General features: G+C 42.4%; 2 protein-coding genes across 2 annotated transcripts; one reads left to right on the top strand and one right to left on the bottom strand.

Annotated features, from left to right (window-relative positions):
• The first annotated feature begins 13,285 nt into the window (after nucleotides 1-13,285).
• Nucleotides 13,286-23,159, top strand: ASB4 (ankyrin repeat and SOCS box containing 4). Its single transcript, XM_042044434.1, has 5 exons — nucleotides 13,286-13,643; nucleotides 17,017-17,316; nucleotides 19,543-20,033; nucleotides 21,653-21,766; nucleotides 22,380-23,159. The coding sequence occupies exons 1-5, from the start codon at nucleotides 13,430-13,432 to the stop codon at nucleotides 22,566-22,568; spliced, it is 1,308 nt and encodes a 435-aa protein (XP_041900368.1). The 5' UTR covers nucleotides 13,286-13,429; the 3' UTR covers nucleotides 22,569-23,159.
• A 15,402-nt stretch (nucleotides 23,160-38,561) lies between these two features.
• Nucleotides 38,562-48,727, bottom strand: PDK4 (pyruvate dehydrogenase kinase 4). Its single transcript, XM_042043711.1, has 11 exons — nucleotides 48,477-48,727; nucleotides 47,453-47,594; nucleotides 46,356-46,427; nucleotides 45,665-45,849; nucleotides 45,145-45,234; nucleotides 44,527-44,604; nucleotides 43,816-43,892; nucleotides 43,217-43,315; nucleotides 42,807-42,917; nucleotides 41,990-42,103; nucleotides 38,562-41,051 (listed from the first exon to the last, which is right to left on the bottom strand). The coding sequence occupies exons 1-11, from the start codon at nucleotides 48,622-48,624 to the stop codon at nucleotides 40,920-40,922; spliced, it is 1,248 nt and encodes a 415-aa protein (XP_041899645.1). The 5' UTR covers nucleotides 48,625-48,727; the 3' UTR covers nucleotides 38,562-40,919.
• Nucleotides 48,728-72,089: the final 23,362 nt, after the last annotated feature.

Raw genomic sequence — 72,089 nt, 5'->3', positions numbered from 1 at the left:
TCTGCATAAATTTGGGTACCGAAATAAGTTTCTGAGTATATTTTGGTTCTTTCGTGATGATGTGAGGTAATGAAAAGGTTCTTAGTGATGACAAGATGTCAGAACATGTCACTGTCAAAAACAGCCCCAAGCAAGGCTATGTCCTAGCCCAGCTCTTGTTTACTGCCTTTATGCAGCAGTTTTTGTTGCTGCATCTGGAAGCCGTGGCAAAGCAAGCTGCTTTAATTTTTTTATAGGTGGCAGAATTGCTAAACTGGAGACATGCCAGGCTAAGTCAAAAGCCAGAGAGGTCCCCTCCGACAATCTGCCCTTTGGTGCTGACAGGGTGCTGGGTATGCAGGATAGTACTGGTAGTTTTGACTGCACTGCCACGGTTCAGCCCTGTCACAATCATAAAGAAAATAATGCTGTCTTTTTTCAGCCAGAAGCATGCTGAGCCAGTAGTGTGCCTTGGCAGCACAATCCTTCAATCTTGCAGGTGAAATTCTGCTAACGTGGCAGCAAGCTCCCCAAACACTGTGACTGATAACAAGTTGTTCGGCTGAGGGAGAGGGCCATGTGGCTTTTGAAAGATTAAAGCAGTGTATGAAAGCAAGGAGGTTCCTGACTTCAAAGACAAGTAAAGGAGATCATGTTCCTGTCATTATCACTCCTCTGTGCAGTAGGACTCTCAGGCAATACACAACAATTGCTCTGACTCTCAGCCTACTCTATGTGCACTACTTTCATGCACTTGCAAATAAAAAAAACCCAAAATTCAATGTCCTGAATGCTGACATTTGATCCACTGTCAAATATTAACCACTGACAACGACTCTTGCAGTCTTAGGTACACTGGTGAGAGCACTGGCGCATACAGCACATATATGTGCTGCACATGGTTGGGTTCTGGGGCAGAAGGTGAAATACAGTCTAACAAAATTTTACAAGTGCATCCAGCACTGATTTTTAATTATGGCATCAGTTTCACAACACAAGAGGCTCACCACTGGCTGCTGTGGCAAAGATATGCACTGATGCCATCACAGCATCTCACCTAAATGGAACAAGCCAATGACACAGAAAAGGACTAAGAGGGAAAGGCCCAATTAAGCTTACCCAGTGCTACCCCTATTTATTTATGCATTGCAACTATCAGTAAAATTTCTCAGAGGGAAAAAACTGCAATAACAAAGCTGGATTTTCAGGATACAGTATCTCAGTAAAAAGATACAAAGTGAGATCTAGAAATTCAGATTATTTCAAAATACTTCAACACAAAGGGAGAAAATAGCCTTGATTTATAATAACAAACAAGAAAAACTGTTAAACACAATATGCTATGGTGTTTTCTGCTATAGCAAAGTGACACCATGATAAAGAGTTTGAGTATATAAAGTAGACTTCCCAAATTTTATTGCCACTATGAAGGATAAAGAAAACAAGAGGAAACTGAATTCTAGAATGAACATAGAACTGTACATTTCTTCATAATTCTTCAGCTGTATTTCCTGCACCTGATTTCTCGCTTTCTGGGCTACCACACATCTGCCCAGCCTACTTGAAGATTTACATCCCTGTAGGTCCAGTATAACAGCACCTAGAATAACTTACTCTTATATTGCTGTTCCAAGTCCTGGTACTGGTGTTACTGGGGCTACTTCAAATACATGACTGTGGATGTTGGCTATGGAGGTTCTTATGTGACACAAAGGTAAGTAGACCTTCAAACTAGACTGTTCTTGTGGAGTAATCATCAATTCTAATGCTGTGAAATGCACTTCATACTTCTTCATTGGAAACGTGATGGCCTGAAACTGTACAAGTGGATTGGGACTGTATATCAATTGTAGCTAGAATATTTGGGGTTTCAGATAACCAGGAGCAGCAGAGACCCAAATAAACATCCTTGCCTCTGGGTGAGATGGCATCAGGAGTTCAGTAGTTCAGTTTGGCCTGATCCCCCTGTGTTCACTGAGTGACACATCACAAATGCAGGGAGAAGCCAGAGTTGCTGTGGTAGGGAGATCATATATATGGATAAAACTGCACACACCCCCACACTGTTCATTTTATTGCCAGTGTATAAAGCCAAGTTCTGACAAACCTGTGAGCAGCCTTGCAATTAGCAGCTTTTAATTCCCTTTAGCATGGGGAGTATCCTTAGCAAGAGAAGTAGTTTGGAGGCCAAGACAGCAAGATATAAGAATCAGGACATGAGAAGTAACAGAATCAATTTTGCTCACATTTTTGGCAGCTTTAAGTAATTGCAGTCTTAACAGATACCTCTCAGTTAGATTGTGTTGCTGCAAACCCAGCCTATGAGCTTGTCTAAGCATGCGCAAGAGGAATGACATATCCTTAGCATTGTTTTCAGTGTGAAGAACTTTATGCAGGTATTTGATTGTTTTTGTGTGTGTCTGGATTTGTTTTCTGAATTTTCAAACCCTTGATGTAAAAATGATGTGAAAACTAAATACACTGTCATAAAGCTATGACTTACAAAAAAAATACTATGATCTAATCCTTTGGGTAAACAAGGTGAGAAAGACCACTAACTAATACAGAGTGTGCACCTAGAGTCTGATCCCTACACAGAGTATGATTACCCACTCTCGACTGGAATCAAGATTTTAAAAAAGCATAAAATCTCCAGCTAAGATTTAATTAAGCTGAAAGAGCAAACTGAAGACAATAATATCCCTGTAGATGAGGCTGTCTAAATCATGCTCACAGTAAATCTGAAAAAATCAAGAGATTCTTGCATTATTCTTGTCCTGTCACCCCAGGACAACAGCCAAAGAAGTAAATCTTCCTATTTGTACTTACATTCTTAATATTTATCTTGAAAAATACTTTCAGGTATAACAATATATGGATATATATATCTGTATGCTGTTACAAGAGCATATAACCATATAAAGGTACAATTCATGTGGAATCATAAGCTATTTAACTTTTCTTTTAAGCATAAACTATGAACAAATAATGTGAAAAAGACTGTAGGAGCTAATCCAACACTTACTGAAATCCTTGAGAGCTGTTACCTCATAGCCTCTCCTCTGCTAACATGTGCCAAAGAGCAAAGAGCATGGCCTTGGTAGCGCCAGAGCCTTTGTAGCATCCAAAAACAACACCCCCCCCACCCCCTCCTTCTTCCCTCTGCTTTTGTGGAGGAGGTGTCATGTGAATGGCCAGGAGAGAAGGCACCCACAGGATGCTACAGAGCACGGTCAGATGTAGACATCCATCTCGCTCTCAACCTAATTCAGCTCAAGAGCAGGTTGTACATGAACCTCATCAGGCTCTGATGTACTTTCTAGATGAAGGTAGACTGTGTCTTTCCTGCCTAATATCACCACAAGGAAAACAAAGTGGAGCTAGAGAGTACACAGCGTGGAGTATTGTACACCTGACACCCAGAAACACGGTATTTCTCCTCATCTCCCTGGAGTACCCCAGGTGACTGGTCCCAGCAGTCCTCCAGCAGGTAGAGAACCTGAATATGTGGTATCAAAACTACTAGAATTTGACAACAGTTTTTAGGAGACATTGCATACTTTTTTTTTGTGGTTCACCTTTTGTTCTAACATGAGCAGAAATTTGAAATTTAAAAGCAAACAGCTGATTTATATTGTATGATAAGAAAGCAGCAATAATTATATTTAAAACCTTTGATTAGTATCTTTGAGAGAAGCTTAACATTTCAGATCAAAGTGTGGAGGTACACACGGTGCAGACCATGTTCCAATTTTTGACCACATTAATTTGAATTATAAATACCAGCTCCATGAACAAGAAATAAGGCCATACACCTTCATCTTTCGGCAATCCTACAAACAGCGGTCAGAAGGCTGTAGAGCACTCCAGTACCACCTGTTAAAACATTCTTGTGATCTACTACTAAGGTCTCATCTCAATATGTACATTCTGATTTTTTAAATTCTATAGTCATATAAGTGGGTTTGGTGGTTTGGGTTTCTTTTTCCCATTAGCACCTTCAAAACTTGTTGGATTCATAACTTGTTTTCTTATAACCTAGTGGCACAAGCTTACAATTCAATAAAATTGCACATGGTTGGAACTTTCAGCACGTTCCTTTTAAAGCCTAGGTGGGGCTTCAACTGCTGTGTAAAGTGTCTTCACTGAATCAACTAAGTGCTATGCAAAGCTCAGAAGAAACTATGGGCAGATGAGTCTGCTGGTCTCAGGCTGGCCTAGGGGTTTCTCTGCACAGCAAGTCAGATGCAGCCACGGCACTTGGGCGTCCCCTGAGAGAGCACAGAAAGGGAGACCTGTCATCCCTGACACCCTCAGCTGGACACTCACAGCACTGGCTCTTGCTTGCAGCTTCCTCGAAGTTTGGTGCCAAGTCTAGTTTTGCTCTGAGTCCTAAAACGCCTAAAGTCGCTTGTGTTTTATGGAGATGGTTCAGGGATTTGTCTCCAATTCCTACTTTTTTCCTTCCCCTAGGAATACACTCGACACTTTTAGGTGTGGATGCCACTAGATTGCCAATGCAGTGCCGTGGATGTCTCCCAGGGTGTTGGTCACAAGCAGGCTTTGAGTGTTGGGAGGGAATGGTTTGGGCAAGGAGCTCATTGCTGGGAGCCACAAGCCTCCTTCCACCCCTCACATGCCTCGGGGATCACAGGCATCAATGGCCAAAATGGGGCAAACCCAAACATTTAGACATGTTCATTCTGGGGTAGTTTTTTCTCTTTGAACCACCGTGCTTTGTTTATCAAACAGCAGTCACAGAACTGCACATTATAACAGAAATCTTCCTCAGAGTGTTTCCTCAGAGATTCATTAGATTGCAAGCACTTTGGATATTTACTCTCACCTTTTGCAGTACCAACTTCCTCAGCGTTTTTAATATGTGAACAATGCATATCACTTTTAAGAAAATAAGTCAGAATTATGTAACCATGGTTTGGGGAAATTTGTCCTTTAGTGGGTCATTTTAAATAAAACCAGAATATCCTTAGAAGGAAAGTTGGATTTTTTTTTCTAAAGGGAATTCTCTGACTTCTTCTGTGGGCTCTCCTCCAGAAATCAGGCATATTTTTATGATGACCAGATCTTACAGTGCACTTTCCATTGATTCGGAGGTGAGCAATTAGATGGATTAAGAGGAAAAAAAAGTCACTTGCTGAATAGCACAACAGATTCTGTATCACAATTTGATTTCAGTGTTAAGTAAGTAAAAAATATAATTAATAAAAGAAAAACAGTAATGTTCTATTTCTGCGTAGTATTTGAAAGCAGTTTCTAACATCACCATGGCACATACCTTACTTACTAATTATCTTTTATTTATGCATAGTATTATTAAACATGTCCTAAAAATCAACTCACTTCTAAAAATATTGATTAAATTATTGCCTTTGACAAGCATATATAATTTACTACTAAAAATACTCTCCTACAGAGAGTTATTTGTAACCCTCTTTTATTTGGCTTACTTTATAACTAGATTTATAACCCAGATTATATTTGGTTTACTTTACACTTAATGTTTCCAGAGCATGTTTGATCTGGTTTTGGTTTCCATCTTCAGACAAGTGAAATTGCACCCTACAAGTGTGCCACAAACTCTTGCAGGAGACAATGTGACAAACTCAAGAGTCAGGTATTTATGCTGTAGATATTGATGTTTGGGCAAATGAAGAAAAATATTTCTTGTCTGAGCTGAGCACTGGCATGCTGTAAGAGTGACATAATCCTCCAAACTATCTCACTCTGGCTTGTTCTGTCTTTAAATAGTTGTATTTGCTTCTCTGTGCCTACCAAGTAAACAAAAGTCTCATCTTGAGAAAGGTGATGGCAAAAGTGAGTAACTAGATCCCCTCTCTCTACTAATCCTTGCTTCAGAAATGTTCTTGTGCCTCTCCCCGTGTAAAAACTCTTCCACCAGCCTTAGGTGGAGAGGATACACAACGTGCAGGCTCTTTAGCTTGTTCTTCTCTTGGAGAAGTTACATATTTCAAGCAGGAATAAAAACACCACTCCAAGTTACCATTTCTCAGAAGGAAGTACATTATTGACAAGATTTGTGCTGCAACAGAATGGTAAGTGGGTTGATTTTTTTAAAGGTTTGATTATAAGGAATCTTCTTGAAACATCAAGAATTTTCTCCAAGTGCTTTTCAGTTTTAGATGCAATTCACCAGATCTTTGACATGACTATATTGATACTCAAAGGTGTCAGACTCCCGGGGCTTTTGATATTTCAGGACTTCTTATGTTAGGTCTGGGTAATCTGTTGACGACAAAGAAAGCCCACAGTGCGCAGTGCTGTACTTTCCTGTTTCTTACATAATGATTTAAAAGGAAGAGCCAAGTCATGATCTTTATTTTAAACTTAGTTAGAATGATTTAATTGAGAATATGGTTGGAAAAGGACAGGCTATAAAAAGAATAAAAAATGAGTTAAATGAGGACTTGGCACAGAGAATGCAGGAGAAAAAATAAAACGAAGCAAAAATAAAGCCTACATCCAATGCCTAGACAAAGCTACTGAGAAAGTTGTGATTGGTCACTATGGCAACAGATTTTTAAATGGAAATAAAATGCTTTTAATACTGCAGGCACATTTTTCTATACAGATCTGGTAAATTAACTCAGACCCATTAAAGTGAACATAATTTTACAATACGTATTCTATATAATGTTGGAAAGAGCAGTACACAGAAAATCAAAATATAAATAGCTATAAGATGTTGATGGTTTTGCCGTATTACTGGTTCAGTCACCCAGAGGCTCAGGCAGTAAATGGTAGCATTAGTTATTTTCTTTCCTCAGGGAATATTTTAATAACTGGTTTAAATCAAGGCAACTGTAGGCTTAAATGAGAAATATTTGCTTTTATTTTCTTGGCTTTTATACTAATGGTCTCAGGGTGGTGAACAAACATATTAAACTCCATTCCATGATGCCAGAGTTTGTTCATACACCCTCCACTCCACACTGATGGACGCAATTCACTTCTCACCCCCTTTGCTCTGCATCCCACACAACAGCATCAAAGCCGAGCCAGCCTTGCATCATTCACGCACATTTTGGATGTCTGTCAACAAGAGCTGGCATTCCTGCAGTTGGAGCAGGATTTATCCTGTCCACTTCCAATAAAACCAGCATCTAAGGTGATGTGCACATCCTGGTTTAGACTAACATGGCTGTATTTTCACTTCTGCATCTTCAACTTGATTTGTTGTGCTCGGGGAAGGTAGAGGGCAATACCCCGAATGAACGAGTTTAACAGCTTACATTGCTTAGAAATGTAGCAAGCAGCCACTGTGTATGAGTGACTGATTTATCAGCAAAGGTTGGGAAACACAGGCAACAGCAGAGATTGCAAACATTCATCAAAAACACTGGCACAACCCCGTGGGCGTAGGATGATTATGAAGCCACATCAGACCTGCACTGTCCCTGCCTCTCTGCTGCCTCCAGCCGTGTTTGTGATGCACTGCTTAATTTGTGATGTCGCCTCTTCCCTCTCCAAACATTCACGCTTTCGGCAGATTCTTCCATATGCTTTATTTCAGCATTGCTTCAAATTCAGTCCTTCAGAGCAAGAACAGCTAGATTCCCAGGCCAGCAAAGAGCTGGCCCTTTGATGTCTGTTTAAAGAATACCAGCACTGCTTCTGCTGAAACTGTTTGTATTCCTTCATACATCAGCATTTTGATCCAAAAGGACTGCCATTTTAGAGCAGTTTCAGAACCAGAGATCCTTTCACACTTCAGCTGTTTGCCTGTCCTAAAACTCCTGTCACTTTATTCAATATGTATTTAATATCAAGGAAATAATCTAATATAGAGTAACCATCTCATAGACACCATCTCAGCTCTGCACAAATCCCACTTTAACATGCAAGGCAAAAGTTGTTGGGAAGATCCTGATGATAAACTCTCATCTTCAGCCAGCTGCTGCCACAGTTCAGCCCCAGCAGGGAGCCCAGCCAAGCAGCAGCAGCCCCGCATCACAGTGGGCAGGGAAGATGCAGCTGCCTGCAAGGCACTTTCTATGGGCAATGAATTATTTTTGCTCTGAAGGAATACTTGTCTTTAAAGAACAGCTTTCCACAGGCTTCTTTGAAACCATAGTCCATGCCTGACTGCATCAGGAGGAAAGAAGTGGTAAAGATTCACATTCATATTTAAGTTTTGTTGCAAAGTCCTGTTTTACATACTGTCTGATAATCAGACATCAAACTGCAAAAAATATGAGGAGAGTTTTCCACTAAGCATAGATAGGCAAGATTTGTCTTGTCCATGTCTTAGAAATACTGTCCACTTGATTTTAAATTCTGTGTGCTTGCTTCATGTTTACAGCACTCATGCCCTTTGAATCAAAGAGAACCTTCAAGCATTCTGTCTTGGTGTCTGTGGTATTTCTTTTAATGGTTTTGTAGAAGCAGTGCATTTTGTGCATACTTTTTATAGGACAATAAACGAATAATTATCTTAGTAGTAATTTTTGAAAGACTATTCCTCATTTTAAAATACCCTAAATTTAACAGCTAACTCTCCAATATCAATAGCTAATCCAACCCTGAACTTCTGAACGTGCTAATAAATACACTGATAGCAGGAACTGGAACAACATGTAGAAATAAAGGAAATGGATCCCTGGGGCTGAAGATGGAAATAGCAGGCATCAAGCCAAAACTAAACCCATGGAAGGATGGGGTAACCTTTCACCACTAAGACAAGAACATCCATGAGAACAAAATTCTGGATCATTGCCATCAGCTTTTGATTTTGTAATACATGTGTGTCTTAAGTCTTAAGCATGTCACTTGCTCCATATTTCAAAATTTTTGCTTTACTGAAAACAAACCTACAAGGCCCCAACTCTCGTAGGCACATAGGTTCCCAGTTCCTAGGAAGTGTACTTCAGTGACTTGGGAAGTTTATGTCTAAATGCCTTTGAGTATCTGAGACTGTTTCCATCCCTTGCAAATGAGAACAAAAGTGAAATGATATAACAAAGAACAAGAGGAGGATTCAAAACTAATGATAGTAAGAAGGTTTCAGGTTAACCAACCACAGGGATGAATGTACAGAGAGGGTTTTTCTCAAAAGATGGTTTACAGCTGAGCACCTGGAGAAGATACTTTGCACCTGGCAGAGCTAAAGAGCTTTTTTCCTAATAAGAAATAAAGCAAGAAGCATGGGGATGATTTAATCTTCACACTCAGAGTCAGCATCCTGGAAAAAGAAAATCAGATAAAATATAACAATGGCTAAAGCTGGGAGAAAGATGTGCAGCAGTGAAAAAAAAAATCAATATTAATATTAGGAAAAAAATGTGCTAAAAGAATAAGTAAGTGGGCTGTGCTTAATCCGGTTTGGGAACTGAGAGCTGTAAGAAACAAGGGATATACTTGGCAACAGAAGGGATATACAAGGTAACGTTGCCCACGGAGTGGGCAGCAGCGTGGCAGACTTGGTCTGATGCTGCAGATGCCGTAGGGACCGCAGCAGAGCGAGGGGGTTGTGATCACCACTGCAACAGTATTTCTACAAGCATGTGCTGTTCAGAAGAGACCAAAGTGTGAGATTAACTCAAGGATCTGGTTTTTTGCTTCAGGCCCACAGATCTGATGTTCAGTGCATTTTCCTCCTTAGTATGAAGGCTTCAGAGCAGAGCAGACTGCTTCACAGGGGGGTGTGCTCCTGCTGTTGAAGCGACCCCCATTAGCCAGCCACCAACTTCCCTGCCCAGGTGTGCTGGGACACTGCTGCAAAGCAAGCCCCTCTGGAGCCTGGGAGAGGAGAATATATGTGATGCCACCTGTGTGGGTGACCTTGCATCTACTGCTGCTCTTCGCACCCCACGGTGCTGCCACTGGAACAGGGCTACTGCAGAACAGGCCAGCTGGCTGGGGGCAGCCAGGGGACTGTCAGGATGTTCACTATCACAACTTGGAGCAGCCCCATGGCTCTGCTTGCATCACCACCATTCTTTGGAAGCATTTCTCCTTTTGCTGGCTTCCTGCCTGCCCCAGCATAGAGCTCAGAATGTTGGTTTTCACCTCCAAACTCCATTCAAGCTGTTCCCAGCTGTGAGTTATGTGGTTGTCAATAGAGTACTGCTCTACATCAGCAAGTGCCAATGCAGGGGCTCTGGCTCCTCAGGAATCATGCTCTGCACACTCTGCCAGTACGTCTTTTCTCACTCTCTGCTTAAACCTGCCTTTGTCTTCTTACGAGCAGTCCCAACTCTGATTTTCATACACGCTTCTGTGCCACCCATCATCCTTCTCATAACACCACCCCAATGGTGCTCGTGCACTCACCTCTGGGCAGCTTTGCACTGCTCAGCTCAGCTGCTTGGTGCCCAACCTAATAAAGGACATGCCCCACTGAAATCAGTGGAAATACTTCCCTTGACTTCAGTGGACTTAAGAATAAGCCAGTGGTCATGCTGATGGAGAGGGACCCCAGCAACCCAACTAAAGCCAGGGACAATGGTCCCATCACCTGAAGTGGGAAGCAGGGTGCAGATGCTGTTTGCTCTTCTCTTGTTTGCTGTGTAACCTTCGCACCTGCTTCTTAGGAGCTGCTGTAATCACTTTTGAGGGGCAGAACCAGCCTGTCCCCCTGAGGTGCAGGTGTTTGTGTGCCTGTGTTGCGTGGCACTGCATGGAGCAGAAGGAAGGGTTGGAGGCAGGAGCTGTCTCCCTGGCAAAAATGTGCCTCTGTATTAGCTCTGTAATTTAGACAATTGATCCTAAATGTGGAAACCATGTTTTTTTAGTGGATACAGTGTGTGAATGCACAGCACACATGACAGTCGCCTCAAGTCTAACTTATAAATATTGTACATATTGTAACCGTCATTTATATTATCCAAGGGATGAGCTATTGTTTCACAGTAAAATGTTCAGAATATTTGACAGACCTGGGGTTTGGATGACATCAATGCTGACTTCCAAAGTCAAACTGCCACCTTGTGGTACGGTCAGGGAGAAGTCTGCAGGAAATCCTACACACAACAAAAATACAGATGTATAGTAAATACTGGTCCCTTTTGTTCCCCCCATGTCTTACATGTATTTACGTATTACATGCCTTACAGTATTTACGTATTCTTACCTATGTTTTGATTATAATTCAGGAAAATTAATAAAAATACTTATGTCATTCTTTAAAAAGACTATCTAACTTTTTGTGACTGTTTTCAATTTAAAACATAAAAACATTTCCTTATTCTTGTGTGTAGTTGTACTGAAACCACGCATATAAGTAGATTTTTTCAAGATTAAACCCAAATGCTGCTTACAGGAAAACAGTAACTACAAAGTCCATACAGGTATCTATATAGGTTATATATGTATCTATAATTATTTCCTTTCTCTCTTTTAAACTTAATGATGTTTAGAAAAATTTCTGTGAGAGTCAGAGCAGGGCCACACAAATTGCTGAAGGTGAGCAAGTTGTAATGCATCATCTGGTCTGAGGTGCTGTTCCTTCCTGCACATGCTCTTGGACTATGACAAATGTAAGGTAATTTTAATCAGCTTTCTGGGCCAAGCCAGCACAAATTACTTTGCCTTTCTTGTCAACCAAGAGCAAGCACAATGGATCAGCAGATGAGCAATAATCTGTTACAGCAACGTGCTTGTGCATGTCAACCTTTGAGCAGCAGAGAGGCATAGAGATGTCGCAGCACAATCCTTTCAGCCAGATTGAGCGTCCTCGTGTCATATAATACTATTTATGAAAGATGATAGATAAAAAGCTAGTCCGCTCCAAATCGAAAGTGTAGCTGAGGTGAACAGTTGATTGCAGCCACATATCAGTGCTTTGTGCATCCATGACTTTCCAGGAATATAGTGGTTTAAAAATAAAGTTGCAGGTAACAAGAGGCCTGTAAGATCTGGAGTTCACATCTTGTTCCTCTCCTCATACCAGGTAATCATCAACACTTTTCTTAAAGCCTGAAGTCGCCCACTACTGCAAGTAACAAAATAAGTGGGAGGTGGTTCTGCAGGAGGGAATGTAAAGGTATGAAGATCCTAATGCTGACTCTGCTCTTAAGCCTCAAAAGACACAGATGAGCTGCCTGAGACCTATAGCACCAGGGCAAGCTGTTTTCCTTCCCACTGTGCCTATTACAATGTACAGTACTTGAGGGAGTTAGTTTCTATAAAGTATTTTTCATTCAAAAGTAGAAGGAACTCAAAAATATGAGCTGCTGTCTGGTACCACCTTTGCTGAGCACTGGTTGTAGGAGAGAGCTGGTGAGCATTCCCATGGACAGGGGTCCTGCAGGTCCTCATGGGGCTGCCTGAGGAACCTGGCCTCTGGAAACCCTTCAAGCAGAGAGGCTGCTCTGACTTCTACTGTCACCTGGCTCACGTTTCTCCATCAGCCCACTTGGCAGCCAAACTCACAGGAAGGAGAAACATGAAGATTTCTTTATAATGATGGTTGTGGCCGTGTCTGCTTTGCTGGGTGATTTAAATCAAGGGTAAATAGTGTCCTTCTAGCTATGGTCTCATCCAGCAGCCCAAGTGGGTGCAGGTGTGAACCACTTCTAAGTGATGCATAGCAGCAGCTCATGCTAGCTACATGTGGATTTTCATCCTCTAACTGCTGTCAATACATGGATGGGGCTGGCAAAGACTGCAGGAAAAGGCAGGGAGGGGGCAGTGATCAGTGGGTGATGGGCTTGTGAGAGAGAAGTTCTGAATTTAGATGAAGGGTGAGCAGGGGAAGGAGAAGAGCCTAGGGACACATGCAGCCTCCTGTGCTTGCAGCTGAGTTAATTCACACATAAACCCCCTGCAGTGCATGAGATCCCCCACCCCACAACACGGTTGTACAGCCCTGCAGCCCCCTCATCACAGCATTTCTCCTTCCAAGGAGCACCGCTTGTTGCCCCTGAACCCAGCACCAACATGCAGAATGCTGTCCTGGAGAAGAGTGGGTTACCTACCTCCCATGTGAAGAGTGCCTTGGAGATTTTTAGATTTTTTTTTTTCTGAATTACACTAGTTAAAAGGCATCTGCAGGCAGAGCATCACATCCCATTGCAGCCAATAAATCAGCCATGGCAACCCTGAAAGGAAGTGTGGGTGCTTCTCCAGCTGAGAAATGACACCCAGGACTAGTGTCTTTTAATGTAAGTGTATGGGCAGGAGCAGAAGGTAATCAGGTGGTTAATGAAGCTTGGTGTGTATGAAGTCCATGGAAATAACTCATATTTTGTTTTGATTGCTAGCGTGTCTGTCCTTGCTTTCATCAAAAGAGTGTGGTGATATCCAAGAGTGGTATTTCGATGCCTGAAATGCTCCTCATATAAATAGAACAAGCAGATCAGCATGACTGAGAGATAAAATTACCTTCTGGTCTTCAGAAACTTCAGCATGCATCTGTGCTATAGGGACCTCAGTGTGTCCCTCTTCACAGCACAAACAGATACCTTTGGAAATGGATTTGGAGGAGTCATACAAAGAGGGAGAGAATACAGAGGGGAAAATTACTCGAGCTGCAGAGGCAAAGTTGGTGAAAAAAGCTTTTCTTGAAGCCCTGAAGTCCAATGACTTTGAAACACTGGAAGAGCTCTTGAGCCAAAAGAAAATAGACGTGGACACAGTGTTTGAAGTTGAAGATGAAAACCTGATTCTGGCATCCTACAAACAAGGTAAATGTGGCAGCATTCACCAGACAGGAAGTAGAGGGGTTTGAGTGATTTTCAAGGAACTGTGGCCTTTTATCTCTTCTGAAACTGCAGCACAAGCCGATCCATAGGCAGTACCGTCTCAGTAGGCTCATATGGACAGGGCCACTGTAGTAGGGGAGCTTATCAGCTGTGTGGGCTTGGTGTAGGGCAGGCCAGAGCCCAGCCTGAGCCTCCGTGCAGCAGCTGCAGGGAGTCCAGAAAGAGGAGTCCTTTGCCATTTCTTTGCAGACAACTCGGGTGCAAAGCCCAGAATAGACACATGCAGACTAAATGTGGTGTATACATTTCTTACATGAACCCATTCATATATACAGACTATTTAGAAACATAAAATATTCCCTGTCTTCCATTATCAATGGAAGTATAGTGGATTCTCCCCAGCTCAGGGGAACTAAGGAAATCCTGTGGACCTTGGATGTTGCTGGATGGGAGAAGATTTATTTTTCCAAATGACAGAAAGTGAGGATGTGCTAGTTTATCAAAACAGAAAAATAATCTGGAAAAACAAAACCTGAACAATCAACACAACATCTGTTTTGGAGTGTAGAAACTAGTTCCCAGCCAGATACTGAAAGAGTTTCCAAAACCTTACAACTTAAAGCAATAAACCAAGTTTGCTCTTTGCTAAAATCAACATACTTCATGACCTACTTGCTAACAGACTCTTTGTGTGTATTTAGAAAACAGTAATGATCAGTCTCTGCCAGAAGTTAATAGTATGTGGAGATAAACACTTCCAGTAGCAGCAGCACAGCAAATGCACTTTCTCTTCTGTGGCATGACGAAGGTACTATCTCCCCTCTTCTCTTTATCTGTTTACCCCTTATTTAATGATTGGTTCCTGCTTTTTTGATTTCTTCAGGGTGAGGATGATGCAGTCATGAGGTACTTCCCTTAGGGACAGTGTATGAACTAAGCCACACAGTGCTGAATTTATCTTAAAATATACCTTCTTCTGTCCTCAGCAGGCTAAAATGCAGTCTGGTTGTGGTTTGAGACTACAGGATTAATGCATAGATTTTTAATCATAGATCATTTGACTGCAATCATTAACTAGTGTCTTTTGAAGAATTCTCTTTGTTTTCCAAAAAGTAGAGAGAGAGGAAAATACACCCTTATGGCCTAAATCACAGTATTGTATTCACTTCGTCTGAAAGTCAGGAAACACTTCTATCAACACTTGTGTAAATTTTACTTTTTTTCTGAATGCTAGATAACTGTGTTATTAAAAAGGGGTTTCCTCAAGGATGAAGAGGGGAGAAAAATTCACCACCCCACCATTCTGACAGTCTGAGCTTTGCCATAGCCCTTAGTGATGAAGTGGAAAAGAGATGTCATGAGTGACAGAGTGACTTTTCTTCCTCTCTTCCAAAGAGGCTGAGAGCTCTCAAAGACACTGACCTTGCTTGCACCATGGCTTTTTTATGTTACTAACCAAAGCAACAGGTAAGCTGAATGAGGTTTCCCATGGAGCCCACGCCTGCCTCCTGCTCAGTGTCTGTCCCTGTCCCTCTGAGCTCAGAGATGTCTGCAGGTTTGGGCAGAGGTCATGGGAGATGCTCCCTGGGGATGTCTCAGCACAACTCACCTGCAAGCAGCACAGGCAACAGAAATCAATGGTGAACTCAGGCAGGAAAATTGTGGCTATAAAAAGTGGTACCTTGGCTTTTAAGTACAACTTTCCTGCTGTTAATATATAAAACATGGCTTACATCTGGCCATAAACAGGAGACCCAGCCCTATGTGAGATAAGCTGGCAGTGCATCACAGCTCACCAGTAACAAGGGGGAACACGTGGAGTTGGAAAGGGAGGGGATTTAAGAAGCTTGCTCTGCTGTATGCAGAGACTTTGGGATAGAGCCCACCTTCTCTGTGCCTGGTTTGAGGGTATATGATGAGAAGGTTGCCCTAACAGAGTTGCCAGTGTAACCTGCACAGTCAGCAGGTTGAGTGTCCTCAGAGGAGGCTGTCACCCTGCTCAGACACTCTGAGGCTTCAGGGCTGCTGCCCTTGCCATTTACAGTGTGGGGTCCTTGAGGACTGGTTCTGGCAGTCCCAAGTATTTGGTCCTATAGTAGATGACATGATCTGCAGTTTATTGCCCCTATCTGAAAATATACTTGTAATAGATTTAGGAGGGAAGAAAAATTTTAATCCATTTCTCCCTGACACCAGCACTGTGTTTCCTTCCTTCTAGTACCTCATGAATACTGTAAAAACTGTATAAATACGACATTAGCCAGAGACTAAAAAAGGAAGGTTTGAACTAATTTAACCCCACTATACATCTTCAGTATTTTTTCTGTGTTTTTTACATGGTAACAGATTTCAACCAGGCAGTGGTCCAAGGAGAAATAGATAAATCAAACCCACAGAATTTTGTAGTCACGTTCTAGCTAAGATGCAGCTGCTGTATCTGAAAAAAAAAAAAAAAATCTAGACTTCTCTTGTCCTTCTGCGCATTATTATAATGCTTTATTATTTTTAAACAAGTGATCATAGTAATCACTTCTGAGACTGTATCTGTGCAGTCATTAAGCATGTAGTCCTATTCTGGGAACAAGTATTTATGTGTTATTTGGTCTTGCACCTGTTTGTAAGTAACAAAAAAAAATAGAAAAATAAAAAATCCATTGTGACATTTTCTGAGAAAAATCCAAACATTGTGAAGCCAAATTTCCTGCTAAAGTGTCACTGTTTCTATTTGGCTCTTCAGCCTAACTTACATCAGCATCCAATCTCCTCACTCCATGCTCCTCAGGGCAGTAGCTGGCAGGAGGTCCCTGACACAGCTGCAGCCACATTATCAGGGGTCACATTATCAGGATGTGTAAGGCATCCGTGGAGGTTGCATCCAGCTCCTGACATGCAAGATCCTGCCATGTCCCACAGAAAAAGAGTAGGATGAGCTGTCTCTTGAGTCATTGTCCTAAGTAAATGCTGCCATCTTATTCCAATGCCACCTTTGTTTAGCTATTGGCAGGCTAAAGATCCCACTTTCCCCATATTTTTTAGCTGGTGGCATTTCAAAATCTCTACGCATTTTTTTTTTTTTTAAATCTACACAAGTCACAAAAAAGTCTAATAGCTTATTTCAGAGTACATCTACATGGGAATTATCTCTCCAAAAGGCAGGTTATTCAGCACATGTAGTAACAGTGCTTAATGAAAATGAAGTTACGCTTGAGAGAACTTTGTGTGCACTATGCTGGTGAAATTACAGTAAATTACATTAAAACTCCAACCCTGCCTTCCCCTTCAATTATTCTCAGTAGGTACATAGTCCAAAGAAAAGTCTTTGCCAAGGCTGGTAACATATTCTCACTTTGTACAGGGTACTGGCTGCCTAGCTATAAATTAAAAATATCCTGGGCAACTGGACTTCATCTAGCTGTCATGTATGGACATCTGGAGAGTCTTTCGGTCCTCCTCAATCACAAAGCTACAATCAACTGCCGGCCCAATGGAAAAGCTGCAATCCACGTAGCCTGTGAAATGGCAAATGTTGAGTGTCTCAAGATCCTTTGCAACCATGGAGCTAAGCTGAACTGCTTTTCAATGAGCGGGCAGGCGCCCTTGCACTTCTGTACGACACGAACCTCCATGCCTTGTGCCCAGCAGCTGCTTTGGAGAGGTAAGGTAAAGCTCAGGAGTACCTCTCATGCCATGGACAAAGATATTGGGCATGGTCTGGGCTTTTACTTAGGAGGCAATTTCTCAAAGCAGGTGTGTATTTTTCCCTTCCATCCACAGGTGACTCATGTCTTCATCTCAGATTCCTTGTCCTCATCTCTTTGATCAGAGGAAGTTTTTCCCATTCTGTTTCCTCACCTCATCTATCTTTCCCTTTCCCTAGCCGCTGGTCCTTGCTACAAGATTTTTTCCCTTTTCAGTGTCTCCAGCCCACGGTCCAATCAGTCCATCAGCAGCAGAGCTCCTCCGAATTAGGGACTCCCTATTTCTCTTGGGTTTTTTCCTGTCTTTTTTGTCTAGGTTTACTATTGAGCTCTTTTTACATGAAAGGGCAACCCTCCTCTTCTTTCTTGTTTAAATTTCCTGGACCTGAGTAAAATTCTTCCAACCACTTGTTTTTTTGAGATCTGGCCTTGAAATATTGGACGCAGTTTTTTATACCATCTTTTCATTTGTCATGGATGCAGCCAAACTCATGCATCTATGCAGGCCTTGGAGAAACAAAAAAGGTAATTTTTTAAGATTTTTGCTTTCCCCAGAGTAAGGTACATTATGCTGCTGGCCATCTGTAACAACTGAAGCTATAAATAGATGTAATTCTTCCATAAATGTATTTGTCACACTCTATTTTCTGAACAGAAGGGCACTGACACAGGACACAGTACAAGAAACACAGTTCAAGTCTTTAGTTACAAACAGAGAGCCTCCCCTATTTATCACACTGTGCCATGGCAATACAAATGATTTTGGGTTGGTTTTGTTACATGAGTTGCTATTGAAGGCTTTTCCTGAGATGCAAAGCCCAAGTGCAAAGCCCATGCTTTTTGGGCAAGGCAATCTGCAGTCATAAATGAATAACAACATTGCTTTTCTTCTGATGGAAAGATAAATATTATTTTGTTTGGTAGAAAGGAAAATAAATGCTGCCAGTTGTATCCTGCCCAAAGCAAACAGTCCTGACAGCAGGAGTTGAATTTGCTAGCATAGAAAAGCTTAAAAGTCAAATGTACTCTTATGAAACGCAGCATAGGATGAATGCAAGTGAAAGGATGTATTCTGCAGTCTTTCTCCACCCCCGCATCAACAACAGCATAACAGAACTTTAAAAGCCACCCTTCCTCCCAAAGCACTCGTTAAGCTCTGATCCCCATATGAGCTGAATGCTGAGACTCCAAATAGAATGGGAAAGGTCTGGAGCAAACCGTGTCAGATGTGCACATTCACAGAGCAGCACCCCCCAAGAGCTAAAGCCAGGGTGCCAGTTAATGTCCCTGCGCCAAAGTTTCCAAGATGCATCTTCCACCTGCCATCTCCACTCAGTGGTGTCCCTTGGGATCCATCCAGGTGACTGCAGTTTAATCCCCTCTGGTTGGCGCGACAGCGCAGGCAGTGCTGATCCCACGCCTGGTTACCACCTCCAAACTTGGATTGCCGATGCTGCCTCAGGGACATCGAACACAACTAACACTCAACACGGCTTAACAGCATTAGCGCTCGGGTTTTCCTGACCAGAGGCAGTTTCTGACCCCTTTTCCTCGCGATCGCTGCCCCTCGCTCCCGGGCAAGCGCCGGGCCCGGCTCGCTGCTCGGCAGATGGTGCTGTTGCTCCAGCTGCGGCCGCCGCTCCGCGCGGACGGGGCGCTCGGACCCTCTCCCCAGCGCTTCGGAAACAGGATCCGGACCCCAGCCGCATCCCTGGCAAGGCGGTCTTTAATATCATCCACGCATCTGTCATAAAATGTCCTTTCATCCAGGCTCGCGTTAACGAGGTGCTGCAGGGAGTGTTCTCAGGGTACAGAGCAGAGCAGAGCTGTTCTTTGGAGTAGGAGTAATGCTCTCCTTTCTCCAGCAGTTCTCAATATACAGGAAAAAGCATTTTACACAGAAACTTGGGCTTGCATGCTGCTCTGAAATAGAATGTTCCGATAAGGTCTTCCAGCTTGGGGCCAGCATATCAGATCTGAAGCTGGACCCAAGAATCTTAAGTTTCTAGGAGCTTCGCTGGAGACTTAAGTAATGCAGGATCCATGCTATTTTCATTTACATATGTGTCTTTCATGCCAGTTTCCCACCCTGACCTTTTCCTTGGGAAGAAGGGCCCAAGCAGAGAGAGGGCCAAACAAATGTTTCGTTGCCTTCATTCTTCCCCACCATCTTTCTTTGGCAGGAGCAAATGTGAATATAAGAACAAACAACAAAGATGAGGAGACTCCTCTGCACGTTGTTGCACGTTTGGGTGTCCCAGAGCTCGTGGCCTTTTACGTGGAACAGGGAGCACAGGTAGATGCTCTCAATGCCTACATGGAGACGCCCCTGGCCTGTGCAGCCTACTGGGCTCTTCACTATAAGGATCAGATATACAGCCGGGATCACCACCTCATCTGTCGGATGCTCCTAGACTATAACGCTGAAGTGAATGCTCGTGATGAGGATTTCAAATCACCGCTCCACAAAGCTGCCTGGAACTGTGATCATGTCCTGCTGCATATGCTGCTGGAGGCAGGAGCAGAAGCAAACATCATGGATGTCAATGGCTGTGCACCCCTACAGTATATCATAAAAGTGACATCTGTGCGGCCAGCTGCTCAGCCAGACATCTGCTACCAGCTGCTACTGAATCATGGAGCAGCTAGGATATATCCTCTGCAATTCCACAAGGTTAAGGATGTCTTCGTACAGCAGGAATATGGAGAGGCATGATGTCTTGAACAGGAATGGGTTGAGAGATCAAACTTCAGGATAGAGTGGTATCTTTATTTGCTGGAGTCCTGTCACTGTGGGCTCTGAATGCCCAAAACATTGTGAGATGACCTACTGTAGGAGTGGTATCATTCAACTGAAGTGAAATTACAATTGCCCATACCAGAAACCAGATCCAGATCTAATTTTTCCTCTTAACCAACCTGAAATGCCAAACCCTAAATGCTGGTTGAAGCCTAATTTTTCAGAGCAGATTCATTTTCTCATTCCAGAGAACTCATATCCCATTGTCAAATCTGGCTTCATACAGGTTTAAATGAGTTATATGAAATGCGTATTTCATGGTCGCCACTGAAGATTAGAGATGAGACTGCTTGATTCAGTTTGTCACATCTGACCTTTAAAAATTTATTCAAATCTATTCAAAATGAAATGCATCTCAACAAAGCTTTGGATTATTCCCAGGAAATGTGAGAATTAAGGGGAAATGCTAGGCCTGGGCTCATAGCTGATTACCAAATTAAAAATAAAAAAAAAAGGAAAAAGAATTGCAGGATCCCTCCTGAAAACTTCTTAAACACCTGCAAAGCCCAAAACACTGACAGAAGGACCTGCGAGTTTTGTTATATCACACAACTAAGTAAGCTTGCTGAAGTCAGAACTTATTCTCTCTCATCCAGTGCCCTAAGCAACATTTTGCAGTTCCCCCACTGCATATGTAAAGTTTTAACAAGCCAAGAAACCAGAAACTTTTGAATAAAGTGCCAAAATTTTAGTTGTGCCCTCTTGAACCCAGGATGAGCAGGTTCTGTCTGTAGCAGAAAGATGCTTAGTCCCCTAGAGGGCATTTGATAACAAGGTCTGGACTCTCCTCTTCCTACCTCCTATTTCATGAAGTGGGTCTCTCTCTTCCAAACCATTATTTCCCCATCTGTAAAAATGAAGGATGATATTTATCCCAGAGGGATGTTCTGCAGTTTTGTTTGTGAAACCTGGTGACTGTATGGGACAAAATTGGGTGAATGCAATGTTATCTCCTGCATGTGAGTGACAATAGACTGGGTTTTTTCCCTGTTGAGCTGAAGTTACTGGACAGAACAGTTGTTTCAGGGGCCTTGTGTGGCTTGAAAGCCTTACTTCTGAGCTGTCTTTTCTCCTGGTCATATTTTAAATTTTTCTGTAACAATGCATTTTTGATTCATATGACAGGATTTTTTTCTGTTCCTGAGCTGCATAAGCTGAAGATTTGTGCATGGCTTTGCCTGGTGTTGAGTCACTCAGCCCAGCTATGAACAAGCTATCTCTAGATTCGGGTGATAAAGCCCACCCCATCTAGATTTCTGGGGAGATCTAAGACAGCGCTTCTGTATGGTGTTAATCTGGGGATGAGGCTGGGGTTTCTTGCTGTGCTTGCACAGACTAATGTGGAGGGGCCTTGCATCTTTTGCATCTCCAGCCTTATCCTCTTGTAATCGTTTGGCAGTGTCAGTCTCAGTTTGCTGTTGCACAGTGCCAAGCACCCAGCCAAGCCCCAGCTTCCTGGCAATATTCATGGTCTCCATGCATCCTGCTTGCAGGTGCTACAAGCCTGTCACTCCCACCCCAGAGCTGTGGAGGTAGTCGTCAACTCCTATGAACACATCAAATCGACATCTAAGTGGAAAGCAGCCATACCTGAGGATGTCTTGGAGGTAAGCTCTCAATGAGTTATAACTGAGTAAAATCCAGGCTTATTATTTGCATAACCCATACCCAACCATAAGAAAGAAGGAACACTTTTGAAAGACAAGAACATCTCAGAGGATGGGGACTTCCCCACTTAGTATCTCTCATTTGACAAAAGCATATCACTCACTGAAAAAAGACATATTTTTGAGATATTTTAATTGCAACATTAGCCTTTGGAGCACCCCCTGTCAAAGGTACAGCAGGAGTTCAGCTGTCCCTGCACTCAGCAAGTGAAAAGATTCTGGCTGTGATTGGTGCTTCTTCAGATCTGTCAATATGTATATTTATATATTTTTTAAGTCATCAAATATTTTTTAAGTGTCGTATTACACGGGTATGACTATGCACCTCTAGGTTCTGTTGCATGGGTCAGATTTCTGTGAACAGAGTGAGTTAGCTGCAAATGCAAGGGAGACTTTAAATGAAAAATAAGAGATTAAAGAGGAAAAGATGTTGTCAAAAGGCAAAATTGTGGGACAAACTACATGCTTTGACATAATTATCCCTTTAATTCAAAAACCCTCATAGTCCAAATATTCCAGTTGCCTTAAAACATGCTTGTGGTTTTCTTTACAGCAGCATCAGGATTTCTATGACTCTTTGTTCACTGTGTGCAGCAATTCACCACGGTCACTGATGCACTTATGCAGATGTGCTATTCGGGCAATATTGTCAGAAAGGTGCCACCGAGAAGTCCCCCTGCTCTCCATCCCTCTGTCCATGAAGAAGTACTTGCTGCTGGAACCAGAAGGAATCATCTACTGAGACACCACAGAGCAGGCACTGGCATCTCCCTTCCCAGATCCATATGCCTCTGTGGGGTGCCAGAGAACCAGGCACAATCCTGACAGAGCCCTGTGCATGTGTCCATTTGCTGGCCAGCTGGCAAGCTGGGCTGGCATTTACTGGCTCTCCTTGGAGCTGCTCTCTTTCCCTACACTGAGAAATCACTGCTGCAGGCTGCAGTTTGTACGGGGGAGGCAGAGCTGGAAAGGCCCCTGCTCTGAACACAAACAGGGCACACACTGCTTTGTTCAGCCTAGCTTAAACAGTGCTGCTGCTTCCTTCAGTATTTATACCACTGCCTGCTAGACAGCATTAGCTTAAATCTGAGCAACCTTTCATATTGTTTCACGATGATTTTCTTCAGCTGTCATTTTGGGAGTAAAAGAAAGGATACTGTCAAAAAATAAGTCACAGAAATGCTTTCCCAGAAAGAAATAAGCAAACTGATCTGAATTGTGGCCACAGACAGGTCTTCAGTAGTTTCTGTATTTTCCTGTGCACTGACTCTCAATTCAGTGTTAGTTCACTGTTCACTACCTGTCTGTATCTTATAAAACTTTGTCATATTTATCCTTTTTAATGGTAAGATTTTTTTTCCTTTTTCAACCACAGTATGTAAACAAGATAGAAATAAGCAACCCTGACATTTTTGTATGTTGATGTTCAAGCCAGGTAGCTTTTAGCATATGCTGTGTCTGTTCCCACTCTCACTGTGACCAATGATAAATTAATATCCCAGTGTCAAGAAAGGTGAAAAAAACTTGCCCTGAAACCTGGACAGCTGTACTTTTACCCATCTCTATACCTCTCTGAATGGTGTTGGATGTGATCTGGGAAGCATATGACCCTTCTCTTCATTGACTACAAAACGAACCTAGCCTGCTAGCATGGACCATACACCTCATTTTTGGCAGCTAAGTGCAGGTGAGAGGAATCCCACATTAACCAAAAGGTGTTTCCAAGATGAAGATGAGTTGGCTGTGCTATTACAGACCTGCCAGGCCCCCTGATTTGCAATTCCTGTGCTTTTGGACCTGCCAGCATTGGTTTCCTTTACTTCTGACCAAGCTACTTCCTCCAGTCCAGGAAGATGAAATGCAGGGCAGTGGCAGTTCACACAGCAAATATCCCACAGCAAGCACAAGTGTGTGATCTGACCTACATGTAAACCCTAATTTTCTTCCTTTTTTTAGTTTGATGCAACCCATCTGGGCTGTTCCAGTTTTTTTAGATCCTGAAAATTCTTGCCTCTGTGAAAAGAGAGGTGAGCCATGCCTGCCACTGGGAGCCACTAACTCCTGACTTCTCATTGCATCTCCTTATCATTATTGTTATCTCTTTGCGAAACAGACCACAGCACACTAGGCTCTTCCCAGACAAACAGGAGCAGCCAAGCTGTTCAAGTGTCTCTGCGTCTCACAAAGTAGCAACCACAGCATTTGAAGAAATGTGCACATTATTTAGCATTACAAATCACTTCCCTTTCCTTTCATCTCAGTTTTCATTAATTAAAACATTTACACTGCGTACAAGAATCCAATTCATGGGCCTGTTTATGTTTAGCTAGACAGGAATGAAGATTGCTATTTAGCAGTTTCCTATTCCAATAAGGAATTTCAAAGTGAACACAGACCATGAGTAAATGCTTTCTTATGTGAATAAAGTCATAATACAGGTCCCTGTACTTTACTAAACCAATGAGAGATTTCTGTACAGCTGCAGAGATGTCTCTATCAGAGATACCATGGTAATTTACTGGGGAGAACAATTCAGCATCTGGGACAGGTTTTCTATAGAAAAATCTGCTTGAGGCATGTCCAGGTCAGTGGGATCCACTGGATTCTGCACTGCAGAAAAACAGTGAAATTGGAAAGATGAAAAAGCATAGGTTAGCTAAACCCACTGCTTTTCTAGGTGATGCATCTCTTTAAGTCAGGCATGAGGAAGAGGATTTGCCAACTGGTGAAGGCAAGAAATGTTTGTTGCTTTCTGAACAGTCTGACAATGGGGCAAGTTGGGTAGTCCAGAAGAGACAGATGGAGGTAGTTGATTTTATTGGAAACACATCCCCACACTGGCTGCTTCTGAAAGTGAAATTCTGCACCTGGAAAAGAGACGTTTAAGGCAGAACAATAGCAGCATTTTCTGACCTGTGGTAGCCAGGACTCTCTTGCTGAGAGAGAAGAATAAAGGCTGTCACCAGTGTTCCTAAATTCCCTCTGATCCTTCCCCTCTGCAGTGAACACGCTTAATTTTTATTCTGTGGGCACCCAGGCTCACTTCCAAGCTTTGTACCAAGCAGGTGCCAGATTATAGCCATTGTGGTATCTGACAGGGAGCACAGTGGGATCAGGCTGATAATAGTCATAGGAATTTGCAAGCTGTTAAAAACACTAGAGAACATCACTATCACAGAAAAAAAGACCTGATTGATGCACTTTAATTGCTTCTGCTGTTGAAGTTAGAAAGACCAAGAGTAAGCAAACTTCAGTATTTGTTCCTTCTTAGCACTTTTTTCCTCTCTTACTGCACTCTATTCCCACACACTGAATGGAGTCGCTCATGTGAGGTGTGGGAGTACCTGATAATAACATCATCATTTATTAAATTCATGGGATGCACAAAGGAGGGGCAGGCACTGATCTCTTCTCTGTGGTGACCAGTGACAGAACCCAAGGGAGTGGCCTGAAGTTGTGTCAGGGGAGGTTTAGGTCAGATATTAGAAAAAGGTTCGTTACCCACAGGGTGGTTGGGCTCTGGAACAGGCTCCCCAGGGAAGTGGTCACAGCACCAAGCCTGACAGAATTCAAGAAGCATTTGGACAATACTCTCAGGCACATGGTGTGACTCTTGGAAATGGTCCTGTGCAGGGCCAGGAGGTGGACTCAACGATCGTTGTGGGTCCCTTCCAACTCAGCTTATTCTGGGATTCTGTGAGATGTCTTGAAATTTCATACTCTCATATAATTCCTGATCATGCTTTTGTATTTTCAAAGCTGCATCAGATTGGATGACTCCACATGGAAGAGAGACCTCTACACCACAGGTTTGAGCACAGTCACAACCTAAAATGACAGAAAATTGTTTTCAGCGTTGTTTGCTGTCCTCTGTGAAATAAGTTGCTTTTTGCCTTTTGGCTTCTTAATACAGATGTAGACATGTTTGAAACATTTCCACTGCATTCTACGGCCTATTAGAATATTTAAAGCTCAGATGGGCACAAAGAATGAACTATCCTTACCTGTTCCCATTGGCAGCCCTTTCCCAGAGCTCCCTTAATGACTTCTCAGTGGATAACAGTGAGATTCTAAGTTTTGGTCCTTGTGCTTTTTTAAGAGTTGTATATAAAGATATCTTCTTAAGACACGTGCATTGTGGACAAAAGAAGTTACCCATTCTATGACCATAGGAATACTCTGCATGTGTTTGGGGACCAGTGCAGCTGTTCATGGAAATATGGGCATCCTCTCTGTAAGGTGCTCTTGCAACATTTTTAAACTTAACCTCTGATGTCTAACTGGGTCCACCTTGACTCAAAACTCCAATAGTTTATCCATGGAGAGTCCGTAGGTGAAAATGAAGTCTAACAGTGTTCAGGAGTGTATTTCCCTGCAAAAGCTTTAAAAGTCTATTCATACTTGATCAGCTTTTAGATACTAGGACAAGGAGTCTAAAAGAGCCTGACTGCTTTAGCTCTTCAAAATTGCTGCCTGTCCTGATGGCATAATGCCAAGAAGAGAAGACAGACTGTGAAGCATCAGCTTAGGTCACTGAAAGAGGAAGCAGTAAATGTTGACCATTTCCTGCTCAGCCTCCATCTAACATTTTTAAAACTTCCACTATTTGTCCTTGAGACAGGCTATTTTCCCAGCGCTGCTGGTGGGAGGAGGGGAAGGATATATTCTTAGCCTCCTACTTGATGCACTGATACCAAGAGCAGGACGATTGCACAAGGCTGAGAGATCTGCTAAGTAAGGTCTTCTCTCCACAAAGGGGGCTTTAATTAGGTAAAGACAATTGCCTGCACACAAACTAGTCCTAGAATGTGACATGTTTTGTACTGTGCTCACTTCTTTAAGATTATACTAGGCAGTGTCACCCATGTCTACTCCAAAAACAAGCTCGCTGGTGAGAGCCCATTGCTTGGCTGAATGGCAGCAATCCTCAGCCTCAGGACCTTCAGCACAAGGGGATGCTGTTTCCACATCCCGTGCTCTTCTCATAATGGACTGTATTAATTTGAGTTTTCATTGAAGAGAGGAAAAGGTTCAAAGCCCAAACCAGAATATAGGGCCTTCGTGCCCCTGTCACAGGCAGCCACGATTCCAGGTCTTTTGTGCCCTTAGCATTTCAAAAGCCGGCAGAGGAAGGAGGGGGGTGTTGCTATGACCCAGCCCACTGCAGGGCTGGGGCAGTGTGATGCCAATCAATCCCAGCCCATCCCCTGGATCGAGTTTCTCGAAGAGCAGACTCAGAGGGTGGGTTGAGGGGCGGCTCAGAAGCCTAAGCCACTCCCCCCCAGGCGGTGCCCGGGTCCAAGCCGCCTCCCCTGGTTCGGGAAAATTCCCGGTTACTCGGTTGTTCGCTGGTTCTCTGGTATAGCTCCCGCCTTTCGGTTTCCCCCCAGTGGTTCTTGTTAAATTGTATCCTCCCCCTGGCTTGTAACTCATTGGTTGCTTTCCCCTTTCACCGGGGTTTTCAAATTCCCTATAAAACTGAGGACGAGCGTCGGGGAAGGATCCCATCGCATTCCATCCTTTCCGAGCTTGTTCGGGTTGCGAAACTTCTAACAATACACCTGTTAGAAGCCAGACCAGAACAGCCTCTCTCTTCCTTTGTCTCCGAGCTAACGTGAGCCGATCCCGTCGGCTCCTGCCGTGTTCCCTCTGCAAAGAAGCCAGCTAGCTGGCTCAGCCGGCAGCTCTTTTCCTGATGCCGAAGTCGCTTCTGCGATGCACAGAAGAACGCAGCTGGGCTCTCTCTGACCTGGGGCACGCCAGAGCTCGTGCCTTGAGCAGCAAGAACTGCGTTAGGGGGGTTGTCTGCACCCCTTTTCATGCTGTCACATGGCATTTTCTCCAGGGCTGTGTGGAGGATAACAAAGTTGTCTGCATCATCTTGTAAAGTTTTGAACCAAACCTCATGACTACACGAAAGCAGAATGGTGTTGAAATGCGCATTTTGATTCTGGCAGCTGTGTGTGTGTCTGTGTGCACACTGGCATGTGCGTGCATCAGCACACCTGTGCATGAGTGAGGAGACCCGCACAGGGATCCCAGTCAAAATCTTTGACCCAGTTTCAGTTGGAGTGTTCAACCCAAATCAGGGTATTGGAGCTGAAACCAGTAAGTTCCCACAAGTGTTTTGGTATCAATGACATTTTATTTATTCAAAACTGCTCACCATCTTGAAAATAAACATTTCTCATCTTCTGTGGGGCAATATCTTACAGTCTATACATCAGTTTTGACAGAATTGATTTAACTGCTGTGATCATGAATTTATAGAAGTCTCCCAGGCTGAGCAAGACTGACTATTTTTGTAAAATATCAGCAATAAAAATATTAGGCAGCAGGGAAAAAGGTCTGGTCTGCCGTGAAAGGTGGAAGCTTTACTTTTAGCTGCAAGCACTGCTGGATCAATTAAAATGATCACAGGGCTCAGCTCATTCATATTTAAGGAACGTCCTTTGAAAACGCACTAATGCTTCTGACAGCAGATTCTGCTCATGGGACAAATACCTTTAAATTAAACATACAAGAGTTCAGTCTTTGAGATTGAAAGGAAGATTGAAATAGTCTGGGGTAGTCTATGCTATTATATGCCTTATTAAACTCTGAGAGGATAAAGAGGCATGCCAGGTTTTCAGTGTGCTGGAAGGTTTGCAGGGCTCTTGAAGGACTGCTGTTACTTTTCTGAAACACTTCAAGATACACATGGGTCAGACACAGCAATATTTCCATCTACTTTCAGGATATGTCAATTGAATTTCCCTGTAATCCCTAGGGTTTGCTCTTCTACTAAATGACAGTGCAGAACATACTATTAGCAGAGATGCCAAAGCCTAGCATCTGACGCCTAGCCTAGACACAAAAGCCTAGTGTCTGACACCTTAACCTCCCCAGGAGTTATATTAAAGTAGCAGAAAGATCTACCACAGTCTCTCTTTCTAGAAAGGCAGGGACCTCTGGCACAGCAGACGAATGGGTCAGGAAAGATTGCTGTATGCAGCACCTGTTAGATGAAATCAATTGGCTGCTCGGAAATTTGTTTCTGATTATTTCTCCAAACGCATCTTAAGTGTCATAGGACACAAAGCGTAGAAGTGACAATGGATATCATGCATTCCAATGACCTGTTTGATTTTAGTATACAGTTAATGTTTTTCAGTATGTAGCAGCTGTGTGTTGCCCTTCACCTTGCACAGGCACCCCATGGAGTGCTGCTAAATTACAATTAAGGCATTTGGAACTAGGACAGTGGGCATGTGATGATTTTTATACCACAGACGATCCATTCAGTTCTGTTCTTTCAAGCTGGGGCTGACTAGGGATGATGGTAGCAGCCTTCTGCCTAGTGCCTGAGTCACACTGTGCTTCAGCTTTGTAACAGTGCAATTGATGTGGCTGCTCAGGCTGCTGGTACTGCAATCAGCACTGAAGTATTTAACGTCAATAGTAACTGTCAGTGGGGAGTTGCACAGCCTCAGTATAGCCATAAGCTTGCTGGCTGTTTGTGGGAAGGAAGGGGGTTGAATCCAGACAGATCTGGTCAAGGACAGGGATCTTTACCTCTTCGTGGTAACCCTACAAATATCACTCGTTGGTTAGAAAGTAAGGATAAATAACTGCTAAGGTCTGAGGAAGAAAGTGCAGGAACAAAAGAACAAGAATACTCACAGAAAGTCTACTTTATAACAACATGCTATAAAAGAGGAGACAATTGTCTGCCTTGTAAATATATGGCCATTGGTTCATACTGTATGAAAACACAGGCATCACTGAAGGGCAGGGCAGTGCCTGAGCTGGCTACAAGCACACAGCATGCTGGAAAGCACAGGTGAAGTGACACCACTGCAGTCAGGGCACAGCCATTTCATGGCAAAAAGTAATGTAGGTACCGTAATATTTATGCAGAGTAAAACTGGCCCAAAAGACCCAGTGGCACCAAAGTCCACTGAATCACACATACCTCCCAAAGGCTGAGCCAACCCTCAGGTGAGTCTATCCTGCTGTTTCCAAGTTCCCTTCTGGGGAAAGGTGTGTGGCTGTCCTGAACTCAAGGGCACGCTGTCAGTCTGTATCCATGGTGAGCACACCTTGTAGTGGCAGGAGCTCTGAACTATACCTTGCTGGAAATTTGGACTTAAGTTTGTCATATGGGTCCATTTCTTCCACAGTCCTGTCCTTCCCTTCACCATAGATCCACAGAATTTCACTGATTTCCTTTCTCTCTGTCTTTCCCTTCCCTTTCCTTTTCTTTCTCCTTGCTGGCTATGTACCCTCTGGCACATGACATAGGGCCTGACCCCCACTGCAACTCTTTCACTACTCCCTTTTCTAACAAGGGCAGCAGAGCCACTACCCCTCTATGCCCCTGTGGTTCTGCAGTTTTGTGCCATGATTGACCACGTCTGGATCTCCTAACCCACAGGAATTACTCATTTACTCAGTCTGCTGTTACAAAATCTTCTCTCAAATGCCCCTCTCCTATGATGGGTGGATGAAACCCAAATGCTGGATGGATTTTGTGGGGCTGGCAGTGTGCTTTGCCTTGCTAAGCACCAGCTGAGTTGAGCTGTGCTCACACATTTCACCTGCCAGCATAGCAGGGAGGTTTCTACCCTGTAATCAGAAACATGGCAGAGACTCCTTGTTCTGCCAGTTTACTATGAAATCAAATTCTGCATCCTCCAGTGGTGTGGGAGGAAATACGAACCAGTGACCTTGGCTTCTAACACCAGGATGCTCTAAAGATCTGAGGTCTATCAGCAAAGCCCCTGTCCATAAAGCCATTTATCTCTGGCAGTTTCTTTTTGTGCTGCTGGAGCAGCGGTTGCACTCTTCCCTGGCCCAAACAGTTCAGCCTGGTGGATGGAAATGGGCAGATGTGGCAGGGAGCTGTGCAGGGGAGAGGTAGGAGCTCAGCCTATTTACACGGTGTTGGGAAGAAAAACTGAGAAAGGGGAGAACTGGCATTAGAACTGATACTATAGATTTTCACATGGTGAATACTAAGTGTCTCAATAAACCTGGGAGAGTTGCCATGCACATTTGGAGGTGAAGTTAAACAGCAAATTAGAAAAACAAAAAAAGAAATCTAATGTTAGACAAGAGGATTAAACATTGTTTACTTAACAAAGCAAATCCGCATTTTGAGGGCTGCAAACTATGACTTGTACTTGAAGCTGACAGTGTTATTATGAACAGAAGACTCCTTTTGGTCACAATGTTCCCGTGTGCTCTTCCCCCTCAGGCACACCCAAAGGCCTGTCCCTGGTACCAAGGACTCACAAGCCACCAGTGTGGGCTGAAGCCCTTCTGTGGAGTTGGGAAAAACTGAGCAGTTTTCCACTGCAGTGACTGCAAGTTTAAGGCAAACCCAAACATTTTCTCCTGCACGTCAGGGAACCTTAACAAAGAAGCACATACAACCCCATCCCAGGTAGACAGGTGGCATTAGCAAGCCTGGATGGAGGCATCCAAGAGACCCTGACACAGCTGTGGAGAGCTGGATGCCAGAGGTCTCCATAACCCAATTCTCTCCTGCTTTTCTTTCCGGCTGATTGAAACTCCACCAAGTACTTGGCAGCTGCGCTATGGCTGTCACGGTCCCCTCCTGCAGGGCCCCCCACACAGCACCTCTGTGCTTTAGAGATGTACTTGAGTTATGCACTTGGTGTCCCTTTAAGCCTTTGACGGGGCGCATCCTGCCTGTAAAAGATCAAGGAAGAGGACTCATTTTTCAGCTGACCAGGACACACTATCTGCTGTTGCCTGGCTGTGCTGCGAGTGTGGAAGGGTTTGATATCAAATGGCACTGAGTTCTGCCCAGTTGCTGGAACTTGCTCGAGCACAGGGAGGGCTGCCCTTGCCAACATGGAGAGGAGGGAGAGGGGCAGAGAGGCAGCCCTGTCTGCCCTTCACTTTCAGGTGACCTGGGTGCATTGGTGAAGTGGCGGGTGAGGGACTCTGGGCAGGCAGTGCCTGCAACAGACTTAAATGTGGGCTTGGACTTTGACGCAGCTCCTCCCAGCAGCCTGGAGAGAGAACAGTGCATGACCGGTTTGGGCAGTTATTGCTGACTCGACATAAACATGTTTTGAAGCTTCCAGTGCAGCCAGCAGGGAACATACTGTCCCCCTGGGTTCCCTGCCTTTGGCTCAGGAGGCTGCCAGAACAGGGGCCAGAGGCAGCAGTGCTTCCTGTGGCCTCCACTCCCGGCCGGAGCAGGCTGTGCTGTATCTGCAGCCAGGGTTTGTCCTCATAAGAAAAAAAATCAAGAAAATAAAAGGATGGAAAGCTGTAAGTAGAACAAAAGATCCAGCAGCTAGCAGCAGAACAGCAGCCATGTGTTTCCTGAAGGGTATTTTTAAGGTTTATAATTGTTCACTTCTTATTTACAGGGCTGTTTTGTATTCTTTTATTTAGCACTAGCTACTAGTCTGCCCTCTGTTTAAACCAAGCTGTTCATGTCCAAGTGTCTGGAGCTCAACTAACTATGGGAGGCAAGCTTCACTTTTTTAGGCTCCCGGCCCCAAACAGCTGGAATAATCTTCCAGCCGTATTGAAGCAGACCCTCACATTGTTTGGGGTTTGTACACTCTTAATCCTCTTTTCAAAAAGCCTCAGCTGTGTGAAATGAGCACAAGCTGTGGCCAGTCACTGTCATGTACTGTTAAAGAGTTCTGTCCTTCTGTCTCCAGGCAGGGGCAAAAACCCTTTATCTCAGTGGGGCTCTTGGTGGCCGGGGACGCAAGGACAAGCTGCCCACTTTGTGGAACAGGGACATGCTTATACCTCAGACACAATGGTGTCTCTGCACCCAGACTCCTGCAGCACGGACCTGGGCTTTTCATCTCACCTGGCTTGAACAGAAAGGCTGAGAGCTGACTTCCCTCTAGTGTGGGGTGTTTGGATCTCAAGCTTCTCCACGGTTGTACTGCTATAAGTAAGGAGGATGGGCTGAAGCAAGAGCTGTCAGCCAGTTCAGTGCATTTAAATAGGCCATATGTGCATATACACATTTCTATTCAACATATCTTGAAGGTCTAAATGTCAGTCATATACTTCTCTTCCTCTCCTAGGTATGGCTCTTGATTTTAAATTCCTCCCACACAATGAGTGTCATCTTGCAGAACTCATGGTGGGTAACACAATGAGGCCCATCTCTTGTCTGGTCTTGTGCTCTGAAGGAGTTAAAAATTAATTTGCTTCATGTTTTCTAGAGACCTTTAGGGGTGTATGTGTCACTTTACAGATCAACAGCTTAAAGCCCTTTGGCTTTGTCCACAAGTCACTGGTGTCAACAGGAATCTTGTCACACATTTCAGCAGACATGGCGTGAAGTCTAAAAATGAATTATTACTACTCTAATATCTATCATTTACATTGTTTAATATGTTGTTCCCACATTATATTACAGTCTTTTATTGGTTGGAAAAGAGTTAGCATATGTTAGAAACATTACAGAAAAGAACAGTAAATTACATCAGCAGTTCTCAGACAGGCTTACAGACAACTCATTGATCCATCACCTATATTCTGTATTCCATACTCATACGCTATTAAAATAAGAACAACTGAATAACTGCTTCTGAATCTATTATAAAAAAATACTTCCATAAGTGAAGGTTTACCATAATTTACAGCAATATACTGTTATTCTTCTAGAAATGTTTACAGTATTTAAAACCCCCAAGCTTTCCAGTGTAAATATACTTTAAAGAAATGCTGAAAAATATTTATTTTACCCTTTCATTGTCAACAATTTTGCTGGAATCTTCTTCTGCTCATATGAAAAGAAACCGCCCTCTTCTGAAACAGCCCCCTGTTAAGGGTAGACCTTTTCCCTCCAAAACTCTCATTTCTTAAGGCAGTGGATATGTTTATTCCTGGGAAGAATTGGGAAGATCTCCAGTTCTTCTCTGCCTTGTTTGACTATTATAGTTCAGACTTAAAGTTATGACACATCATCTCCCTAAAGATCAATACTCAGAGGTGAGGAATATCGTTCTGCTGCAAAGGAAAAGGCAAGAACAATTCATTGAAGAAGGATGGTAACATCTCTTTCAGGAAGCCCTCAGTACTGTAATATAATTTCCAAGGTCTGTCTGCATCAATTTATGACACTCCCGTGAATAATTTTGCCATTGTTTCAGCTGTTCTTACATGAACATTATCATTCAAAGGACAGAAGCCTGGGAATATGCAGAAGGTGTTACAATTTTTTTTCCCTCAAGTGAATTGATCATCCAATGGCCTTGAAAAATCATCAAAAGCTTTTGGAAGTGTGACATGTCTCCAAAGGACTGTTCCCATCCTTTGGCAGAAGATAGGCTCAGAGCATGCAGAGCCAGGCATCAGTAGCCAGAGTAGGAAGAACACAGGAACAAGAGGGTGAGGCCATGGGGGAGAAGCACATGAAGGAATTTGTACCAGAAGAAGACTTCTGGGCATCTCCATGAATAACATGAATAATGAAAACTTCAGGTGTCCCTGGCCAGAGCTTGAAAATGAAGATTTCTTCGTTGTGTATTTATGCAAAACTGGAGGCAAAGCTGATTAGAAACAACGGAAAGTTGTGAGATCAGAAGGTTTTATAACAGCCCCTAACTAAGCAGAAACAAGTGCTTCTGTGTCAACACAAACATAGTTTTATGCCTGAGCAAACAGCTTCCTGCGGTCTCTGAGGCAATGACACATATCTAGAAACACCGAGAGTAGTCCAAACCACCTGATCCATCCCTGTGTGAAGGTTGAATTCCACCTGTAATACCCTTTGTAAGCAGGGGAGTGACTCTGGGTCACCAATAGGCTTTGCAATGCATGTTACTACCTCTGCTGCATGCCACAGTGATTGGAGGAGATGACAAGCAGCCCTGGCAGGTATTCAAATCTATTTCCCAGTTAATTTGTTAAAAATCAGCCCAGAGTGTTGTGGGCAGTAAAGCTGCTAGGAAGAGAAAACCATTCTAAGGAATAAACACTACAAAAAGGAGCTTACAATGCATCTGATTTCTCAGTATGCCTCATGGCACCTAACAATCAGCATCAGCTACAGTTAGCTCCTAAGTTTCTGTAAAAGGTCTGCTCAGCAATTGGTATTTGGTTGTCCCAAGAGTGGTAGGCATGGCTCAGAGCTGTCTGACAGCACTGCTGCCTGTGGGGTGCAGAGTGATGAGCCTCATGCTGTCTCCTGCAATCATGTGGCACTAGGACCAGTCCCAAACCCAGACAGACCAGCAATGTCAATGATGACAAGCTGCACAGAGGCAGCTCCAGGCTCACACAGTTTGTGCCAGCAGCCAGCTTATCTGCACTATCCCACTGGCATTTGCTGCAGAATAAATATTGTCTGGGATTTTCCATTATATATCCACCCTGGCCAGCAATGACACAGCAGTGATATAATTTTGAGCTCTGTTATTTCCAGTTTCCCACAACCATGCAGAGCTAGTAAGAGGACTTGAGTCATTTACCTAAACATAAATATTCACTGCTACTTTAGAAAGCCAGGAGTGTCCATACAAGGTATTTGCATGGGACTGGCCAGGCATGATAAAGGACTTGTGGAAGATCTCTGTCTTCCAGAGTGACAGATGAGAGACAGGAAGAATACTCCAGCCTTCCTCATATAGGACCGGGTGTCTATTTTTTGGTAACTGAACGAGCTGAGAGCCAGCTCACAGCTGAAGCCATCTAGACACAGGTGCCTAGAGGCACCCCCAGTGTCTGGGGTCCCATTAGAGTCAGCTGAACTCTGCCAATGGACACTGGATCACTATTCCAGCACCAGAAGTAAGTGTTTTGAAGAAGCTTTCTGGAGTCCTCTGGATAAACTGACACTGGCCATGAGAGACAGCTGAGATATCTAACTCACACCTTGGCACACACACAGAGACATGTACACAGTGCCATGATAAGGTGTAGTACTTGGTGTGCCGAATCCCATGCCAAGGTTCTCAGCTTTCAGGCCCAGTCCAGTGATGTGACAAAGTACAGAAAGCCCAACCTATAACGGTAATGAAAACATTACTTGATTTTCTTATTTCAGCCTTGCAGACAGGGCTGTACCACATTAATGTAACTTAAAGCATGCCTGTTCTAAACTAGAAACTCTCTGTCACCTGCCAAGAGAACATTTGGCAGCTCAAGATAGTGGGATTGATTGTCACTCCTCTTGCTGTGTTTCCTGCATCACACTTCTGTCTGGATTTTAAACTGGACATGACTCCAGGAAAGGCAGTGAGTCTCATTCCTTTAGGCTGTGCCCCTCACACAGCAGGAAATCAGAGAGATCCTTTCCTTTCCTTCCCCTTCCTTTTAGGAACTGCAAAGCAAGAGAGTGACACAGGGAAATCTGTGCTAATTCTACATGGGCCAATTTGTTGCACTCTGCTTTGATTTTCTTTCATAGCTGCAGAAGGGATATTGAGAAGAGTTGATGAGGAGCAGCTCCTGATACCCCATACATATTTTTCTGTTTATATAAAAATCTTACATTATTAAGAGTTCTCAGGATATTCTGAAGACCCAGGACTGTGCTCCAGCTTTGACACCCAACATTCGAGATTGCAGGGAAGAAGTAAGACTGCCCATGGGTATTTATGCCATTTCCTCCCTGTGAGGGGAGTGAAGAGAAGCAGGACTGACTGAAGCTGCCTACCAACATGTCCTTTCTCTTTGCTGACTGTGAGGAGTAGCAGCATCTAGCCAGGTACTAAGTCAGTCATTCTGTCTTGAATGTGCACGACAGCACAGATGTGCAAAGCCACCTTAGGGCCTGTAATACAGGGTCAGGACACAGACATTAAAAATTGCGTTGTCAGTTCTTGGGAAATACAAACTCAAAGATGTTAACAGAGGAGTGTGCCCCTTCTTCTTCACCATCCCCACCCCCAAAAATTACCTGAGCTGAGGGATCAAAAACTGCCATGTCCTACCTTCCATTTGCTAAAACTGCTAAAGAACATCAGGGCAGAATATTCTTGGGTGTTATACCTGATCCTCTCAAGTTGTCATTGCTACTATAAGGAGAAAAACACCCAACAGTTTTTCCAGTCCAGTAGTGTTTCTTATCAAAGGTAGCAAAGCTTGTTTTGTAATACTGCTTTGGGAAGGACATTATTGCATGTTAAGGGCAAAGTCTGGTAGATTTAAAAACTTGGTTAAGGGATAGGGTAAGAAATTATGATAATGAACAACTCTGTATCAAGGCTCCAGGGAGATTTATCTGGATGTGTGCCCAAGGCACAAGTAACACTAACCAGTAATCAGTGTACACTTTTTAGCTAATGGTCTGGAAGAGAAAACACAGGGTGCTTTGGTGTGGTTTCTGTTGACACCAGGAAGCTGGCTGTGTAAGGTCCTGATCAGGGGACAAAGGGCGAAAGTGCAACACCTGCTTATCTCCTGTGAAACCAGAACACTCTTCAGCCGTGGGTAAACGTGCTGATGTCAGTGCCCCCCTGACGTGCCAGCAGCAAGCCAGCCCCACACTGTGACCAGGAGCTGGTGCATGGCCTCTCTTACCCACTGGGCTTGTGCAGGGGAAGGAAAAAAGACCCACCTTTTGTCTGCCAGACTGTGGGAGCTTGGCTGGGACTGATGGTCTGTGCACAGCATGCTGCAGAGAGACCTGGATCTGCTGGGGCCATGTGCTCAACAGGGGGCTGCACAGAGAGCAGCTTGGGTCTACCCTGCTGCACTTCAGCATCCCTGCTCTCAAGCCTGCCACGGGCAAGGTATAGAATGCATGTATGTGTATTTCTGCTTGGAAAAACCTGACATGCAAGTCCTGTCTATAGAGACTACAGGACAGTTAAAATGATGGGAAAACACAAGGGGTGTTTGTGTTGTTGATTTCCTTTTGTTTTCTGTATTGGTTAATGAAGTCCCTGGTGTACTTAAGTTCTGGGTTGTTTCTCCAAACACACCTGGCATATTGGTATATGTCAGAGTGGTACATTTCTGTAACTGCAAAATACAAAAAAGGGATGCCATGTGATCTGCTTCCCTGGCATTACAAGTAAAAACCCTTAGGAAGGTGAAACCCACACTGCTAAGGAGGGTAAATTCAGTACACAACGCTGTCACTTGTAGGCTTGCTGCCAGACACAGCTGGTTTTCACCTTTCCTCTTTCAAGAAAAGTATCTACATGTATTTTTACAGTTACTCTGTACTTAAAATTAAGGGAGATGCAGGATGGCCCCAGGCAAACACAAGTCTGCGAAAACACCCGTTGTACAGGACTTTTGGATCATGACACCATCTGATCCAGAGGATTACTACCATTTTCTTACACACCAGGTATGAAAAGCCAGCTGTCCCATTGCTTCAGAGCTGAAAGACAGGCATCCATTTAGTCTGTGGAAAACCTTTTTGTTAGATATAGACCCAGTGAAGGACATCTTTTTTTCTTAGTCCATTTTCTTTAAAACTGAACAAAAGACAACTATTTTAGAGCATAAAGCATACTCTGATGGAAGATTCCCAATTCTCATCTCAAAATGAATACTGTCCTAATTATAAAGAGCAAGGAGCTGCATAAGCTAATGCACTGATTTTAGGTACTATGTAACCTCTCAACCAATGCAACATTAAGCATAAGCAGATAATTCTTCTGGTGTTTCTTCCTCCTGCTGTACCTGACACGGTGTGAGTGTTGTTTTTCTCAACTCCATTTGATAAGGCTTAAAATAAAAAGCCCTTGCTTGCACTAGACTTCTTAAAAAACCAAAGATACAGACAACCATTTAAAAGATTTTATTATAAAACTATTTCAACATCTACATCCAAGTAAAAGATTTAAAACTACAGCTCTACTTCCAGAATAAAGTCAGTGAGTGCTGGAAAAGGTGCTGTATTATCTAGGTAGATAGACATAGTTTGTAATACTACAGAGATTTCAAGTGGATTCCTTAAGTGCTACAAAACCTCTGCCTGCATCATGAATATTCCACAGCTTCTCTCTGCAAGCAGCATCACAAACATTTTTCCATCACCCATCCTCAGCTGCTTTGAAACAGAAATTACAGCTCTAACTGGAGCAGCTGCAGCTGTGTTATAGATGTACCATCAGATCACAACTCAGGTTCAAGCATTATTGGGTGCAGGCAGAAAGGTATAAATTGTGTTTGCTTGACAATAATGACTACCTAGGTATGTGTTTGTGACCTTGTATTCAATACAAAAATCAACAAATACTCAATTATTTTATGACAGTGAGACCAGCTTTTTCACACCTGTACATTCTAGACAAAGATATTTCCTTTTTATTAGTCATTTCATTCACTGAGCTGAGCCCAGATGCATGATCTGGTGACCTTTGGTGACTGCACCTCATTCACCAGGATAAAAACAGCCCAGATGCAGTACTAAAGTCATCATACTCAGCAGTTATCATTAATACATCTAAAATTATTTTTTAAAATAAACAAGGCATATCAAAATTCTATTTTATTTTCAATGAGAAATAAAGCTCAACAGGACTTCTAGAACACAAAGGTAGTTTCCTATTAAAAACCATTTTAGATTCACGGTGGAATATGAAGTGATTTTCCATCCAACAAATAGAAATCTCTAATAGAAAACTATCATACTGAGCAGGATGCTTTGCTGTATTTGCAACTTCTTGCACAGGATCATGTGCGATAATATGATAATTAGGTAAAAAATTCAAGTAATATTATACAGCCCTGATGAACTTCTGACTGGCCAGCTTGGCAATGTCCAATAGTCTAGCATCTGTTAAGTTTACCTTGCTTACAAAAGTGAAAACACACAAAGATGGGCAAGGAAGAAGCTTATTGAGAATGGAATATTTTTGGAACAACTCTCTCCCACTGGCTCTGTTCCTGTGGGAATTCCCCCTACTTTTCTGTTCATAAAAGCTGTTCTGTAGTTTTCAGTGCTGCCTATATTTTGAAACATTTCCTAATCCATTTCCATTGTAATGAACAGTTCTTAGAATAAATTTTTATAGTTCCAACACCACTCCTGAAAACCTTTCCAACAGACCTTCAGTGCTCACCACAGCTTTCAGATTACAGATTCCCCATGTACCTCTTTGAGCTGCTGTGGTCTCATACAAATTTGGAAAATACAATTGGCAGATTTTGGTTTAGTGTACTGAGCCACTAACCTCCTAACAGCACAACAGAAACAAACCACAAGACTGTGCTTTAAACATGCTGTTTTTCGCAACATGCTTATACAATACACATCACCAAAACCTTTCTGTTCAACTTGCACGTCTGACTTCAGTTCTTGGAAAATCCTAACTGACTTACTTGGCACACATTCTCCAGAATACAGGGATGTAGGCTAGATGTACCCTAACATTAGAGCTGATTATATTTCCATTTCTTTCCAGTAGCTTTTAAAAATATTCTGATTTTCTTCTTCATTACCTTATGCATAGAAGCCTTACTTGGCTGATTTCCCATGAACAGCTTAACATAAAGTATCTAGCAACATGACTCACAGGGCAAGGCATCGCAGAAGAATTATTCCTGGAATACCTTTTTTCTTTAAATGGGACTTCTTTATATAGGGAAAACACTTTCTCCATACCTCCCAGGGCTCCCTCTCTTCCAGTCAGGCTGTATTTGAATGCTGTTTGCATCTTGCTACAAGACTGCCATGTTAAGTGAATCTTTTCCAAATGTTATAAATACAGCTTTAAAGTACAGATGTTATCTATCTACCTGAGAAGTTCTGTAATAAGATAAACTGCTGATAACTATTCTAACAGAAAAATATGTATCAACATAACTCATGTTTATCAGTATTCAGAATTCAAGCATTAAACAGGATTTGAAAATTGCACACCTCTACCACACCAAGTCTTTGATAATAGTAAAAAAATGGCCTGATTTTCCTCTATACACAGCTCTTCTTTAAAGACATATGTGCTCCTACTTTCCTCATCCTGAAGTCCACAGCAAGGTTTCAGATCCAGCACATACAGCCTAGGTTTATAATATTCTTATCTTCTTTCTCCACTGCCAGTTCTGAAACTTGCTTGTTTGGAGGTAGATTAGTACTTCCAGACGCTGCTCTTGAAGCCAGCTTGATCCCTTTGGGTGTCTGGATACCAACTTCTCTTCAGAAAGCTGCACTCTGTTTTGCCACATTCTTTGGGACACACCAGTCATCTGCTTCTGAGGTAGCCTGGTAATGCTTGGAAGCTGATTTGTTAAAAACTGGGAGTTTTTCTACTGATTCTGTTGATAAGGCCTAAAAGTCAAGAAGGAACAAGTTACTTGGTTTCTTTCTCTCAATAATGCCACTTAGCAAAAATTCATTCAGTATGCCTAAAGTGTTAAGCCAGTGACACTACAAAATGAAGTTATTCACACAAGTGTTTCTACAATAGATGCAGTAGTTTAGGTGCTTCAGTATCTACGACTGCTTTGGATAATTTGGCAGGACAAATGCAGTAACATCACATCCTATTTATGCATTTTTAATAGGCCTTAAGCAGTACCCTCTAACATGATTTCAAGATAGTCCAGGAATGCATGGAAAAGGACCTTCATTTGCAAAATTCCAGAGAAAAAGTTTTAATAGAAATGTTATATATATATGTAGCTGAACTGTCTCTTCCTTTTGTACTTCTGCTCTGATTGTGCTTCAGTGTTTTCAGTTTAGCAAAAGAAATTCAAAGCAAGTTTTTCCCATGATTAAGTGCAGAAAGTAGAAAAGAATATGTAGTGCTGTTTACAGGTTTCTTACAGAAACAGCAGTGCATGTTATATGCCCAGTGTTCAAAATTACTGGTATCTGAATCCCACAGCTTGCTATAAGGCAGATGTTGAATAGCACCTTGACTCCTTAAGGATTTAGTTTACATGGATTTTCTAGTTTTCAGAGTAAACAAACTAGATCTGTTGCTCACACCTTTACTGCACTCTCTTCAAGTACTTTGTATTCCATGAACAAGGAGATAACATCTTAAAACAAGCTGAAAACCAACAAGGCTCTCACTAGTAGTTTTTCAAGTAAACTAGTTAAAGCCAAGTGACTTTTTTAATACCAGTTACTAAATCTGTAACTTCTCAAGAAAAAACAAGAGCTACTCATGAGCAGAGAATTTGTTTACCTTAAAATGGTAATGAGTAAACCCACTGCATTAATGGTAGTTATCTCTTATTTAACTAAATTTAAATACATACCTTCAAGTAGATGATAGCATCTGTTCCATAACCACATATGGAGTAAAGATTTAGATCTCCTTGAAAGTATTTAGCATACAGACGAGAAATTGGCAAGCCATACCCAAAGCCAGCCTAAAAATAAAGTACAATATAAAATTAATTAATTTTTTTACTAGCTCTTATGGCTTAAAGTTAAATATCTGGAAAGTCTTCAGAGATTTTTAAGCTGTTAAAAAATCCTTTGCACTTCCTCTTCTGGTAGAAGAAAACATAAATCTCTACTCTGTTTCATAGAGAATGCTGAAACTGACCATTAAAAAACCCAAAACCACAAGAAAAAAGATCTCCATGGAAGTGGAAGGGTCTATATTCATGTCCCACTTTTACATATTACATTTCAGTATTTTTCCCTCCCTTGTTTTTGCTAGTACAGCTTGATTAGTAAAAGGAGCTTGCTACTGGGAGATTAATAACAGTCTAAAAGCCTGTTCTAGTTGTGCTTGCCTCCAGAAAGACAGTGTGATTTACAGTAAGTTTAAGGACTGAGTGGAGAGTGAAGACAAAGTAAATTAGTGTCATTGGAATGTAAGAAGAAAAAAAAAAAGGGGGTTAGATTCAGGTTGCAATGCTCTTCTTTGTTTTTCCCTTTAAAAGCATATTTTTGTCCACTAAGCTAAATATCAAAACTTTGTTTCAGAAAGTGTAAATTCATATTTATGGGGCTCGGTAATCTTTGCACATCCCACAAAGCAGCAGGGTGGACACAGTGCTTCATTATTAACACAGCAACACTTACAACAACCTAATTGCAACAGAAGTATTGAAAGTATCTTACAAGAGGGGTATTTCGACCATCATCCATATTTGGCCTTGGGGCGGTGGAATACATGTAGCTAAACAGCTGCTCAATTTTCCTTACTGGAACACCACCTCCTCGGTCTGAGATCTGATTTAAGAGAGAATGAAGTTAACAACTAGCATGCACTAAGAATGGTATTTAAAATGCTGCTATTTGAACACATCTTTCCAACAGTCATAAATGCAAACATTTGTTTTGCAGCATACTATTTTCCAATTAGATAATTGTGCTACGTGGAGGCTCGTATCATCGAGAATGCTCATGTGCTCATACACAGTACCTTTGATCTTTTCTCAGAGGCCAGAAGATCTTTTAATAGAATCAGCTAAGCATGTATAATAACAAAGATTACATTAAGTCCATATTGTAGTAGGCCAGTAAAATACCTTGATTGCCAGGTCTTCTTTCCCTAGAACAACTGTCACTTCAATCGGAGAAAGGGTAGGACTGTTTTCTTGGAATTCAACAGTTGCTCTCATTGAATTCTGTGGAAAAGAAGGTTACCATGATCAGAGATTGTTGAATCCATGCACTTCAAACCACACTCGTTGTACATAGAGGCAAAATTACCCTCTATTCCTATCAGTGCCTAGTTTCCAAGGGACACACCTAGCATTTTGGCATAATGGGAACAGAGGAGGTCTCACACCTAGAAGTATCTAAGCATAGCCAAGACTCTTCTGAGTGAAAGATTACAACTTCTTGCCCAACATAACTCAGGCACTGTAAATTAAATAACATAACTCCCTTAAAGTCAACAGGTTTCTGGAGAAGAGCAAAGTTCAGCAGTTGCTAAAGGCTGCCAGATTTCTGCATCTCATGCTGGCAGCACTGAAGTTCAGCCCATTCACTACTCCTAAACACACTGTCCAATCCACAGAAAAGGCACCAGGGCAAATCTGCAGATGTAATCTCTAAAAGCAGAAGGCTAGTGGTGGTCACCACCCCACAGCCCACTTAACTCTCTCAGTTTACACTGACATACCTTAAAGAGCTCAAAAAGCATGTGAAAAAGATGAGATGGAACATATACAATGGTAATTGGTTCTCCTGGAGCTTTTCCTAGAGGAAAGGAAAAATACAAAAGATTTAAAAGGGTGATGACATTTTTCTATATTGTATCCAAATTTTACAATGAGCAAGTTGCCAAAACAAACAAAAAATAAGTCAAGTTTAATTTTTGGTTTTCCTCCCTCCAAAATTGGCAAACAGCTTTATGCATTCATAACAGTGTTTAGATTGCAATTGCCACTTGCTTACTAACAGCTTCTTTTCAAAGAAAGAAGTAAAAAAAATCAAGTATTAATTCCCCTTTATAAATAAAGGATTTTAATAATTAAGCAGACTGCTGACAGCAGACACATGCAGGCAGCTCAGACCAGACCCAGCATTTCAGCAGCCTCACTTCCTCACCCCAGATACAGAGGTCCTCTGTAGCAACTTCTCATGTTACTTTAAGTCCAGGTTTGTCTGACTTTTCTCAAATTCATAAATGGTACCTCAAAAATTTAGTGTTTAAGATACATTGACATTTGAGTTCTAACACAGGAGGTTAAATGAGGTGCCTCTAATAGAAAATGAAGAGGAACTAGCCCAAGTCAGATTGACTAGTATGTGCATTAAGGTTACAGAACTGGGAGCCTTTTGAGTCAGTAAAAGCAGCAGTTTGGCTATCAATAGGAAGCTCTCATCTTACCATTCACTTGAGTAAGTTTCAGTTCTGGAGATGTTAAGTAATACTGGTCACACAACATCTTGGAACTTTCATAAGCATCTGAAATAATTATTTAAATAAATGATATAAAGTATAATATCAAGCAATGTAGAAATTAATTTTAATGCATGGCAGAATACAGCTTTTAACTGCATAGCTGCTAAGGTGTTAGAGAGTCTAAGACATAGACAAGGGAATGTGTGTCAAGGGAATGATAACTTTGCATCCACTGTGTGCACTATAAATTGAGAACAAGGGGCAATTATAGCAGCATGAGCAAATCTTTGTACACTTTGATAATTGTACGGAACTGATGCATCTGTTATCTACCTCTAGGTAAAACCAATCTCAACACCTCAGACAACTTCAACTCCTACCTCATCTGTCACTTGCTAAGACTTACTCCAACATGGTTTTTTGCTGCTACTTTGTATTTTAAATTCCGGCCTCTAAAAGCTCGTGCCTTGGTAAGACTGCTTTCAGCTATTTCAATTAAAGCCAGTCAGCATCCTCTACAACACAAGTTGGTACCCAAACTGCTTGCAATCAGATATAGATACTGATCAGGAAGACAAACATTAAAGCTCTGAGAATACGCACCATTCACTACTTCAGCAACATCACAGCAAGGATCAATACTTCCAATGTGCCTTGGGTGCCCCGAGCCAGACTTATCATCAAAAAGAAGAGCTGTTTGAGATGAGAACAATACAGTATTTAATCACAAATACTGTATTATGTAAAAGCCTAAAAATTGAGACTAATACAGTGAAATCACAACATATAATCACATAAAATATTGAATGTTGTTTATGCCTTTTATGAGTTAAAATGCTATATAATGTCAGCAAACTATGTTGGGCTTCTCTGTAGTTCACATCTAAAGGTTTTTCAGACATTGATGATATCCCCACATATTCCACAAAAGAGTTACTTCAATTATTCTGTAGTCTAGAAAACAAGTTTTTCCATTACTCTCTTAAGTGATAGTTTCCATTTCTAACTTTTCAGTGTCACACAAAATCATGTGAAGCAGTTCTCCATCAGTTTTCAGAAGTGCTGATATTAACATGTTACTCATTAGGTTTCAGTTTTTTCTCAAGCAAAAATTTCTACTTACTGTGTTGGTTCATTAGCATCCGGGTGGAAATACGGCTCATGTAAAAACGATCCAAAAAATACTGGATGTTATGATTGGTGACAGGATCTGCTTTGAAAGTGTCTTTGTATTCAATTATTCCTTGTGCCATTGTAGGAACCACATCATGATGTCTGTTTCGGACTCTAATTAGAGTATCTATAAAGCTAGGTCAAAAAGAGATCTTTTTAGAACATTATTCTCAGATTACACAGATGCAAGCTTTGTATAATGTAATTATTTAATCCAGCACCAGCACAGCTAAGTGCTTAACAGCCTGTTAAAATACAGTCTGTTTCTTTCACTCTTTTAAAAGTAATTCCTCACTAACCTAACCCAGAAGAGTTTGGCATTTTTAAAACAGAAGGTATAATGAGCCGTATCAAATTCACTGCCCGTTTAATCATTTATTTGAGCAGAGGAAAATGTAAGAAAGGGAAAAAGATCCCAAGCCGACATCTTGGAAAGAAGCAGAGATGTGACTTCACAGATAATTTTTTTTTAGTATTTCTCTGTCATGACAGTTCAAGGGACAACAGACCAGCTTGTTCTATGTTCAGCTCTTCTGCTAGATTATCAAATTCAGCTCATGATGGCTGTCAGTCTAAAGTAAATATATTGTGAAAAGTAGAATGTGAACTAAAAAGTTCCAAAAAACAAATTAAAAGCTTACTCAGATAAGACTTTTTGGTCATCTGGGCTTTTCTGATTGAACTCAACCAGCTCCTTTAGACTTTGGATGTACCTATTGAAAAAGAACACAAGAAATATATGCTATTAATTGATTTTTATTAATTTATCAACTTGAAAAATACTTTGTCTTGTGCACATCATTAGTCCTAACAACTCAGCTAGGAGTTTTAAGTATCTCTGAAATATCAAAGTTACAACCAGCAATGGGATGACAGATTAACACTTCTCGACTCCCTGAACCCCAGAAGTTTTAAGTCTTTTTTTGTGCCTGCCACCAAAGAGGAATCTAAACCCTCGCTTAAGGTATGTAGGATCCCCTTATAACTCTCAAGCACAGAGTATTCCAAAAGAAGATCCAAATGACAATGACAATCAGTAAGACACTCAAGCAAAATTTTTCCAAATCTGATCAGCATTGGCAGAAGCTAAGCCTCTTGCACTAACACCTGACAGTCTTGACGCATACGGCAAAGGCACAACTGTTGGCTATATTAAGAACAGTTTCTAGATCTCACTCTAATACTTCTACTCTTTATGTCAGCCATCCTGGCAAATGCTGCAACTGTGCCAGTAAACAAGGTTAAATCAGATTCAACCACTGTATCAACTGCAGAGATTATGTTAATTGAATTTCAAACACTCGTTGCACGTGTTAAGGCAATATACTTTGGAACAGAAGCTCTGTTAGTAACTGCATCAGTGACAGATCAAAACAGGTACATAGCCTACTTTCCCATTTTGTTTGGGTCTAAGGGTCTGTAATGCTATGGGGAAAATGTTTTCTTTTCCCCCTTCTTGAAGAGTAAAAAGTGAGATTTGCTCTATTAGCTATTTCAAACTGTAAACTACCCCCCAAACACACTATTTTAAAGATGACAATATAACCATATTGGTTTTCAATTTAATTTTAGTGTGCTAGAAAAGGACAGCGTGTAACAGCTCGCAATTCAGCTTTGAGGAAGGAACTGCATTTCTACTGTATTTTGTTATGCTTTCTACTATTCAAAAAAGTCTGTAACAATAAAGTTCTCAAAGCTATGTTAATTTGCATGCTGAATTCATGCAGTTCATACTCACCAGCTTTTTACTAATTTTACTGATGGAGTGCCTAGTAATTTATCAGGAAGAAGATCGATTTCTTTCAGGATGTTTGCAAACCTCACAGGAAGCTCTTGTCGCAGAAATGAGAAAGAAGTTCTCTCACATCCATTAGTCGAGCCTATGAATAAATCCAAAATAAAGTTTTTGTTTAAGAAAGTTTCAAGGTGTAACTACAGATTGCTGACTTTCCACGAACTTCAGGACTCTATCCGTCTGCAATCATGAGGCTTTCACTGGTCAGGTCATCTAAGTGTACCTATATGTTTGTGCTGAACGCTGTTTACATGACAGTAAGACACAGCGTGCTCTTGGACGGGATACTTGTACAGTTCCCACTTAGCATGAGACTTAATTGCAATCCCCTAAGAAGTACTCCAGCCTCTGTAAACAGGAGGTTCTTCGGGGTGACGTCTGGCAGCATCATGTGCGCACGGCCGCCAGAGCTGCCAAAGCGCTAATGGGATCAGGGAACAGCGCGTTCACTCCGCCTGATGGCTCCTCCCGCCCCGGTGTGCGCGGAGCACGAACACGCCCCGCAGCCCATGGACCTCTCAGAGCCCGCACCCTACGAACACCGCCGAAACAGCGCTGTAGCGCATCTTCAGCTCTGATGACGGCACTCAGACGTCTCCAGCGCCTGGCACCTGGCCGGGGGGTAACTGCGGCCGGGGGTGCCCACCCGAGGCGACCTCCCCGCCGCCGCCACCACCCCGGGATCGGCAGATTCCCAGCGGGGCTGGGCATACCAGGCAGGGGCAGCTCCCCTCCTCCGCCCTGGCGCTGGGCAGCCGAGCCGGGGGTCAGCAGCGACTTCAGCGCTGGCCGAGCGCGGACCCGTCGGGGCGGGGATCGCCGCCTCCTCTGTCCGGCACAGCACCGCTCCCGCACCCCTTTCCGCGGCAGCCCCCGGGCTCGCCCCTCCGCGGAGAAACGAGCCTCCGAGCCCCGGCCTTGGGCTGTCCCCCGGCCCCGACCTCCTCCTGTTCCTCCCCACTCTCACCAAAGTCCAGCAACTGCTTGATGGAGAGCGGGGACGGGGAGAAGCGGGAAAACTGCTCCACCTCCTGCGGCAACCGGCCGCTGCTGCTGCCGGCACTGGCCCCTGCCAGTGGGGCGGCGCTGCGCAGGGTTATCCGGGCGGCCTTCATCGCTCCCGGGGCGGCGGGTGCGTGGCACGTAAGCGATCGGGTGGGTGAGCGGGTGATCCGGTGGCTCCGGGACTGTCGCTATCCCTTCGCCTGTGACGGGCGGCTTCACGTGGCGCCTCTATTTACAATCGCAGCGGGGCGGGGCTCCGGCAGGCCGCGCCCCGCCGGGCGCCTCGTGACAGCGCTGGCGGGGTTCCCCTTGCCTGGAGGCCTGGGCCAGCGGGCGGCTCGCCAGCGGTACGGCGAAGTGTCAGGGGTGTCGGGCCGGGGGACAGCTGCGGGGCTAGGGCACACGGAGCGGCGGGTGCTGCTCCTGCACCGCCCGCGGTGACCTTGTGTACCGGGCAGGGGCCGGGCGAGGCCGGCGGGGTGGTCGTGCCCAGCTCCGAGGCGCCGCGCTGCTCCCGCCCCTCACGGGCTGCGGGGGGGTCCGGCCGTGTGCGGGCCGTGCACAGGCTGTGCTCAGACACCCAGTGGGCGCCCGGGCTGCGGGGGGAGCGGGCCCGGGCGAGCGGGGGGCGCTGACACGGCGTGAGGGGCGCGATGGCGTCCGGGCGAAGCTGTGTCTTCGCACTCGTACCGGGGGTGCTGGTGGTGCTCGAACTGATGGGGTAACTCCAGGGTCGGCGCAGAGGCTGCATGGAATGCAAAAGGAGCAAAATGAGATCCCAGCCGCAGGGGTGAGGGTGCCTGCATGTAGGCCATGGCTGTGACCTTGGTTAGTAGTGACCAGATACCCGAAGACAGCTGTGCTGGTGACGCACTGGCCCCAGATCGGCATGTGGCCTTTATTTACTGTCACTAGAGCTGACCTAAGAAGGGGCTGATCCAGTGCTCTCAGGGACAGCTCATCTTCCATTGTCACAGTCGATCAGGGAAAAGCCACCTTTCCTCTTTGCTGGAGAAGGAGCTTGGAATTCCAGTGCTGCCTGGCCTTTTCCCAACATGCCGAGTCCACTTCACTGAGGGCAGGGTTTGCATAATGAATTGAAGAATGGAGTTAATGTCAGCAGAGGGCTTTCTGACATCTGAAGACTTGGTCTGTAACAGCAGGAGCATGTGGCAGTAAAATAATACAAAATAATGGTGCCCTAATATTTGCATACAACTCCCCAGTCCAATTTTATATGCATATATTTACACACACAAACATGTAAACTTTTTCAAGGGAAGGAAGATAACATTCCTAACAAGAAATGCTTGCACTTAGTTTAATGGACAGAGAAGAATACTTTAGCTTGTCATTAGACTGTTTTTTAAACTTCATCTCATTTAGTCATTATATCTGTTATCCCTGTTTATGGTTCTACTCCCACTGTACTGTATGTTTTATTATTTTATTGCTCCCTGTTTTATTTTATTGGGAGAGTTACTCTGTTATTTTTCCATCAGTTATATTCTGGTTTACCACAGTGATTGAATGTTGGTGTATGAAATTTGAAATGAAGCAAAATGTAGACCTCTAATAGCAGCAAATGTAATCACTTTGATTTTTCCTGTTCTTGCTAGAAGTTAAAAATTTAGGAATTTGGGATTTTCTTTTGACTGTTTCAAGTTGGTTTGCCTGCAAGTTGCAGTTGACTCACAGAAGTGAAAATATCATACAAATTTGTTTAAACCATGAAACATGTATAGGATAGGTTTTGTTTTGTTCCATTTTCTTCCTGAAGCTACTAATTGGTGACAAGCAGGAACCTCAAAATTAACACTTTGCAATAAAATCTGGGTCAAGAAAGTTCTCTGCACTAGGCAGTTATTCCAGTTTATAAGGTCACTATTTCTATTCCTATGAGATACTTCGTTTAATCTGTTGGTGTGCTGAGCCTGCTTAATACAAGTAACTTGAATATCCTATGTGAGTAGTCATTTTACACACCCTGTTCTGAATAGGGAGAATGTCTACTAAGAATAATTTCTGTTGTTTGCATTCATTTTTCTTTACAACAACTTGTTTTTTCATTGTTTTCCTGGTAGTTATATGCAGTAAGGTATGAAAAAATCTCTTACATATTCAGTTTAGCTCTGAACAAAGGTAAAATTGAAGTTGCAGGAAATACAGGAAGTGTGTTGCTTTCCCCATTTGTTAAAAGGGCAAAGCTCCAGTAATTCAAAACCTGGATGTTTTTCAAATCAAAACAAACTTCTACAAGAATTTTACGCATCAGCAGCACAAGAACAGTGTTTTATTATTCAGATGAGCTTCTAAAAGAAGCGTGTCTCCTTCATAATTCAGATTTGCTTCTCGCTCAGTGTATGATGGTTATATTTTACAGGAGATTCTGAACAATATAAATTTCCATTCTTGCATATATAAACTATATAATTGTGAAATAATTGTTATGGATGTCCTGAATGTTGAGCAAGATAGCTAAGCTTCAGGCACAAATGTAACAATATATGAGGATTCATGATCAGCCAAGCTGCAGGTGAACTAGGCTGTGAAAATTGTAACCAGTTCAAAGAATGCCTCCGTTTATCCTGTCTTTAGCAGTGTTCTCACTTTACTTCCTCTCCAAACCACCATTTCACCCTCCTTCTGAAACACGTGACAGTTTTAAGTGCAGGTGTCAGAGAACAATATTTTGACTGTGAAGGACAGTGCCAAATTCTGAACTGCAGTATTCATCAGAGGGGGTCTCATTTCTGCTGCTTAGATATTTTAACTTTCCTCTTCTGAACTGCCCTGGGGCAAGTTTTGAAGAGGTGGTAACAATGCTTGCAGTTGCTTGGTCACAGTAATGTTTTGCTGACTATGCTTAAGGAAATGGAGCTGTGTTAACATTCTGCTTTTTCCACAACAGATAGGTCCAGAAGAGTGGAATGAATGAAGCCTGGATTTCTGTCCATTTGTGTCCTAATAGCTCTCCATTGCAATCAGCTGTCTCTCGCCTCATGTTTCTTATGTCCTCACCCCTGCTGGAGACACTACATGCTGTACTTAGATCAGAGCCATGTTCCTGATCAGCCAGCATGTGTCATGACTGACCATGTTGCTGATGTCCAGTAGAAGGTATCATGGTTGCTTTTGCCCTACCTTTTTCTATGTGGGGACAAAAATTTAAGGTTTTTTTCCTAACCCAACAAGTGCTGGAGGCCCAATAGGATGTGCTGGGATGAGTGCCCTCTCCTGACCAGCCAGAATACGTGGGATGACTACTGGTGTGGTTGCTGCTCTCAAGTAGAATGAGTCTGGCTCAGTTTCCCCACCCTTTTATTCAGTGTGGAGCAAAATTTTAATCTCTCCTTCCTAAACCACCTCCTAGTTTGTACAAAGTGTGTAGGGAGTTGATTATCTATTCAAATTTGGTTAAAATGCTTAGGAGGTTTGGCAAACAGGTGAACAGGCAACATTATCAAAGTTTTTTCCCTTATGGAACCAGACTAACATTCTCTGCTAGGGACAAAGGCAACTTCTAATCCTGCTTTTGTAAGGAAGGGTAAATGATAATCCAGGAGGAGCAGTAAGTCTGGGTGGAAATTAATGGTAGCACTAGGAAGTTTTGAATGTAAGTGGAAGCAATAGTCTGGTGACAAGAGCATGAGTCACATTCTTAGCTCTTCATGAAATTTCCAGCAGTACCAAGGGCAAATTGCTCACCCTCTGCCTGCAGATGGTTCTGCATTTATGGAACTGGATTGATACTTTAACCTACTAATACATTTGTTTTCTAAATATTTATGTGGCCCTTTACATGGAAAAAAAATACAGAAATAGCATTACAAACAAGGGTCATATCTTCCTGTTCTCATCTTTCTGTCACCCAATGCTGCTGCCTTATGAGCTGTCAAGCTGCTGGGGGCTCCCGGTGCAGCCAAAACAGCCAAAGTAGGTGAAAGGTTGTGGAGAAGCACACAAATAAGCTGGCGTGCCTCTTCAGTAGTTCAGTGAGGGAAAGGTTCTGCAGCTGCTCCAGCACTTTCACAATCTCCCCCAGCTGGTCATAACTTGGCAAAAGTCAAGAGTACGGTAGCTGGATCATTTTACAGGTGGAGCTGTGGCCGGTCAGCAGCATGCTTGGAGCTGTAAACATGGCAACTCGGCAGCCCTGAACAGGAGACACCCTTTTTCCTCAGTCCCTGCCTTTGTTACCCATGTCTGAAATTATCTGTTAACTCCTTTAAAATCATGGAAAATGAGACTGGATTGCTGGTTTCAAAATTGCTTTTCCAGAAAATAGCTAGAGGCTTGCACGAGATTAACTGTGGGTGTTGAAACTGGGAGAGTAGAGATAGCAGAAAGGGAAAAAACTGTTTTGGAGTGTAGCTGTACCATTCAGGATATAAAGCTAAGACTCAAACTGTGATAAAAGTAGGACTCAAAAGTGTTTATCTTGAAATGCTTGTCACAATTCAGGAGGCTGCTTACTAAGTAGGGGAATAGTAATCTTCAGCCAAGTACTACACCATTGCAGAGGAAATAAAGGTAGACTTTCAGGGTGGGCTGGCACTGATCTGAAGTACATAGCTAAACACAAAATAATGTCTTTTTCCAGCCTCAGCTGAATACCGTAGCAGTTCTTGTGGAAGAGCATGTGACATGCTCCATGAGAGCTGCAGGTGCAGAGGAAAATAAAGAGGAAAGGTATCATCAGGACAGCTGCCACTTTGGGCCATGGCTGCCTTTACTGTGAACAGCCCCGCTCTGGAGAAGATCACCTGGGGAAAAGTGGACACCTTGTGGAAAGTCAGAGAAAAAGTTAATGGTACCAAAAGAATACATCTTTTAAGGTCTAAATATGTTTCATCTGAACAGTTATATTTTTCTGTAGGAATATGGGAATGCAGTTAGTGTAACAGGATTATCTCAAAAGTTCTGGATTACACATTTTAGGAAACACCTCACCCAGAGAAGAAGGAGTTCTACCTTCACCTGTAACCCTTCCATGGGTCAGGGGCTTTGAACTGGTACACATACTGCTTTTGTTCTTCAGAGTAGATCACTCTGGGTGAAGAGGAGATGGTTTTGCTAAGTCTTCTGCCAGATGCACTTGATACTGTTGACTGTAGCAGGATAATTGGTAAAGTGGATGTGGTGGCTTGAGTTTCTGCTCCAAACTGGAGCCTTGAACTGTTACTCCAGGTTATTTTGTCTGAGGCTGATCTTAGAAAGCATTTCCAGTTGTTCCCTCTCAGCATTTCCTTCATCAGATATGAAAGGGTTTATTTTCTTTTAGTGTCCAAATCATATGAACTTGATTGAGAAGTTTAGTCTAGGAAATAGTAAGCCAAGACATCATCTAGAAAAGGGCTCTCTAGGGTGTTACCTGGCCACTCTTTCAAAAGTCTCATGGTATCTCTGGAATGCTGCTTCTCCTTAGTGCTTTGGATTACCCAAGGGAAGTTTGTTTTTTGTTTGCAACACCCTGACTATTATTGCTGAAGTGTGAGTTCAGAGATACTGATCAGTTGCTCTCATAAAGACTGAATTTCCATAACATACTCTATGGGAGATATCTACACAGTAGGTGCATGGGAGTTTTCTTATTTGATGAAATGTATAGCCACAGGCTAAGATGTGATAACTGCAGTTAAATATGAAAACGTAGCTTGTGTATTAAAATAGTCCTGATAAAGAGCCAGTACTATAAAAAATGTTGCACTGCACAATTAAAATGCTTTGCCTTTGGGTCCGAGAAATGCAAAATATTTTTGTGTCATGACTAACAGGTGTCTAATTATGGGTAAATCACCAGTGCAACATTGCTGGAACATTAAGAACAGTCTAAACAGGGATGCTCTCCCTCTCTCCATTTACTGTGTTACTGTTTCAATCTTGTGGTATATTTGACAAAATCCACAATTTTGCTACACAACATTAAGTATGTTTTCTTGTAATTCTTTTAATATTATTTATTACTCCATCCACTTTGGTCTTTTCAAATTCAGTTTTCAATGTAGTGCTTATCTAATAGACACTGAAATGAAAAACAAAATCATCAGAGCTATGGTGGTACTTGATTTCCAAGATTTCTGTCTACCTAAAGTGACATAAAAACTCACATTAATTTAATATTTCTTCTTTTCATTTACTGAAATGACACCAATATTCTAAATTTACTGTGGTGGTTACATTTATATGCAGGCATTCATGAACATACATTTCAGTTAGTTTCTATATGGGAAAAGACACCTAGACATAAAAAAAAAAGAAAATTAAGAGTTAAAAATATGTGCAAATACAAGTCCTGATTCCCTATTATCTGGGACATAATACCTGGGTACAAATAACCAGCAATAAGTTTGCAGGTACTGGTTTCAAAAAAACACCTTTTAAAGAAAGTATTTTAACATACTCACAGGAGTATACAGTCTGTGAAATAATATCTTTGTCTGTTGTGAGACCAATTGAATTACAAATTTAGTTTGAAAATAATATGTTATTAACAAGCATATTTGCACTGCACAAAACCAGATTCACTAAAATGTGTAAGATCTCCATTTACACCAGATAAGAAGCAGCATAATTTCTTCTTGCACACTCACACAAGTACTGTTGAAGTGAGAATTGTTGAGCGTTCTATTTTGTGGATACTCATTATGAGTACATGTTTAAGTAAGGTTGAATGTTTGGGCATTTCCTCATTCCCAGAAAGAAATACAAGCTTCTTATTCTCTGTTTCAACAGTACTGGAGAAATGTTTTGAAATTTTAATATTCAGATCAAGAAATAAATCCAAGGTAAATGTAAACAACCAGAAGATACTCTAGACAAGAAAAAGCTTTGTGATCACCACAAGAGCCCTTGCTAGCTTTCAGCAACTGCTGAGAAGGGAGGGCAGTGCTTTCCCCTGGTTTGGGTGCTGGAGAATCAGTTTTCCTTCTACTTTTTGTTCCACATATGCTACATGGAATCCTGGAAACCAGTTCCTTATTTGCAACTCCCTATATGCTGAAGTTTAAGAAAGAGAGATAAGAGTGTTATCAAAGAAGCAATGGAGTAAGATGCTGAAATGGATATTGCTTGGGTGTGTTGCCATGCTGAAGTAAACAAGTGTATCTGTATTTATTTTTATTGGTATTTTGGGCTTACAGCATGTACATCAAATGATGTACACGCTTATCACCTCTCATGTATGGAAACAGTTTTTAAATTCTAAGCATTTCATTTAAAAGAAGTCAAATCAAATCAATGCCAAGAACCCTAGTTAAGATGTAATTTTTGCTGAAAATTACCTTTTTCAAGGCCTTGGAGAAAAAAATCAGAGATTTAGTAAAATTAAACAAATAGAGACATTTCTATCACATTTCCCTCAGTCAAACCTTCATTACATTTCCCCTCTTTATGTGAAATACAGTAAATGGATATGGTATTTGCCCTTTCCATGAGAAAGGAATGAGAAAGACTCAGAAAGTGTTGGACTGCATTTTGAGAAGCAGTCTGTAGTTTTATGTGAGCACTTCTGGCTGCTTAATAAAGGCTGCAAGACCTTGCAGGTCTGAGGGATTTCAGTTAGAGTTATGAACCCATAGCACCTTGAGAAATTAGGTGCTAGGTCTGACCTACCTGCTGAATCGAACTCTGCTGTTGAAAACAGGGGATAAATTTCCATCTGAAGGCACTCAAAGAGAACAGAGCATTTTGACTCCTAAAATTTTCTCTTTGAAGTAAAAAGGGTATCTCTATTTAACCATTCCTGGAGAAAAGTTTTTAATATTGTACTTTTGAATCATCCAGATAATTCCAGTCCTTTACAGTCAGTTCATGTTTCAAATCTTGTGCCAAATGCTTACATGCCTTGGAGTAGAGAAGACCCAGAGGGAACTCATAAAATTATATAGGAAGGGCACCAATTCACTCTTGCTGAGAAGTAATTTGGTTTGGTTTAGTAACCTGTGAAATAGTTCTGTAAAATTATGAACTTTAAGGAAACTGTAAAGAGTGTGATTATTGACATCTGCTGTAGGTGACCTTTACATGCTGAAAAGATCACAAGGTAGTAAAAACAAAAAAATTACAGCCTCCTTTCCTTCTTCTCTCTAATGGTCTGAAATTGAAAAATTGGATCTATTGAACCCCAGTTAAAGTTAGGACAGCCAAATAAAACAAGACTACAACCTGCAACTTGCAGTTTTCCAAGTGTGTAATTTATATACTTTAGAGACTAAATGCTGCTGCTCGAGGGAGTTGAGTCGCCACTCTCACCTGAACATAAATCACTTTATGGTATTTCCATCCATTCACTACCTCTTCCATTAACTTCCCCCTCTATGGTAAAGAAACATATCCCAGTATTTCAAAGGAATAGATGTACACGTGCAGATCATCCAAAGCTGTTTGTCCTGATTCTTTTCTCAGTGCTATGATGAGGGCTGTGTGCCTCACTATCTTTCCTACTTTTTAGTATCTTTTCTGGCTGTTCTTTCTTTGCTGTTTGTGTTAACATAATCTAAACTCCTGGCAGCTTTATGAAATTTGTGCTGGCATTGATCAGCTTGCAGGTTATGGTGAATGCCTTAACGTCATAGTTGCTGACATTACAGCAGTATGTAGCAGCTAACATTTTTAGTGCATTAGCTGTGCAAATGACCTTTTAACTCTCCGTAAGAGCATCTCACAGTTGTCCTGAGTCAGCGTGCCAGTTACCACAGTAGTCTGAGGGTGGCATTTTAAGTGTCTCTCGTCACCTTGATAAGGGACCAAAAAGGCAGTAGCATGACACTAGGTATGCCCTATGACACACATTGCCTGAGTGTGCTGGATGCTGGGACATGCTGAAGGGGGCCCAGACCAGAGCCAGAATAGCATTGCTTTCCTTGATGTAAATATCTCCTAACAATTCCCCCATAATCACATCAGTTAAATTATTTTTTCCACAGCTCCCTTTGGAAAGGAATTCTGTCTGGTCCTGTCCTGTCTCACTCTTTTCATTTTAATAAACATGTTTTCCAGAAGTATATTGAGCAACATGATGAGCATTGAGACATGCAATTGTCTCATTCTTCCTTTTATTTTTTCATTAAGAAAGTTATTAACGTTTGCATTTTTTGAAATTTAATTTTATGGCTGATACACTGTTTATGTCATGGTCAAAAGGATGTGTTTCCCAGTTCTAGTAGAAGTGTATGGACTGTCTGATCCCAACTTCTGTGTGTATTTGTACATAACCTTGATTTGGCCTAAGAGAAAGCCTTGATGCTTGTAGAACAGATTTATTCTGGGTCATGACTGGGAAACTGGGCTGTCACCAGTAGGGTACAACCCAGATTTTCAAATGCTTTGGAAAGTATTTGAGGATCTGACAGCTGTGTCTGAAAATACATTAAGTAGAAGTTGTTTACAGGAAAGGACAGGCTTGGTATGCTCACTAACTATTGCTGAAGAGCTGGCTGTAATGTTCTGTACTCAGAGTTCAGATAGTAACTCATGAGTTGTTACATGAGTTAAGTGGATGATTTTCAGCAGGATGGTGGGAAATCTTCTTGCCAGCTGTGCATATTAAGTACTATGCATAGCTGTTGCAGTGTGAGATATTAGAGGGGATTGCTAGGACATCCTTGAAGTGATGGGTAAACTTCTCAGCAAGAGGGAAGTTGTACATGTGCCATTTCCGGTTACTGGATAGTGTGTGAATGACTGTGAATGAAGTCCTAAATCAATGTCCACTGCATTCAGTTTGTTTCCAGTCATTTCAGCTGTAGTCTTAGCTGGGAACTGGATCAAACCTCTCTCTGTAAGATTGGAGATAGCAAAAAGCATGCTGAAAGGAAAAAGTCAGTTTTAAGGTTCATATTTTAATTTTTCAATCATTTTTAAAGACTTCCAGAAAAGTATTTTTTTAAGTCTGATTTCCCCCTTTTTCAGTTTCCTACATTATGCATAGATTAGTTCTATGAGTAAGAAATTTTTTTTCTTATGGCTGTCTAACTTGAGGAAGTCAGTAACCTAGGCCACCTTTGTAGCAAGGAAAAAAAAAAAGCAGACATTCATATCCTTGTTTTGAAATCCTTTTCTCCATGTGCTTTGTTCTTTCTGACTAAAATAAGCAATACTTCAGTTTTAAAAGTGCTCTGCCAGTGTCATGTCCATCATTACTCATGGACTGTCAGAGGAAACATGGGATATCTGAATTGAGAGAGACCATCGGGGAGATCTGGGGCCAGGAACCAGGAGGCAGGAAAGGAGGAGGAACTGATATTCCCCCATGTGAAGACCAACATCTGAGTGCACTCTGTGGGTCAGGAGGGAAGCAAGGGACACCTAACCCCGGAACTGCCTGTCTCTTCTCCAGATGTAGTAAGAAAATATTAGAAAGGTAAGATGGAGCTCTCCATGGAAATTTTTGACTGATTGAATGTTGCTTTAAGCAGGATCTCAGTGAAAAGAGCCTCCTGCTATTTTAGTCAGTTGTTGGGGCCACCGTGTTCTGTCAGACATCTCTCTTCCCAGACTAGGCATGCATGACATGTTAGGGAGCTTCACTGAGCCATCCCACCCGTGTCCATACAGTGTAGACTGCTAGGATGGATATCCCACGGAGTGGGGTAGGCCTTTTTAGCATTCATACCACCACATATAGGACCCTGATTAGCTGTTGCTATTACGCTAAAGCACCCCACAGCTAATGACTGAGAAGAGATGATCTTGCTGGGTTTTTTGGTACTGGGGAGGGGTAGGAAAGTGAAAGAAAAAGTGGACTTAATACCCATATTCAAAACAAGACCAATCAAAAGATAAGACATGGATTGTAAGTTGCTGCACACTTTATTGCTAGCAGGGCACGCAAACCTTCTGTTTTTTTCTGGTCAAAACACCTTTGTTTTCCTTACTCCTTCAGACCTTGGATAGATGCTCTCGCTATCAGGATGAACGGTGTTTTGGGTTTTTTTCCATGAGTAAGTGATGTATATATGTTTAGATATTCCCTAGACTTTTTACAGGTGTAACTCTGTATTAATTAGTTGTAACATTAGCCTAAATTCTGAAACTGGATACTTAGCAGGGAGTCAGATATAGGCTGCTGCTTCAACCCACACAGTAAGACCTCATGAAACATGGGAAATGTCCCTAAGTCCCTTCAAGGAATTGCATAAATTATGTGTCCTATAGCAAGTCTCTAGCTCTAAGCTAAACAAAATTCTTTGAAAGGTTTTCACACCCCACCCTGGCCTTTTGTGTTAGCTCCCAGATCAAGACTCTCACCTTTCTGCCCAGTTAGTCAACATCTGGAGGGAACAATACACAGATACCATTTGCTGCTGCCTGCAGACATCGAGTCTGAAGATCCAAGTCAGTGAAGGCGTCTCTCATTGTAGAGTGGTATCCAAAATGAACAGAAGCTGAAGATGTTTTACAACAAAAAAGTAGTCTGAGCAAATAATCACAAAAAAAAAGAATCTACGATGGTTTGACTGCCTCTTTAAAATTATTACAGGAGAGGACCCAGGCACAGCTGACCTCCCTCTTTGTGCTAACTTAGGAATGGTCCCTTGGATATTATGAGGGTTGGCATCCATACAGGCCAATGCCCACACCTTATGTTTTGATTGAGGTTTGGCACCTCTGTGCACTTCTGAGTAGAGTAGGGAAGAAGAGCAGGGAAGAGGGTTGATTTGGGGAAGAGGGTGAGGGTGTCTGAATGGAAGACCTTGTGCTTTATCCTTTAGGAAACTAATTTTTCAGTCAGCTGCACAGAAGCTTCCCATTTGTCACAGGGGATATTGAGGGATGGGAGAGATCTGCTCAGCTGTGAAGAAACAACAGTAGGCATGGCTGGAGTAAGGGCTGGACTTGGAAGGACTGAAGGCATGTTTTTGTGTGAGCCCCTGTGTCAAGGGCTTCACAGATTGGAATGGGGTTGGACTGAGTGTGAAAGGCTGGTAGGTCTCAGGTGGGCCCTAAATCCTCAGTCCCAGCTCTCACTGCCTGTGGGCAGTGTTCAGCACTGTGTTCAGAGCCCCTATCCTATGCTTTATATTAGGATGGATAGTGGTGTTAGAATTAGGGTAAGAGTTACAATTAGGGAAAGGAAGAGTAAAAAGAAAATTGAAAGAAGCTAGATACAAATATATCCTGTGGGATCTGCTTGGACATGTGCAGGTCTGGTGTTGGCAGTGCACTTAGACAACATTTTCATCAATGTACTCAGGTCATGTATTTTCTTGTGGGCTCTAGTCACTTTGGTATTTTTACTTCAAGGATTATTTCAGATTTATGTTTAGGGACAGAAAGAAACAGAGTTGTTTTATACTGCATATATAATTTGGAGTTCAAATGAGGTTTGATATCCATACAGGGTAATGGTTTGTTACTGATATCTGCAAAAACTTTAGTCCCAAAATGAAGAATAAGATTTCTGAGGATGTCAATCTTCCATAAGTATAAACTCACATGACTTCTTTTCCTTGGCAAAATACTGATGAGAACTGGCCCTAGTTCTGCAAGAAACTTAAGTACAATTCTGCACTAAAGATACAAAGTGTGTAGGACAATGAACAAGATGGTATTAATATATTATTGTCCTCTACTTTCTAAGCCAACAGGTTGTAGCATTTGAACTAAGTCTAGACATGATTAGAGCCTGGGTTACATCTCCTGCATGACATAAACCCAGAGCTACTAGCTCACATAAATAGACATTTGTTAGTTTAAGGAAGATACGAAAGAGATATAAACACAGCTAAGACAACCATGGCAGTTGTAGTTATGGCACATTAGAAACAGCCTGTTTATGAAAACTAGGCAGCAATGCAACAGTATGGCATTCCTCTTTTACTCTGGCAGACAGTACTTAAATATCATCTCGCAACTTAATAAAATGAGAAATATTTACTATTCCGTGGACCTTTTCTCCTCCATATGGCTGAATTCCTTGAAGACATTATTTTTCTCATTTGTGAAGTGTCAACATTTCCATAACACATAATTTTTTTCCCACTGTCGAAAGAAGGAATTCCTCATTCACTGACATTTGTCTGAGAGCTTGGCATGCCTATACGTGACCAAGTACCCACATGCAGCAGGGTTTGTGTTTTGGCTCTGAGCAGAGGTGGTAAGGGAAAACATGATATAGGTGTACAGAAATAGACTGGCTATTTAAGATTCTAAACAAGTTGTCAGATCTAATCTAGGCCTCTGGTAGGGCTAAACCTATTTTCTCATTTAACACAGACATTCGGTAATATTCTGGAGGAAAGTGCTATAGAGTTGAAAATTAAAATTTTCATAGGAATTGAAAATAATTCTGATATTATTCTACACATTCAAATTTTTTATCTAAAATTAAATAAAGGGAATGATTTTAGAACTGACAAATGGCTTTTATGTGCCCAAGTTTCTAGGAGTCCAGCTCAAAACATCTTAAATGGACAATTAATTGTTCTTTCAGAAAGTTGACTTCCAGACTGGCACTGAGCAGACAGACACTGTATCCCCAGTCCTTGGCATAGTGAAAGTATCTGCTAGGGAAGCTGTTGCAAAACAGAAAGGCTCATTCTTCCGGGCCCAGAAAAATTAAGTTTCTGCTAAGTCCTTTCAACTAGAGTTTGCTCCTGAAATGGGGAGAATCTTGCTGTGCACTGTGCAAACATAATTTGTGTAGCTGTTAGAATAAATGTGTGTTGTAGCCAAGGTAAATAATCAGAGAGAAAACTTTCTAATTATATTCTAATAAGTGACAAAAAAAGAAAGCAAAATTTTGTAAAACCAGAGTTATTTTGTCTAGAAAGCAAAAGGTTTTGAAATGGGCAGTAGACATTATTGAATTCAATGAATTCTGTCTATGTTCCTTGAGACATTGCACCCCAGCAGATTTCTGTGGCAATGCAGGATGTCATGACAGCTAACCCAGCCTAGGTTAGATTTGCCTGTGTGGCACTGTCTGAGCTCAAGGATGCTGCCTGCTGAGATCCTGAAATGTTTTCATATAATGCTGATCCTTTCTTTTGCCTGGTTGCAAAGTCATACTTAAGACTCTTATTTACTCCTATTTATTTATATATAATTTTTTTTCAGTGTTTCTAGTTGGTCATTTGAATGTATTTGGTGTCAGCTAGAGAATTATTTAGGTGTATTACTTTGAATCATAATTGAAGATTTCTGAGCAAAAATAACAATTTTCCAAGAAAAGTCTTCAGGCTACTTTAAAGGTACCTTACATTTTACATTCCTGCAGTACATATCTGTCACCAAATAAACAAAAAACACCCTGTCACAGTATCATTATATATTACCAACAGACAGTTCTACAGGGTGTAGTAAATCTGTAAGTACTTTGGAGGTTACTTTATTGAACATTCCAGAAAAATAATCTTACTTTTTCCTGAACATTTTTCCCACTGTTTTCTGTATAATTAGCAGACCATCTCATGTGTCTGATGATGGCAGTGATGGCTAAAAATGAAACAAGAATCTTATCTACAGCACATATAATAAAACAAGGGTCCAGTCCCAAGTCCAGTCCCTGCACACAAAGAGATCCTCAGATGACATGGCAAATGGAATCTTGGGTAGTTCTGTGGATCCTGCACAAAGGACTGCCAAAGCCATGGAAGTCAGCTCATGTCAACAGAGTAAAACATATTGCATAACAAGTTCAATATACAGTGCAGATTTAGATAGCATTACCTGCAGAATATCAATGATAACAACACTGTAGGACATAACAAGCCAGGAGGTTCCTGGAGAGCATTTATGATAACTTCTTCCTCCAGGCCTCCAAGTGATAAAGAAGCCAATGAGGAGAAGTGCTCTGCTTGACCACATCCTCACCAAGGAGGGGCTTGTTGGGGATGTGAAGATCAAAGACAGCCTTGTGTGCAGGTCAGCCTGCAGTGACCATGAGATGGTGGAATTCAGGATCCCAGGGACAGGGAGGGTGGAAAACAAGGTCAGAACCCTGGACATCAGGAAAGCAGACTTTGGCCTCTTCAAAGATCTTGAAAATATGCTATGGGATAAGGCCCTGGGTGAAAGGTGGGGCTAAGAAAGACGATTAATATTGAAAGGTTACCTCCTACAAACTCAAGATTGTTCCATCCCAATGAATAAGAACTCAGACAAAAATTTCAAGAGGGCCACATGGATAAACAAGTTGCTCCTGGCCATACTCAAACACAAAAAGGATGCAAGGATGGGTAACCTGTGGGGAATACAGAATCATTGTCTGAACATTTAGAGATGAAGCTTGGAAAGCTACAACCCAGCTGGATTTGAATCTGACCTGGGGTGATGGAGACAAGGATTAGGGCTTCTATAAGTACATAGGTGACAAAAGGAAGACTAGGGAAAATGTGGGCACCTTGCTCAATGAGATGGGGCATCTGGCTACACAGGGCATGGAAAAGGTTGAGGTACTGAATGTCATCTTTGCTTCCATCTTTACTAGCAACACCAGCCTTCAGGAATCCCAGGTCCCAAAGACCAGGAGGAAAGACTGGATCAAGGTACATGTACCCTTGGTGAAAGAGGATCAGATCAGGGAATACTTAAGCAAATTGAACATTCATGAATCCATGGGCCCTGACAGGATGCTGAGGAAGCTGGTAGATGTCATTGTGAGGCCACTTTCAGTAATTGTTCAATGATCTTTGATTGTTCATGATTACTGGGAGAAGTACCTGAAGACTGGAGGAAGGTAAATGTCACTTTTATCATTCAGAAGGGCAAGAAGGGAATGACAGGCTGATCAGCCTCACCCTGATCCCTGGGAAGGTGATGGAACAGCTAATCTTGGAAACCAATCCCAGGCACATGAACAATCAAAAAAAAATCATCAGGAGTGGTCAGCATGGCTTGACTAAAGGGAAGGGTCCTTGACCAACTTGAGAAACTTGTATGATGAAGTGACTGGCCTGGTAGATGAGGGGAGAGCAATGAATACTGTTTACCTGGACTTCAGTAAGGCCTTTGGCACTGGCTCCCATAAGATCGTTATAAACAAGCTGTTGATATATGAGCTGGATGAGCAGTGAGGTGGGTTGAAATCCTGCTGAACGGCAAGGCCCAGGGGGTGGTGATCAGAGGCATGATATCTTTGCTGGACTTTCTTCAGTATGCCCATGTCTGTCTTCTACTGGGACCTCAGAACTGGACATAATACTCCAGGTGTGGTCTCAGCACTGTTGAGTAGAGTGGAAGGACCACCTCCCTTGACCTGATGGCAACACTCCTCCTAACGCAGCCCAGGATCCCTTCAGCCTTCCTTGCTACACAGGCACATCGCTGGCTTATGTTCAATTTTGCATCTACCAGGACCCCAGATCTTCTGCAAAGATGCTTTCCAGCTGGATGGCCCCCAGCAAATACTGGTGAATGGGGCTGTTCCTCCCCAGATTCAGGACTTGCACTTTCCCTTACTGAACTTCCTAAGGTTCCTACTCACCCATTCCTGTCATGGTCCCTCTGGATGGCAGCATGACCCTCTGGTATATCAGCCACTCCACCTAGCTCCCAGATTTGTGTCATCTGCAAACTTGCAGAGGGTACACTCTGTCCCGTCATCCAGACCATTGATGAAGATGTTGAACAGAATTAGACCCAGTCCTGACCCTTGAGATACACTGCTAGTTCCTGACCTGTGGCTAGACTCTGTGCCTCAGATGTTCAGGCAGTTTTCAGTACCTCACTGTCTGCGTATCCAGGCCATGCTTCACTGGGTTCTCTGTGAGGTTCTTGTGAGAGACAGTGTCAAAGGCCTCGCAGCAGTCCAGGTAGACAATATCTGCCACTCTGCCCTTGTCTTCGTACTTTCTTTATACTTTGCCTCTAATTTCTATTTGCAACTCCCTCACTATGGCTACCAGGGCAACAGAGCTAAGTGCACCAGTACATAGAGTTTTCAAAACAGTGATCTTCTCAAAGGGAGGACCAGTTCCACTGGGGTTTTAAAGCCTTTAACTGAGAAGCATAAGAAAGTAGACAAAATTATCCCTCAATCCTTGGGGGACGTGAGCCATAGCTGAGCCTGCGATCCTGCTGCCCGGGTGGAGTGAATTTTGTGTCTCTGACACCTAGTGGCAACATGGCACTGTGTAGCAGTAATTGAGTCTGTGATACTCGCTTTATTACGATGCTCACACTTTTATGAGGTGTTTTATTTTCATTTTCTCTGTATTACCCCTCTTTTTACTAATGGAAGATCAAGCATCAATCAATCAATGTCTAAAGTCTTAATGGAAGTTCTGATATATGATGAGAAGCCTGAATAAATAGGAGGATCAAGAATACTGAATAACTATATTTTACTAGCAGTGTATCAAACATGAGTATTTGAACAAATTCAAAATACAGAGGTGAGTGAAGAAACAAAAGAGGTGTTTTTGTAATAAGTAATGACTTAGACTGATTTTCTTATCTCTTCTAATTTAGACATAAGAGTTATTAAATAAGAATTTAGATGGGGAAAATTAAAAATGAATGGTGGTTGTCCCAATCACTCTATTATATCACGTATATGATCTGCCATGAAATATACCCCTGCCCTTTTATTCACCTATCATATCTTCCTGAAAAGTTTGATGGTTAATAAAGTGATGTATAGTGAAATGATTTTTGCAATAAGAAGTAAAGGGATGGGTTCATGGACTAAGGAAGTATTCATAATCTAAGGAACAGAATCTATGGTTTGTATGAAGAGCAGGATCATTAAGTGGATGAGATGTTGGCTTTTCAGGGACTGGTGTTGTGGAGCAGCTCAGTCTTCTGAAAGATCCCAGCCACTTCATCTGGAGACTGAACATCCAAGTGCTTCCCATCAACCAGCTTGATTGACCCTGACTTATCTGAAGATGATTATGAAAATGTACTATTTAGACAGAGGTAGGAGGAGCACTTACAGTGGAAGACTTACAGTGAGCGCCTCTGTGGGAAAAGATCACAAAACATGAAAGAGGCTGCAGTTTTGGGTAGCAGAACACGGAACTGGTATCAATGGCACAAACCTAAGGATCCATTTATGAGGTTCCCAAATGCAGGCCTCTCTGTTACTGTGTCAATGGCCATGCCAAACTGATCTCATAGTTCAAAAGTTGCTTTGTACATAATTCAACTTATCTTGAAGGGGGGTGGTGATCTGAAATAATTGCAGAGGCATGGCAGTGGTATGTAATGCAAAAGCTTCTCCTTCAACATGACACCAGATGGTGATGCTACATATCTGTTTGGTGTTAAGTTTTGCACAATGCACATTACATGCACTCTGAGCAAGGGGGATTTTGGCACTGACTTCATCATTGGCTCCTGTACAAAGACATGAGCCTGGGGCTTGTCACTGGAATGTTGCATACTTACATGTCTCATAGAGCTCACTGAAACTTTTTGCACAATTTGTTTCACAGCTTATGTGCATGTTAGAGGTTTTGGGACAAGGATAGAATACTCTCAAATACTAAGAAAACCCACAAAAATCAAGATACACAGAATTAAATAATAGAACTATCTCAGCATGCATTGAAATTCATTGAAATTAAGTTTCCTGTTACACATAGAAAAATGTTCTTCAGGTAAACAGGGAAGATAATACCTTTATTTAAAAGTAGACTGTTAGCTGTCTTTATGATAGTCATTAAAAAAAGTATGTATATAGGATGAACCAGTGGAAAGCAGAGTATCTGTCATGCTCCAGAAAATATTTATATTTACTGGAGAGAGTTGTATAAATATTGTCTAGAAACATGCACAGAACTATTTTTATTTTCATCATAGTCATAGTGAGAAAACCGTGCTGAGGTAAGGATACATTCACCTTCCTGGCATAGAGTGTGTCATAGGTAATAGTTCCTCTGGCTCAGTTTGACATTTTTCACAGATACTTTTCTATTAACTCTGTGACACCTTTATAGTAGTACCACATGGATTGGTTATTTTAGGGGATGGGTTGAAAAGCAGTATGCCTTTATAAATTCATCTACTCTAATTAATGGTTACAAACACAAAACATCATCATCCTAATGCTAATATAATAATAATATAATAATAAACATCATACTAATAAATCCTGCAGTGCCCTTCTAGATCTTTATGAGATCTGTTGTGTTTTCTTTTTCTGCATAACCCCGGAACAGGATCTTATGGACCTGTAATACAATTGGGGTACAATTGCAGCACCTTTGTAAACTTTTTACTCCTAAGCTGTTTACAATGCTTTCAACATAATTTCATGTAATCATCATTTTCTCTTGCTATAGCTGTATTTATAGCACATTAATAAAAGCTGCTGGTGGTGAGGAGGATTTTACGTCTGTACTGTACTGCAAAGCCTGACAGTTAATTTTCAAAAACTAATTCCTGCTAATGAGTTACTACTCCTGGATGCTTTTGGAGAGGCATTAGCAATATGTGCCAGACCTGGCAGCTGTGCTGCTGGGAAATGGTGAGAAGTAGGAAGCAGATATGGACTGCAGGCAGCTGTCAGGCAATTATGTAAAGGAAGGTATCAAAGAAAACACTGCACAGCAGGTGCAGCCCAGGGAAGAAGAGGCAACACTAGCCACTGACACATAAATGGGAAGGGTTGCTGAGATGTAAGCTGGTGGCACACAGAGTCCCAAGGCTGCAGCAAAGCCTCTGCCTTGCCATTAGCTGTGACTGCGCAGGAGCAGTCTGTGACAAAAAGTGACTCTCTCACAACATGCACTTACATGATACTTTACAATGGATGGGTCTACCTGATGTGTAGTTCATCTGACTAGAAGATGTCATCCACATTTAGGCTACAGGCATCTCCCAAAGCTGCAGCCTGCGTTCAGTCATGCAGCAGGTACCTCGCTCCCCTGCTTATTCAGAGGGAAGCCTGGGGGCATTGAAGACTGCAGGTGGAGCTGTTCAGTGCTCTAGCATCCCTGAGCTGCTTGCCAAGGTGGCTGCAGGGCTGCAGCCAGGGCTGCAGGGCTGCAGGGCTGCAGCTGCTGAGAGACCCCTCTCCCATGTACCATTCATAGGTCTCCTGCAGCAAAAAGACCTTGGAAGCCCGTGTTCTTTCCCAACAGTGAGACTCTCCCCTTGTAACACAAGGTCCCAGAAATGCTAGCATCACTGCAGGGCTGGAGGGCAGCAGCACTACTAGGGACAGCAGATCGCCAGCCTCAAGTGGAGGATTCCAACCCCTCAGCCAGTCACTGTCTTCTGCGGATAATGCATATGTCAAGAAGAAATACCTTATCTTGGGAATGGCTGGGGTAGGACAGACTCTCAGCAAGGCACAGCAGTTCCTTGGGCAAATACTGCACAAGAGTCAAGACAACACTGAAAGATTTGTCTGCTGATAGACAAAATTTCATGGGGAAAAATATGATCCTCAGTTTGTGTTAAGAGGTCCTTCTTTCATGCTTTCTCCCAGACTCTTGGCACCATACAGCCAACTAGACTCATGGCAGCTCTGCATCAGCCCTGATGAATGATGCTAAACAGCTCTGCTGTAAGCAGGTCAAACAGTATGCTCAAATGAAATCAGTGCCTCTCTTAGCTACTCCAAAGCATGGCTACTCCAAAGCATGGCTTCTCAACAGTGTCACGTGGGGCCTCTGAGATGACATAAGTCTGGCAAGAATGCCCTTTTCTCCTTCACACTGGGCATCATGAGCAGACAGTTTGGGGATTGTCACATGCCCCGCACTGTCCTCACATGGTCTGACGAGGAATGTAGGTCCATGGGTTTCCTACTGTGGCACCTGACTGAAGCTCCACTCTGCAGCTGCCTGCACACAGACGAATCTGGGATGTGACAGCATTGCTGCAGTGAGGGAGTAGGGCAAGAAACAAGTCATTTAGTACAACTCTCTGCTTCCAGCATGACTGGCAGTAAGACATCAATGCAGACACAAGGTGTCTACTAATGACACTGCTGATCTCTCATCTCCGAGACACCACCAAGCCAATGCACAATACTTCTGACCAGACTATATGTTTTTCCTTTCTTTCTGCAGACCATTGCCAGATGTCTCACAGGCTTCATGGGAATATGGTCTGTGGATGGGCACTTAAGATAATTTGGCACCACAGAGTCTGACCCCTTTTAACAGTCTAAGAGGTAAGAGAGACTTAGGAACACCAACCTTGACCTCCCTAATACTCCCCTTCTCTCCCTGGTCTCCACTGTAGCTCATCACTTCCAGTGTACAGCTTTCCAGAAAAAGAACTGTTCTTCTAACATGACCTTGATCTTATCTTCTCAATCAAGATTTCATATTTTGGGCTGTTTTCTAAAGATGTCCAACATGCTCCATAAAACAGAGGCCAGCAACTATTCCACAACAAATTTGTGAGGCTCTTTGGCACTGCAGAGCACTGGTGCAACTGTGTAATTCGTCATGGATATATTTCCCACTATCAGTTACTATCCTAGCCCTCCAAATAATGAGCTCTGTCAAGCTGATGTGCAGAAGGAAAGCCAGCACTCAAGTGAGCCCCTGCTGTACTTGATGATCACAGCCCCCAAGGTGAGACAAGTTGCCACTGCTTGGGACCATGAATTTCAGGCAGATACCTCCTTTTTTTTTGGGTGGAAGTACAGACATAGCATCTTTCTCCTTCCATTGCTGTCTCAACATCATCTGGGCTGTGCTAGATTGACATCTAAACTTGACATCACAGCAGCAACATCTTTGACATTCACCACCTCTCCCTTCACCACTCAGGGAATGATTGTGCTGTGACTGCTGCCATTTATTCACAGAGAACCACTCTTGGAGCTACTGTCACCTCCGCCTCTGCAGCAGCTGCAGACCTTTCCTCATCAAAAGGCTTAGGGGTGAGTTCCTTCACCACAATCCAAGTAGACAAGGCAGGTGCCACAATCACTTTCAGACCCTCTCAGTTCTTTAGGCCTCTAGCTCTTGGACTCTTGCCTGTATCTTGCAGAGCTTCTTGTTCTGACCCTGTCCAGACCTAAAGTTCATCCCAGGCCTTTACTCTCCCTAATCCCTATTTACTCTAATTGTCACTGGCTTTATAACCATCTAGTGTACAAATTCCTAAGTAAGCCTTCTGCCTCCATCTTTTTCGCAGTCTTCACTAACCTCTAAGTTAAGAAGAGTGGGGCAGGAAATTTTATTGCCAGTGGATAAGATTCAGTCATCCCTGGCACTTCACTCTAGAGATGCCTTTTGTTGCATAGTTCTGCCACAACTGGAGAGAGCAGGCAGGCAGTCCTTGAGAATGGCACAGGGCATGAAATGTCTACATCACAAGGCTTAGTGGAGATGTGTTAGTTGTATGTACAGGACAGTGACAGACATCCCTCAAAGCAAAAACGTTGGAATTGTGCTGCCTACCAAGCACCGACATCCCATTCAGGACATGGGTGTGTTAAAAATTGTGGGGAAGTCAAGGTGAATCATTGTCATGCACCACAATGTGTAAACTGACACTGGATGCCTGCCTACTTTCAGTTCCAAGTCATAATCTCAGTGTCCTGTGAGTTGAGGGATTTACCTGCTATATGCCAGACATGCAGCACTCGGTTCTACCATGAAGTGAGGACAGATAGCCCTGTTCATGTCATGCTAAGCAGTACTATTCATTTTGGCTGCGTGGAAGGAGCCTCCTACGTCTGAACTGAAATGTAAAATTGATTTGATTTTCCAAAAGCTTGGGCATGAAGGCCACTTGTCTGCTGAATTTTAATTTGCCTTGTCTTGGTGGAACAGTCTGTGCTGCCATATCTTTTCCCTTAGGCTTCTTTGCTATGATGGTTGCCATGTCTGAAAAATTTCTTAAGAAATTTTCCCCAACTCCTCCAGTATTTATTTTTAGATTTCAATGAGAAAAAAAACATACCTATCTACAACTCTAGGCAATGACAGCTATTTGGGATCAGAAGCAATGCTGAAATAATCATGTTCACACACTGCAACAATAAATTGCCTTAACCAAACAGCACTTTGAAGCAGTGGAACAAGCCCACCCCAGAACTGCTTTATCAGCTATCCCCTTTTAAGAAGATTAAACTGTTATATTTTTCTGCTGCTTCTTTCATCTTTCCTCTGTGAGTGTCATCCAGGCCTTCAGGCAAGCATAGCTGCTTATCATCATCTGGAGACTTTACGTCAGGAAAAATGAGGGTGAGAGAAAAGAAAATGACAGACTTATTTGTTAATGAGCAGTGGGTATATATGAGAAGAGCAAGGTTAAAAAATGGAAGCCAGGGCCAGGGCTGGCTGTCTCAGGCCCCTGGTAAGTGGTTTCCTAGCACTGCAGCATCAACTCAGAGCTAGAACACTACTTGAAAACTTTTGTTGTGCACTGACACGTTGATAGCCACTTCTACAAAGATCCAGATCATTACTGTAATTAGTATCTACTGTTGTTGTGTCTGTAGATGGGACATTAAGGCCAGAATTTGCTATTAATTTACACCAATTATTCCATTCACTTCATGGTTAAGGCATAATTGTAAGGTAAGCAAAGATGACTCTCTTGGGCAGAACAAAATATGAAAAATAAGGGATGTTTCAAAAAACATTTTAAATAAATATTTCCTTTAGAATCTTCTCTACATAATGCATTTCTACTTTCACACGTATGAATAATT

Source organism: Corvus kubaryi, unplaced genomic scaffold (genome assembly GCF_017639235.1).
Source record: "Corvus kubaryi isolate FWS band 111438036 unplaced genomic scaffold, C.kubaryi_AGA036_p1.0 37398, whole genome shotgun sequence".
NCBI classification, from domain to species: domain Eukaryota; kingdom Metazoa; phylum Chordata; class Aves; order Passeriformes; family Corvidae; genus Corvus; species Corvus kubaryi.
This window is presented reverse-complemented; position numbering and strand designations above follow the sequence as displayed.

Coding starts and splice junctions, on each gene's coding strand:
- ASB4 (XM_042044434.1), top strand. CDS start 13,430: ATGGATTTGGAGGAGTCATACAAAGAGGGAGAGAATACAGAGGGGAAA. Junction 17,317..19,542: donor CCAGCAGCTGCTTTGGAGAG/GTAAGGTAAAGC, acceptor TTTCTTTGGCAG/GAGCAAATGTGAATATAAGA. Junction 20,034..21,652: donor ATCCTCTGCAATTCCACAAG/GTTAAGGATGTC, acceptor TCCTGCTTGCAG/GTGCTACAAGCCTGTCACTC.
- PDK4 (XM_042043711.1), bottom strand. CDS start 48,624: ATGAAGGCCGCCCGGATAACCCTGCGCAGCGCCGCCCCACTGGCAGGG. Junction 47,595..48,476: donor CAAGCAGTTGCTGGACTTTG/GTGAGAGTGGGG, acceptor ATTTATTCATAG/GCTCGACTAATGGATGTGAG. Junction 42,104..42,806: donor ATGGTCGAAATACCCCTCTT/GTAAGATACTTT, acceptor CTTTATTTTTAG/GCTGGCTTTGGGTATGGCTT.